Source organism: Gorilla gorilla, chromosome 22 (assembly GCF_029281585.2).
Source record: "Gorilla gorilla gorilla isolate KB3781 chromosome 22, NHGRI_mGorGor1-v2.1_pri, whole genome shotgun sequence".
Classification (NCBI taxonomy): Eukaryota; Metazoa; Chordata; class Mammalia; order Primates; family Hominidae; genus Gorilla; species Gorilla gorilla.
Window position 1 is genome coordinate 6,608,152 of NC_073246.2, and position 70,440 is coordinate 6,678,591.

General features: G+C 50.5%; 1 protein-coding gene and 2 pseudogenes across 1 annotated transcript; 2 read left to right on the forward strand and 1 right to left on the reverse strand.

The window, feature by feature from the left end:
• The first annotated feature begins 716 nt into the window (after positions 1–716).
• LOC129530486 (immunoglobulin superfamily member 3-like) lies at positions 717–40,014 on the forward strand. The gene is made up of 9 exons (XM_063702803.1): positions 717–1,122; positions 3,003–3,413; positions 8,855–9,244; positions 16,198–16,599; positions 19,872–20,276; positions 31,092–31,502; positions 36,891–36,960; positions 38,903–38,971; positions 39,296–40,014. The coding sequence occupies exons 1-9, from the start codon at positions 717–719 to the stop codon at positions 39,366–39,368; spliced, it is 2,637 nt and encodes an 878-aa protein (XP_063558873.1). The 3' UTR covers positions 39,369–40,014.
• LOC129530489 (N-lysine methyltransferase KMT5A-like) lies at positions 11,883–13,032 on the reverse strand (annotated as a pseudogene).
• A 9,321-nt stretch (positions 40,015–49,335) lies between the features above and the next one.
• On the forward strand, positions 49,336–57,864 carry LOC129530490 (glutathione hydrolase light chain 1-like; annotated as a pseudogene).
• The last annotated feature ends 12,576 nt before the right edge of the window (positions 57,865–70,440 follow it).

Below are 70,440 nucleotides of genomic sequence, written 5' to 3' on the forward strand. Positions count from 1 at the left end.
ACTCAAGGGTAGCCTGACTGTCCTTGTCAAAGGTTTAGCTGGGCACTGTTAGTTCCCCCCTTTGTCAGTTTGTGGGAATCTGGGCATCAGGGATCTGTTTCAGCCCTTCACATTTGTATTTGGGTGTGCTCAGCTTAAAACGATAGCAGCCTGCAGGAGCTCAGCTCTGCCTCCATTTATGGAGGGAAGAGAAACTAAGGAATGCTCCTTGGGGTGGTGTTGGGGAGCAGCTACATGGGAAAATGAAGGGTGCAGCACCAGTAAAAAGGTGCTCCCAGGACTCCCTCCCAACAGCACTCGGACCAAGGAAGAAGCATTTAATTTCAGCCAGATTTCTAGATGGTTGCTTTTATTTGTTTTCATCTGAATTTGTGCCAAGGATTCAACTTTTCCTGCTTATTTTATTAAAAACTTTATACACAGCATTAATAAATAGATATAAACTGCCATATACATGACAAACAGAGGGGCTAAATGAAATTCCCAAGGGTCAGCTGTTGAGTAAGTAACAAAAGCACATCTTGGCATGATCAAATTCCCATATATGCAAATTAGGGACAGTGCTTTACCACAGAGTGTTTTAATTAATATTTATAAATCACAGAGTGCCTTTGAAAGGGCCAGTAAGCTGTTTATATTATTATCATGTCACACAAATAACAAACCCTTTGGAGATTGCTGCCTACTTTGCATTTTGGTCTGAGAAGTAAGTGAGCATGTTGCGTGTGTTTCTCTCCCTCGTAGGTGTGGTGTCAGCACAGCGGCAGGTCACCGTTCAGGAAGGACCCTTGTACCGCACAGAGGGCTTCCACATCACTATCTGGTGCAATGTGAGTGGCTACCAGGGACCTTCTGAGCAGAATTTCCAGTGGTCCATTTACCTGCCTTCGTCGCCGGAACGAGAGGTGCAGATCGTCAGCACCATGGACTCTTCCTTCCCCTATGCCATCTACACCCAGCGCATCCGCGAAGGGAAGATCTTCATAGAAAGAGTCCAGGGGAACCCAACCGTATTGCACATCACAGATCTTCAGGCCCGGGATGCCGGAGAATATGAATGCCACACACCCAGCACCGATAAGCAATACTTTGGGATTTACAGTGCAAAGATGAACCTAGTGGGTAAGGAGAAGCTGTCTTCACGTTGCCAGCGTCTGGCCTGACTCAGTTCTTTAGTAGTGTAATTTTGCTTTGTGCCACGCATTTGACTTTAAAAAAAATCCCAAAACTCCCAACATATTTTAGGGGTCAACAGATAGCACAAGGAAACTAAATTTCTGTGTTCACTTCTAAATAATAGGTGGTTGAGGGTGAAACTTTAAAAAGATCTAATGCAGATGTTAAGAATTTCATAAGTTAACTAACCCTGTAACTGGTGAAAAGGGATATGAAAATATAAGGCAAGGACTTTTGTGGTTGATGATCTGAATGACAAGGAAGGTGAGACTTATGACATCAGTTGGAAGAGAGGAGAAACCTCTCGGAAGGATAGGCCTTTGGGTAGCTCTGAGACCCACGGGGCACTGCTGAAGCAGGAAGCACATGCGGCTGCGGGTCCTTGCTCAGACCTTGTACATTGAAGTTCCTTTGGCTCCATGCGTAAGGAACTATGAACTGGCTGTCTCCCTTGTTGCTCCTTAATGCTGAAGGAAACATGAGGAAGAGGGATGCAGGAGCTTCCAGTGTGGGCAGCACTGGTCACAGTGTTTGCCAGTGTCAAAGGGTTAACCGTATCAAGGCTGTTCTGTTTTTCTGCCTATCTTAATGTCCAGTTTTTATTATCACAACTAAGGAGTGGGTGTTGCTAGTTCTTTTATTAATACACATACTATCATTTGTTTATTTTTCCTTTCTCTAACTAGTCTGTGTCCCAGCAGGAGACCTTTTATTTTTCATGTGTGTGTGTGTGTGTGTGACAGAGTTCTGCTCTTGTTGCCCAGGCTGGAGTGCAGTGGGGCTCACTGCAACCTCCACCTCCCTGGTTCAAGCAGTTCTCCTGCCTCAGCTTCCCGAGTAGCTGGGATTAGAGGCATGCACTACCATGCCTGGCTAATTTTGTATTTTTAGTAGAGACGGGGTTTCTCCATGTTGGTCAGGCTGGTCTCGAACTCCCGACCTCAGGTGATCCACCTCCCTCAGCCTCCCAAAGTATTAGGATTATAGGTGTGAGCCACTGCACTTGGCCGTTCCCAGCAGGAGACCTGTAAGACCCAATCCTTGGGTGAGAACAGGGAGAAAACACATACTAGTTGTGACTAGGGTACTCTCATCATACAGAGAGGTGGTGCTATTTAATCTCCAGAAAGGTGCAAGCAAGGATCAGGGTATGATTCTGACCAAGGGATCACAGAGAAAATCTCTTCTCTTGCCTGAATCTCTCCAGACTGTGGCTTCCTTCCAGTGAGGACCCCGTTGATCGATGAATTACGTGAAAATTAAACCCACTAAAAATAGGGTATGATGATTATTGTTTCTACCAAAAATGGTTTTTTAAAAAAATCATCTTCCTAGGGCTGCATTGCTGAAGTAAGTTACAGGATGGGGATGTGGGAAGGAAAGAAAGGATGTTGCATAGAAATGTAAAACTAAAAGTTCCAGGAGGTATTTCCATTAGAGGATCAGTCAGAAGTGAAGTTAAAGTATCTCAAAGCAGTGCCAGAATCAACAACAAATGTTATTTGACCTATAAGACAATTGTTTAAAGACAGTATTTTCAGGGAGTTCATTTATTATGTAATATGAAATACACCCCATGTTTTATCCAAGTGTTATTAAAATTCGAGACAGGTAAGTGTAAGCACCAAAATAATGCATTTCCAAATCTGAACAGAAAACTTTCTGTTTATGTGCATTTGGGGCTGTCTGTGGCCTTGAATCGATGGTTCAAAGATGACTGTTAGGGACGCAGTGCAGTGACACCTGCTTGGAATGGGAGCTTAGCCCCGGGAGTCTCAGATTCTGTGGCTTTGTGACTGCAGTCTCAGGACATTTCTGTGTTGCAGTGATCCCAGACTCCCTGCAGACCACTGCCATGCCCCAGACTCTGCACAGAGTGGAGCAGGACCCACTGGAGCTCACTTGTGAGGTGGCCTCGGAGACCGTTCAGCACAGCCACCTGTCTGTGGCCTGGCTCTGGCAGAAAGTTGGCGAGAAGCCCGTGGAGGTCATCTCCCTGAGCCGAGATTTCATGCTTCACTCCGGCAGCGAATATGCCCAGAGGCAGAGCCTGGGGGAGGTGCTGCTGGACAAGCTGGGGAGGATCACCTTCCGCCTCACCATCTTCCACGTGCAGCCTTCTGACCAGGGCGAGTTCTACTGCGAGGCCGCCGAGTGGATCCAGGATCCGGATGGGTCATGGTATGCTATGACCCGAAAGCGTTCCGAGGGAGCCGTGGTCAACGTCCAGCCAACTGGTCAGTCCCTCTGAGCCTCTTGTCCTGTCCTTTACTTGGTGGTGAAAGCTGTCAGATACTGGGAGAATGTGGAGACTCCTTCTTTGGGCACCTCTACCAGGACAGCAGGTTTTCATGTGAAGTTAAAGCCGGTCTTGTGTGCGGCCGGAGGGAGCTGAGGGACGTGCGGGACATAGGTATCCTACGACCTGAGTCACAGGCAGGTGCCACACAGTCTGAATCCTGCTTAGAGACATGCTTTCTTCCACCTATGTGGTGTTTACACATTTTGAATTAGAAACTCATTTTAAAAATTGGGAGATTTCTGAGAAACCATTTGTATCTTAAAACTCTGGGCTTTCATTCCCATTAGCCACAGTTGCTGCCCCGTTTAATGATGTTGCCTTCCTTGGGTACCCATCTGGTTTCATTTGCAGAAGCCATTTGAGATAATGAGACTTCCATCCAAGGTCTAACATTATGAACTAGAGAAATTTTGGCTTAAATTATTATTTTTATCTAATAATAGTCTTTGGTGATATTTTGTAATTTCCAAAATGCTTTATCACATATTACTTCACCATCCCCCAGACGTTCTGTGAGGTGAGTAGGTGGTAGTACTCCTATTTTGCAGGTGAGGATGCTGAATGCAGATTACTTTATGTTGGGGCTCACGAGGAGTCATAGGGCATGTTGATGAGGCCAGTCTGAGAGTACCAAGTTCCACTGTAGATGTTTTCTTAAGTGAAGGCCTGGAAGGGGTCCTTAGGAGGTTGCATGATGTCTTTAGACACCATCATTTGTCTTGAGGCAAAATGATGGTGGCACAGCCAGCTGAAACCCTCCCTGACTTCTCTTGGTATCTCCTGTGGCCCCAGACTCTACTCCCCAGTCTCATGAGCCCACCAGGCTCCAGGCCAGAGCTGACAGCTGTTGCTGGCTGCCTCTGCTGGGCTGAGGGCAGGTTCTCACATGGGCCTTCAGTTCCCCCAGCTTTGGTTGGAGCGTGGTTGTTGTGCCATCACTAAGTTGGTGATGAGTGGCCTGAAAGCCTTTCCTTGTGCGGATGCTCACTTCCAGTGAGGACTGTGGTGGTTCTGGTGAGTGAGTGTGGCTTTGTGGGAAATGAGCTGGTGAGTTGCAGTACAGGTGGGGTCCTTCTTCAGGACCTGTCTCTTGGGCTCCCTGTCCCATTTGCTGCAGTTAGTTGTCTGGGTCTTTGCATACTTTCTCTGCCATTCTAGAGTAATGCCTCAGACTCAGCTAACAGTACACATTTTGGGGCTTCTTCCCAGAAGTCTTCAATTGGAGGCTCCTGGGATGGGACCTGGGAAGCTGGATTTCTGGCATGCTTCCCAGGTGATTCTTCTGCTATCTACATTTTTTTCAAGCAAAGCTTCTAGGGCAGAAGCAATTCTCTGGACATCACTTTAATAAGTCATCTAATGGATGTGAAATCTTTTACCATAGGGGTTGGTAGGGATAGGGAGCACTTTATCTGCTCTGTAGGACATTTAGCAGCTTCTGGATTTTTCAGTATTAAAAAATCTATCCAAGGGGCTTTATTTTATATTTATCCTTTCCCTTCCTGGATAGTTTTAAGATCAACTTCAAAAATTTGGGCCAAATTTTGAGTCTTAATGCTTTTAAATTAGGTTGCATCAGTTAATCTTCTTTATTTTAATCTTACCAATTTGGAATTAGAACTTTTTGAATTTACCCTGAAAATGTATCTAGACTAAGCCATCAAAAGGAAAACTAAGTGAAAAAAAAGTTGATGACTTCACTCTGCATTCCTGTGCTGTTTAGGTTCAGCAGTTGCATCTCCAACTCTACCCTTCTCAGTTTATTTCAGTAAACATGTAGCCAGTCTCCACAGCATTGAAGGTGTGATGGTGATAGGCATTAAGGGCTTCAAAGATGACTAGCACTGGTCCCTGCACTTAGGCAGACCTGAGAACCAATGGACAAGTAAAATGTGCTAAGTGCATTGATAGCATTTGTATAGAGTGCTCTGGGAATACCAGAAATAGGAAGTGTTCTTGCAACCATAGTTTTCTGTGAATGGGATGGTTGATAAGACAAATCCAGGAACACCAATAAGTTTCTTGACTTGAACTGAGTCTGGAAGCTTGAGGAGTCAGCAGTAGAAGAAGCATAAAAGTGCAAAAGTGTTTGATATGTTTGGCAAGCAGAAAGGAGTCAAGTATGACTAGTTCCAGATGTTGAGTTCCAGGTGTGTGTGATGAGAGGAAAGGGAGCCCAAAGCCCCAAATGCAGTGATATAGAACCGGGGCTTGACTCTGTGGGCCAAGAGTTTTCAAGCTGTTCTTGGAACCCTGGAAGCCCCTCAAAGGTGCCTAGGAGGTTAGACATGGGTGTGTGTTGGTGTTCATGTGCACGTGTGCATACCTAGGAGTGCAGGGAGAAGGCATGTGAGGGCCTGGGTGGTCCCCCCTTGCTTCAACTATGTTTGGCAGCAGAAGATTTTATATGAATAAAAAGTCCCCTTCCTTTGTCCTCTTCTTCATAAAGTTTGAAGACCTCTGCTGCAGACAGTTGGAGAGGAGGTAGAGATTTTTAAGCAGGGAGTAAGACAATCAGATCAGGGTTTCAGAAAGAAAAACCTATGGAGGCCACCTGGAGGTTGATTAAATCCGTTGCATCTGAAGCCAAGAGACCAGGTAGAAAAGAGCTAATAAGAGCCAAGGCTAGGTCAGTGGGTGCCAGAGGTGAAAGAATAAAGAGCACAATGGAAGGAGGGGTCCAACTGTCTAGAAGCCCAGGGGCTGGGGCTGTGGCTCTGGGGGTTCCTTGAACTGTGGGAGGGAAGGAACAATAATGAGGACATGCGGGACCTTTGCATTTGTGGCAGCATTGGCTGCCTTTTCTTTTTGTAAATTCTAATGAAAGAGCCCATCCATCAGATAGACTCTGATAGAGATGCTCAGTATGCAAAACACCCAGTGGGTCCTCAGACATAGGGGTCTGGGGCTCAGAGACCGAGCCTGAGAGTGATCAGGGCCCTGGAAGAGCCCATGGGGTTAAAATGGGAAAGGGCCTGGGAGAACAGCAGCAGTAAGAGGTGACCAGAGAAACAGGTGAGAGAGTGGAACAGAATGGGCAGGCCAGCAAGAAGAAGAGCAGGAGAGAAGGGATCACAGAGCAGGCTCAGAGGCCTCAACCTGCTTGAGGAAAGCCTTTGGTTAGGATGGGGGTAGGGGTAGGGGTAGGGTGGATCATTCGTGACATTTGCTAAGTCAGTGAAGCCTAATTTCAGTGAGATGAAGTGGAAGGGGTATTGGAAAAAGCACAGGTCAGTTTCTAGAGATGTAATTGACTGGGCATAACCAAGGGCAGAAACGGGGGTGATGCGGGTAAATCTTGTGTCTTCAACCTGGGAACATGAAGGTGTCACCAAGGCATGGGGGGATTCCCCTGAGATAAGCAGAGTCTTTGGCCGCTGAAAGAAGAAAGCCAGAGTTACAGCCAGGCTAACCTGGAGCAATGGAAAGGTCTGAGGTCTAGGGTACCCCTTGCACAGCTCCAGTGGTGTTTATGTGGAAGGAGTGCTTTTCTGCCATTGATGTCGGGTTATAAATGACTAATTGGGTTGACGTGAGAGATAATATCCGGCAGATAACACGGGGACTGTCCCATATGGGTGTGTTCATCCAGGCAGATGGTGGCAGAGTGAAATGTGCTTCCTTCAATCCATGCCTCTTAAGACTGGTCTCTTGGGAGCTGGAAGCTGTGACGGCAGCTACTTCATTGGAGGGGAGGCCTTGGAGTTGATGACGTGGTTTTCCCTGTCAGGAAGTTTGGCTGCTAGAGGAAGTAGTTAGGTCACTGGAAAGAAGGGGTGTTTGCAGCAGGACACTGACCTATATCGGGGGGAGGGGCTGGAGAGCCTGAGGAACGGGAGGGGTAAAGCTGAGCTGGGGCTGGAAAAGAGGAATGTGGATGCTGCTCATGCGTGACTCTTATGTTTTCTCGGGGAAACAGAAACCTCGTCTGCTTGAAGAGTGCCTAGGACGGGATGAATGGGCAAGATCTTGAAGATAGTGGGAAAGACTAGACATGCCAGTCTAGGGAAGGCAGACAAGGTCAGAGCTAATGAATCTACATGGAATTCAAACATCTCTGCCATGAGATTTTTTCCACCTCAGTGTTCTTTTTAGAGGAACAGAGCTAGAACTGGGCAGTGGTCACAGCTCCAGTCCCTAACCCTTAACTCCGTTTTCTTCCCCCTGACTTCTGCCCTGGGTGCCTATGAGATACGATAGCTATCTAATGGGATTAATAGCCACTGTACACTGGTACACAGGTTGTGGTGATGCTGTTAGTGGTGATGAGCCCCTCTTTGGTCACCCCCTCACGCCTGGTTAAACACCCAACTCAACAAAAATTAGCCAGATATGGTGGCTACTCCGGAGGCTGAGGTGGGAGGATGGCTGGAGCCTGGGAAGTCGAGGCTGCAGTGAGCCATGATCATGCCACTACACTCCAGCCTGGGCAACAGAGCGAGACCCTGTCACAATAAATAAGTAAATAAATAAAAATTTAAAAAACACCTAGCTCTTTGGAGGCTGCTTGGGTTTAGTAATAATTTCAGAGGCTGTCTGGCTTTCAGCAGAAGTAGGTACTTTCCTACTAAAGTACCTACTAAGTACTTCCTAAGTGGGAAAGTACCTACTAAGGTTTAACCAGGCGTGAGTACTTTGTAGGTACTTTCCCACTAAAGTAGGTACTTTCCTACTAAAGTAAGTACTTAGTAGGTACTTCAGTGGGAAAGTACCTACTTCCATTGAAATCTGCCTAAAGATTTGATCTGACAGGTGGTAAACTAGTGAACAGACATTAGTTTTTATTTTTTCTATGTAATTCTGTTAGGGTTTTGTCATAGCTACATCTTATTTCTAGTATTCACATGGCGGGGGGTAGAGAGGGAATTTTAATCTTTGAGCATTTGTTAGGATTGGGCCAGCACCTAGGCCACTCTGTAATTTTTTCCCACAGACCTCAGTGGGGTAAGTCTTACAATATCTGCTGAAAATGTTTATAATGCTGTTGCTTAAACAGAGTTCTGGGTGCATATATCAAGGCTAGATATTTGTAATCCACCATTTGAGTGATAATAGTAGCTTCTCACTGAACTGGGGGTCTCATGCAAGACATCTAAAGCTTCAGACTGAGCCCCATTGGTTTAACTGGGGTAACAGTTTGCTTAGACCGTCTGGGCTGAAGTAGTTTTGAATTCTGTCTGTGATATTCAGGCGTTTCTCTGGACCTCAGATAACCTGGGTCTGAGTTGGATTTTACTCTCAAGCCAAGTGCTGTGGTCCTCCCCGCAATTAGTATTGTAAAGAAGAGGAAGGATAGTGGGAATGTGCTAATGTGGTTTAGTTGGCTGGGGCCCTCATTCACCCAGAATGTGTCTCTTTTCTTAATTGTTCTCTCAGACAAAGAATTCACTGTTCGGCTGGAAACAGAGAAGTGGCTGCACACGGTGGGCGAGCCGGTGGAGTTCAGATGCATCCAGGAGGCTCAGAATGTTCCCGACCGTTACTTTGCTGTCTCCTGGGCCTTCAACAGCTCGCTCATCACCACCATAGGCCCTAACGCTGTGCCTGTCCTCAACAGCGAATTTGCTCACCGGGAAACCAGGGGACAGCTTAACGTGGCCAAAGAGAGCGACAGTGTCTTTGTGCTGAAGATCTACCACCTCCGCCAGGAAGATAGAGGGAAATACAACTGCCGGGTGACTGAGCAAGAGAAAACCGTGACGGGGGAATTCATTGATAAGGAGAGCAAGCGTCCCAAGAACATCCCCATCATAGTCCTCCCCCTCGGTAAGTAGAGAGATGTGCTGCTTTCTTCTCCTTTGGCTCGGCATCATTTAGGAGAGGTAGGGGGAGAGAGAATAGTGTGGTGAGGGTGAGGGGAGACAGATGGAACCCTCGAGGTTAATGCAGAGCTGGGGGAAAAACCGTTGAGCCTCTCTTCCCTGTTGTAGCCCACCTGCCTACATTTAGCAGTCTTCCCATAGCAGAGGATCAGGATCAGGGGTGTCCAGGATCAGGGTGTCCAGATAGGGCTGGGCATAGGCCTATCTGATTGCTAGCAGCCCTGTGCATACACAAGCAGTGCCAGCTCAGCTTGGAGGGAAACCAGGAATCCCAGAAAGCTGTTTGCTCTTGTGTGGGAATCAAGTCCCAGAAGAAGTGGGTAGATAGATGCCTGCCTTGAAATCTCACTTAAGGAGAGCTGGTCTTTTATGGGAGGATTTTAAATCATAAAGTGCATTATTAAGGATTTGCCATCTGGGTTTTTCAGGTATAAAGGCTGGCATTTCCCTAAATGGCTTTTCCCTGTTGAAATTGTGTTTCTAAAAGTCAGTGGATGGGACGTCTCACATCTTCCTGGAGCATAGCTTTTTAAGCTTAGCTGATTTCTGAGGCTGCCTCAGTGGGCTCCCAGCCTTCATGTAGACTGGCCTTGTGTGGGTGGGTAGTAGCCATTGCTAGGGATTCCAGAAACTACCGGTGTTTGCTTGTGCTGTGTTTAAACATTCACAGTATCAAGATATTCTTATTAATCTCATTCTCCCATAGTTCTGTTTTTAGTAAAGAGAATAAAAACCTATGATGCTCTGATTTTAAACAAGTGGTAAAGTTTTAAGACTAACCTTTAACCTTTTCTCAGCTGCTAAAACTATTCTTTCTCTGAGCCTTGTAATAATTTCCTTTACTTTTTATTTATATGTTTTAATGTTTAAAATATTTCTCTTCAAGTGTGAAGTAAAAAGTAGCCATAGGGGTCCTCTTGTCAGTCTTTTCTTCTTTTCTCATCAACTGGATTATTTTCTTTTATGCTTATTATTATTTTGTTAAAAACCATGCACACACATACCTAATTATCTTTTTTTTTCCTGGCAATACATATTTTAATTTGTTTCATTTTTATGATGACAAATAATTTTCAAGTTTATTTCCTTGTTTAAATACAAAGCTAAACCACAAACAGGTATAATCAAGACATTGTGTCTCACATTTATACTCCTGTCGGATCCTCTTCCAATTTGCTGACCACTGACCAGACTAGCATGGGGGAGGGGGTGGGAGGGAAGACTTTCTTAGGTAACACCGTCGTAAGGCCCGAGGTGGGGTTGGGGGGGAAATCAAAGATGAGGACAGGCTCTCATACCTGTCTCCATTCACATTTACCTGGGACCAGGGTGGGCAGGAGACACCAGGTCATGGCTCCTGAGCCCCGGCCCCCTGGACTGAAGGGACAGTGTGTGAGAATCAGTTCTGTGAAGGGCGGGAGGAAGAAGCCACCTATTCCTCCTGCCTTCACTGTTAAGGTGAAAACCTTAGCCCTATCCTTGATTCCTGGGGGCTGCCGGGCCCTGTGTGCTCCCCTGCACACCTGGGTGCCTTTCTGAGGCTGGCAGCAGCGGCTGGGGTCAGGGGTCCTGGGCTCCTAGGCTCACACCTCAGCTCAGTTGCGTCCTTGCAGGAGGACACTGGGCATCTGACAAACACAAGGCCTCGACAGCAGGTCTGGAACTTTCAACCCCAGCAGGATGAGACGGAATGGGGGTGGATGTCAGGTAAGTAATCTCTGGTTCCACTACAAAACTTTATTTTTGATTAGAGTACCATTCTCAATCTCTTCTACAAAAAGCCAAAAAAAGCAAAAAAAAAAAAAAAAAAAAAAAAACCAGCCACTTCACTCACTTCAAGACCTATATACATGTAAGTTGTTTTCTGTGGTTTTTTTTTTTTAATTATTTTTAATTTTTATTATTATTTTTAAAATAAATTCAGTGTTCACATTTCTATAAAGAATTAACCTAGTTTCAGGAAACCCTGCCCCAGCAGGGCAGGTAAGCAACACTCTCCCTGCCCACATCTAGTTTGATTTCGCGCCCTGATGCTTCAAGGTGCCCAGAAAAGCGGCAGCTTGTGGAAGAGGAAATCTATGCCCGGCCCGTGCTTGGGGTCAAGGGCTCAGTAAGCTTTCGAGAAAACAGAGGGGAAGACTAGCTTACTGCAAAAACCTTTTTAAAAAATATTCATACACTTCAGTGAGCGCCTGTCGAGACGTTAGGAGAACAAGAGCTTGGCAACATCCCGTCCAGGCCATTGGGAGGCAGCGTCTTCCTCACAGCCCGTCCCTGGATGTCGGGGGTGCAGGGGGAAGGTCCTGGCTCTTCCACTGGAGAAAGGAGACTCACCTAGCTTCCTAGTTCATGTTTGACTATTTCCTCTAAAACCTGTGCTGAGTCTTTGACTGCATGCACGGGAAGCACAAACGTTCGGCTTGTATGCGAAAGAAAGTACAAAAACAACCAGAATATAAAAGTTTTGGTAATATAAGTCCATCTGTTCAAGTCCACCTTGGAAACCTGTAACAGATATTTAAATACTACAGTGAAAAGGCATCTTAATACACTTTTTAAAAACATCTGAAGTAATCCGCTAAGATTAAGTGTGTAAAAAAAAATTCAATTCCCTTTGAGGGCACTTTGTCCTTTGAAGAAGGGAAAGTGGGGCGGGGAGGGCGCGGGGCCCACCGGTTAATGCTTCAGCCACGGGTGGGCTTCAATGGAAGCCTTGCTGCGGTCCCCATAGTCATACAGGAGCTCCTCCCCAGCCGCCATGTCTTGGGAGGCGATGAGGATGAGGTGAGGTACGCCGTCGATGTCGTGCAGTTTGGTTTGGCAGTTCCCACGTTTGCTGTGATTGATCGGTCTTCCTAGGCAATTTGTCTCTCTAGTTGCATCCACGCAGTAGGTTTTGCTCAGATACTGAAAATAGTACATGTAGCAGCCCGTGGAAGGGTCCTGTGCGTACAGAGCCTCCTGTTTCTTGGCGTCGGTGATCTCGATGAGGTCCCCGTGGTATTCCACCACAAAGTCACCCCGGGAGAACTGCTTGGTGGCAATCACACCCCTGCCTTTGCCATCGATGAGGTCAATCTTCATTCCTTCTTCCTTCCCACTTTCAATCAATTCATCTATTCTTTTCCTTTCTTCAGACTGCAGCTCGGCTTTGCTCTTCCTGGAGCTCCTTCAGACAGGGTAGAAATCCGTAAGTTTGCGTTTCTGTTGCGTTTTTCCTTGAGCTTTTTTTCGGGGGGCCTGTTTGCCCTTGATGGGCTTTTTCAGGGCTTGCTTGGCGATGGCTGCATTGGTGGAATCACAAGATGAGGGTGGAGTTTTTGGAGGTTCTGCTGCTTCAGATTTTTGGTTTGGAAAAGGTACCAGGGGACCTCTCCTGGCGTCTTTGATCTTCTGTTCCTCGGACTTCATGGCGCTCCGTACTGCGTTCCCAGCATTTCTTTTCTCTTCTCGTTTCCTGTAGATTCCGGCTGATGGTTTCCCCTGGCATTTGACTTCGTGATGTGTAACTGAGTTCTCTTCCTGAAGGGGGAAACGCATTCCAGAGCATTTGTTCGGGCTCATGTAGGAATAGATCTTTGACTGCCCAGTAAATACGTTCTCCCCGTCGGTGCGGGACCTCCCCGGGCCCCTCCGCTCCACCGTCTCCAGGCCCGGGGCCGTCGCTGCCGCCGCCACCGCCGCCGCCGCCGCCTCCACGGCGCGGGGCTTGGACATCTTCCTGCCTGCAGCCCGGCCAGGCCCATGGCAGCGCGCCCCGCGCCCTAGCCGCCGCCACCGCTGCCCGGCAACCACCGCTGCTGCTGCCGCTGCCGCTGCCGCTGCCGCTGCTGCTGCTGCTGCTGCTGCTGCCGCCTCCACCAGCGCTGCCGCGGCACCCCGGGGAAGGGCCGGCGGCGCCCCACGGCGCCCCCTTCCCCCATGGCCGGCAAGGCAGGGCCCGGCATCTGCGCACCGCGGCAGCCCCGGGCCGCCGGGGGTGAGGCATGCAGGGAGGGAGGCGCAGGCGGTGCGTCCTCAGCAGCCCGCCCGCCCGCTCCACCTAATTATCTTGAAATTCTTTTGTTTCTTAGCCTTTTCCGCCCTGCAATGCCTAGCATGGTGCTTTGCATAGAGTAGGTGCTCGCTGAATACTGTACAACTGAAATTATTGAATTGAATGCCCACTGTCTTTACTATTTTCCTGTCAGTCTGTGCTTGCCTTAACCACGGACTCTCTACTTTTAAATCTGCAACTAATTCCTCATTGTTTTCTAAGGATCAAGTGAAGGGCAGCCACGCTGTTTACTTCCTATATTTTTTGTACTAAGATTTCCCCCAACCCCTTCTGAGAACTGGTTTGATGATCTGTGGCCTGCTATATTGCTTTTCCAGCAGATAACTGGGTAGTTAAAGTCCCCCAGCACCACAAGATCCTGTCCCAAGGCCACTTGGGTAAGTCGGCTGAAGAACAACAACAATCACATCGGTAATGGTGATAATGCCTTGGATTTTAATGGCGCTTTTCCTCCTAAGAGACCAAAGTGCTTCTGCATATATCATCTTCTCCGCTCCCACCTCTCAAATCCTCGTGGAGGCCAATATGATATCCATCTAATGAATGAAGAAATCAGAGCACCACACAGGAAGTGACAGAGCTGATTGTTCAGTTAGTGGTTGAGCTTGCATTGCATTAGGAAATATTTGCTTCTAACTCCACACCCACCGCCCTGCGCTTAGCCTGTGCTACACCATCAACTTCCTGATTTGAAATTTCATTTGCGAATGTGTACTCAGATTTTTATTAGTTCTGTCCTAGTTTTCACTTAATCCAGAGAGTTTAAAATTGTCGGCTGCCTTTTCTCAGGCCTGGAAATTCTTGTAAATAGTGTTAGTGGGCAGTGAGGCACCAGGTCTGTAGTTGCCTTTGCCTCAGCTGCTGTAATAAAATAGCATTTCTTCTTGTAGCTCCACATTCTAACTATGTGGGTTTCCAGGTTTGCTCAAGCAACAGAGCTCCACCAAACAGTAGCCCTTTCAATAAATGAGCTAAGACTTGCGTAAGAGTCCACTGGGATGACAGTAGGGGATGAGAGTAAGGTCCTGCAAGTCATTCTCCTACTTAAGACAAGTGAAAGGATTTTCTTCCTTGATGCTGCAGTTGCCCTTTTAATCCCTTATTTTGAATTGGTAACAGTGGGGATGAGTCTTTAATCTAAAGAGGAATATTGTTGTTATTAATGATGATGAAAAATAATTACCTCATCTAATCCTGTCAATGTCATGCCCTAAGAAGTAGGCACTATTAGTATCTCCATTTTTCACATGAGAAATTGGAGCTTTGGTAGGTTAAGGAAGAACCACAGGATTACAGAGTTAGGAAGTCTCCAAATGCATCCCCTTAGCCATTAGTGCTATAGTTGGTGACTGTTCAGGAGCCTGATTATCTCTATGAATCATCCTGGTATGACTCCTGGGGGAGGTTGCCCTCCTGGGAAAATTGCTATTCCCTGCCCCATCCAGACCTTCTATTTTTCACATAAAACAAGCACATCCAGAATGGCTAGCAGGCATCCTCACTATAATAAGAGCTACATTTTGAGGCTCAGTGCTCGTCTTTGTTTCTGCTTGTTGGGGAAATAAAGGAGAGAAAAGATTTGATTCAAATGCATTGTTATGTGTATGTGTGTGTTTTCTCTTGGTAATTGGGTGTGCCTCTTAAAATCTGGGATTTGATTTAATTAATTGGTTTAAATTATTGCATGTATTTAATGTGGGTGGTACCCAAAAATTGGAGCCAAACTAGTTACTTTGTGTTCTTTAATACTTACAGACCTTCTGAACTCAATGTAGATAATTATACAAAATACTACATGCATAATTAAAACATATTAGGCTATCTGTGATGTTTATAAAAACAAAGAGTTATGTGGAATAGTAAAATTAATCATGATCATGATGACCAGTTTTTGAAAACCTACTATGTGTTAGGTGAATCTATACGCATCACCTCATTTACTTTTTAATATTTAAAGAATTCTACAATTAAAGGTGGCTCTCTACCTGTCTTACAGAAGAAGAGGCTGAGGCATGTCGAGTTTAAATAATTTGATTGAGTGAATTCAGATAGTTAAGTGAGCAGCAGAGGCTAGATGAGACAGGGAAGGGAGTGGAATCCTTATCCCAAACTTTTGATTGGCCGAATGTTTCTAGAAAGAGAGCAAAGGAGCCCCAGGGCTGACTGGACAGGCGGGAGAGTGGTGGATGACGAGCTGCTGGCTTTGTTTTCTTCCTGTGTGTTAATGAAAGAATGAAAGCCTGCTCCTCATGCACTCTGCGAAACTAGACCATCTGTGCTCCCTTATTACCCACACTTAAGCACACATTATCATCCAAATACTTACTGTCAGTTTTTTTTTTCATATTTCCTAAATTGTCCTGAAGGACTCAAATGGCACATTATGGATGTTCAGCTTTTATTTGACTGCTGTAGTATCGAATGGTAGGAAGAGGGAAGTGAAGTAGGATTTTGGAATTACTCTTCTTGCTGAAAATTCAACTTGAAAAATCCTGAACTCCAGCTGAATAGATTACCCAATAAATTGTTTTATGCCCTAATCATCATGCCACTATGTTGTATTTCTTAGGTTCTTATTCAGGCTCAGGTCTTAGAACCTCGTTATCACAGTTCTCTGCACACAGCAAAGAACATCCTAGATTATCAGATCTAAAACCACAGGGAGCAATGCCCAGAACCAGCCAGGGCTTACATCAGCTAGGGTCAGAGTGTTTTTGACCCTCTAAGGCTCACCGTACCTGAATATGATTCCATTTGCACCCCTCCTCCTGTTTCCTCTGTGGGGAGGGCGCTGTGGAGACCATAAAGCCTCCAGGGTGTTTCTCTCTCCCTCTTCCTAGAGAGCAGCATCTCCGTGGAGGTGGCCAGCAATGCCAGCGTCATCCTTGAGGGCAAGGACCTGCGCTTGTCCTGCAGCGTCCGCATGGCAGGCAGGCTGCAGGGTCGCTTCTCTGTCATCTGGCAGCTTGTGGACAGGCAGAACCGCCGCAGCAATATCATGTGGCTAGACCGGCATGGCACCGTGCAGCCAGGCTCGTCCTACTGGGAGCGCAGCAGCTTTGGGAGCGTCCAGATGGAGCAGGTGCAGCCCAACTCATTCAGCCTGGGCATCTTCAACAGCAGGAAGGAGGACGAGGGCCAGTATGAATGCCATGTGACTGAATGGGTGCGGGTGGTGGATGGCGAGTGGCAGATTGTTGGGGAGCGCCGGGCCAGCACTCCCATCTCCATCATAGCTCTTGGTGAGTGAGCGGTGGGACTGGCAGTGGGTCTGGCATGGAGACAGCTTCAGTGTCAAACACCTTATCCTGACTTTTGTCTGTCAGAGTTCTAGCAGAAAACTATGGCCAGTCTTTTACCTATACAGTTTGAAGTACTTTCCTTTATATCTATTTTGTTTCTTATAAGGGTTTAATTAATTAAGATAGTGCTAGCAAGGACTAAGGGACCCACAGTGGATGATGGGGCTCCTGAGGGATAGCAATAGCTGGAAGCTGTGACTACTCCTAGTCTGGCTGGGAGAGAGTGATGTTATCAGAACTCCATCCAGGTTAGTGAAGCCACCCAGCCATAGTGGTGGCCCCAGGTGGAGGAGCATGGCCACTGCCAGCCTGGCCTTAAAGAGAGCAGAGTGGCTGAGCACTGTGTGGCATGTCTTTCCTGCCCTGCTGCTCAGGGGCCAGCCTTCCTGAAAGAGAGCAGAGAAGGGTATAAAATTATCTGTTGTCATTTATTTAGCATTTACTATGTTCCTGGCTAATCCTTAACACTTAAGCTTAGTTGTCCCATTGAATCCCCACCTAGCCAAGTGACAGACACTTTCATTTTATGGAGGAAACTGAGACTGAGACACATTAAATACTTTGCCTAAGGCTAGAAGTTTCTACTACCTGTTGGGGTCCATACCTAACAAAGTTATTCCCTCATTAGCATGGAATGAAAAGATACCTTGAGATTTGCTAAAACCAAGGAAGATTAGATTTGCTTCTCATTGGGGTAAAGAGGCTTCTATCAACATTTATCTGCCTGGATATAATCAGTATATTAGATTTTAAATGACCAGTCTGACTTTGCTGGGAAAGAAATTTGTTATGTCAGGTCTTCCTGTTTATCAGGAGACATCGGTTGTCCTCAGCAACTTTATGTCCCACTCCCTGGGACTGTGTCACCACCTTCCTTGCAGGTCGGGATGGTGGTGCTTTTGGATACTTCCAGTAAAGACGGCAGCCCCGAGTGGTTTTTGTCCTTGACAGAGTCCTCCATTTTCTTACCCCTTTGAGATTAGAATTACATTTGTTTTCTAAAGCTTAATCCTAAAGATTGACCTGCTTTTTGCAGTAATTATATGGCTCAGATTTCTGTCTTAGAAACTTCCTCCAGTGATTGCGTTTCCTGATAAGCTCATTTCCTGTGTCCATACTCAGCAACTATGTGGACCCAGTGAGATGGAACTTGGGGGACAACTTTTGGATGTCCAGTACTGGTTTTTTTTTTTTTTAACCATCCTGGAAGGTTAGGAATGTCCAATGAGTGATTAGAGTTAGTGAGGATTGTTTCTCTAGAAGTAATTTATGGTATCAGGTTATCCCCTGAGTTTTTTCTTACTCACCATATGTCTGGTGGTTCTCACAGCCAGGGGCACTGAGGGGCTCTGCCCTGGGATCTGGAGGCCAGCACTGTTCACCTGATCTCCACCACTGAGATACCTCTGGCTACAGCCATAATCAGGTGGCCCAAAGGACTGAACAAGGAAGAATGGGAGGGCACTCTAGACTAATTAAGGTTGTCTTTTCAGTCTAAAGTTAACAATGACACACATGAATTTTCATATCAGTATAATTAGATGCGGGTCCCAAATGTACAATGGGCCATTATGGCTGTTCAGTTAGAGCAGCTTGGGTGCTCTGTGACTGTGGCATGTGTCTGTGTCAGGACTAGACAAAGTCATTTGCTTGGGGAAGCTCTCTCCCCTTCAGGTGTGAGGCCAGGAGCACCTGGTGTGGGTCCTGTCCCTGAGGTTCTGTCCTACGCCACCCTCATGCAACACCTACTACACACAGATGCACAGTGACTGTCAGAGATGCTTCATGTTTAAGGATGGGCCTCCGTGTCATAAACTTTTTTAAAGGGTATATAGAGATAGCCCATGAAATCCAAATCAAAGGTCCAGAGTTTTCAGCAAATTGTACCTACCTATTTGCCAACTTAACCTCCCCATAGAAAGCCAAAAGATTCATCCTGTATCCAGTCTTTCACATTACAGTGTTTAAAGTACTTTTTTTAAATTTCTATTTCATTTTTTAACAAAATGTTTAACAAAATATAGTATATCTCATGTGCCAGGTACTATTTGTAATATTTATAAACACTGATTTATTTAATCTTCACAGAGACTCATTTTACAGATTGGAAAACAGAGGCAGAGAGAAGTTAAGTAACTTTAATGTCACTTAGCTGGGAAGTATCAAAGGCTTGGCTGCTGGCTCCAGAGTCTGGACCTTTAACCACCGTGTTATGCTTTCCATGGGTAAAGTAACCTAAAAAGGCCCCTGGAATCAGTTACATGTGGTTGGAGACTAACTCTGTCATTGACTTACCAAATGCTTGATATTGGGCAATTTATCTAACCTCTCTCTGCATCAGTTTCTACATCTGCAGGAAGAGATGACAAGCCTGCCTGTTCTACAAGGTTGTTTTGGGGATTCAGTGGAGCATGATGAGAGCAAAGCAGTTGGCACCATGCTTGCACCTAGATAGTGCTCAGTAAATACTGGCTACTGTTAGCTTTATGATTGTGATCAATGTATGAATATTAAACAGTATTTCCAGGCTGAAGGAACTCTGAGGTACTCATATTAAGGAGTCAGTATTAGAGCTTAGCAGTGCTGCCCATTCAATAAGGAATATTGAGAGACCCACAGCCACTGAGACTGCAGAACACTGCATTTAGGACAATTGTCCCACCCCACTGGAGGTCCCCACCTGCTCTGTTCTTGGATTTCATGAGGGACGTGAGAAAGGGACTGGAGGCCGACTCCATCTGCTTCCCTTCTCGGCACCAGTGCACTAAGGGACCAGGAAAAGAGGTGTTGGGGCTGTGTGGTTGTGTTTTCCTCCTGTGCAATGGAGGAAATTGGCTTTGGGGTTTTCTTTTCCTGTTTTCTCATGGAATCTCAAGATTTCTAGGAGCAACCCTGCCTACATGCAATCAGTCCCTGAGAGGATTGTGATGTCTAATTCCAGGGGAGGAGCAAATGCACGAGGATCTCATTGGGAAGGGTTAGGCTAGTGCTGTTCAGGGGGAATTGTGGTGGGCCTTTCTTTGGAGTCTTGGAAACTCTTGGACTGGGCCTCAGCAGGATACTAAAAGCAACACTAGCCTGAGAACTCAAAAGGGGCCCCGAGAGCCTCTGCTCCACACTGCTTGCTTTGCCAGCTGCCCCATTGCTGATGTCATACTGCCCTGAGAAAGCCACATGCCTCCTCTGGTTGAATCTCTCTGCTCTCTCTCCAGAAATGGGCTTCGCAGTCACAGCCATCTTCCGGACACCGGGGGTGACCTACAGCGACTCCTTTGACTTGCAGTGTATCATCAAACCCCACTACCCTGCCCAGGTCCCCGTGTCAGTGACATGGAGGTTCCAGCCGGTGGGCACGGTGGAGTTCCATGACTTGGTGACCTTCACCCGGGACGGAGGGGTCCAGTGGGGGGACAGGTCCTCCAGCTTCCGAACCCGAACTGCCACCGAGAAGGCTGAGTCCAGCAACAACGTCCGCCTAAGCATCAGCCGAGCCAGTGACACGGAAGCAGGCAAGTACCAGTGTGTGGCAGAGCTGTGGCGGAAGAACTACAACAACACCTGGACACAACTGGCGGAGAGGACCTCCAGCCTGCTGGTGATCAGGCTGCTGCAGCCAGGTGAGTGCTGAGGACCTGTGGGCTATGTGCCCATGCTGCCTGAGCAGACGTGAGGGAAAAAGAAAAGTGTGCATGGAGCCCTTAGCATCACTTCCCCCTTTCCCAGCTCTTCATTTAGAGACATTGCAAATCAATAGGAAGTTTTAAGAATCATGCAGTGGACACTTGTATTTCCTTCCCTTGATAGCCAGTTGTTGTCTGACGGCATTTGTTTTCTTCCTCTGTGTGTATGTTTGTTGTTGTTTTTGAGCCATTGGAGGCAAAGCTGTGGACATTGGGACACTTCCCCCTAAGTACTTCAGCATGTAACTCCTAAGAACCTACCCACCCACTGCACCATTATCACACCCTTGGGGTTTTACGTTAGTGTAGTCCTATCACCTACATTTCCCCAGTTGTCCCAATCATGCCCTTTATTTTTCCCTTTCAGATTAGGATCCAACCAGGGATCACACATCACATTTGTTATCCTGTCTCTTTAGACTCCTTTAATCTAGAACAATTCCCTAACCTGTGTGTTTGCGTGTGTGTGTGTGTGTGTGTGTGTGTGTATGTGTGTGTCTGTAGACATGGACATTTGTGAAATGCACAGGCCAATTGTTTTAAAGAAAGCCCTTTTCTTTACTTAACCTCATCTCCTGTAATCCTCATACAATTATGTGGAAGTGATATCATTGTCTCCTGTTCATAGACAAGGAAATTCTGAGTAAAGAGGGAGGGTAATAGGCACCTATTGAGCATCTTCTTTGCATGAGGTGCTGAAGGTCAGTTATTCTATTAGAATTGCACAACAACCCCAGGAAAGATTTAAGTGACTAGCTTAAGGTCATGTACCTAGTGAATGGTGGAGCCAGGATTTGAAACCCGGTTATCTTTCTCCCACAATGTTGCCTGCACCCAGGCCCTGTCCAGTTGTATGGGCCCTGAATTTGAGCTCCTTTCTCTATGGAGGCTGAGTCTGTCTCAAACCGGATCATCAGGATGCATTAATTTGGGGAGCATTAGTCAGTAGGGTTTCTGCAAACACTCTCGCCTTCATCAGGCTCTTCCGCTGACATGCGGGAGGAGTTAAGTACATGCAGCTCTTATGGTTTTCCTCCATCTGTCCTTGTCTCCTGCCAGGTTACAAGCTGGTGGAGGGTGGAGCCCAGGCGGTAGGCTCCTGTGTTCCTTCCCTCACCCAGCCTATGCCTCGGCTAGAACAGATACCTGTGCAGGCAAGGGCAAGGGTTTGACTTTGCAAAGATGGTTGGAACGTCTTGCCAAAGGGATTTTTCTGTCCACTAACAGCCATGGTTAGGGCCTGACCTGGTCTGCCCGACTACTTTAGGTGGCCACAATGTTGTTTTCATCAACATGAGGTTAAATAACGGTAAACTTTGGGTTTCTCCTTCACCTCTTCCAACCCCATAACAGAGTTCTGTTCTGTACCAGATTTGGAACAAGTGAGTTGTATAAATGATGAGACTGTTCCCTTGGCCAACGAGAGCCTAAACTTTGACTGACAAGAGGCTCAGAGAAGAGGCTGTTTTACTTAAGTGGATTTTCAGGTTAATGGAAGGTTAAGCAGAGACCCCATTTTATGTGAACCCTTGTTGTGGAAAATGTCGACGTACCTACTTGCCTGCGTTATTGAGTGGGACATTAGGATTGTAATTGCACCTTTTTTGGTCCCCTCTGGCTCTCAAAGTCAGTTTTCTGAGCAGCATTGCCCATCACATGGTTCTGCAGCTGTAGAAGGTAGAGGAGATGCTGGCCTCAAGACCTTGTCTGACATTGCCTTTTTGAATCCATCCCTAGTATTTGCCTGTTTCTGGTACTACTTGGAATCTAAGACTGGAGTGCCTAAGGGAAGAATACAGAATGAGTTCATTGAAGGTTCTAATTATTTGGATTAATTTATGGTGTTACTAAAGGCAGACAGGGAAAAATATGTATGAAGTACCTCTTGGATGCCAGGTTTGTGCTTAGTGCTTTACTCATGTTTTCTTTTTAAAATTTATCCAACAACCTAATAATGTAGGTGTTTGTATCCCTATTTTGCTAATGAGGAAACCAAGGCTCAAAGTGGTCAGGAATCTTGATGGAGGCAAGCCAGCTGGTTAAGGGGCAAAACTGAGATTTGAACTGAGATTGGAGCCCAGGTATCTCTGACTTCCATAGAGCAAACGTTTTCCTTTATACCATAATTGCCTCCTGGGTAAAGTAGCTGGAGGGTTGGGAGACCCCAGATCTGCTCTGAGGTTGTCTTTGTGTCTTGGGTGTCTCGAGTTGGTTTCTGTTGTGTTTTCACTATAAAATGAGAATGAACAGTGGTTGGCAGAGGAGACTTATGAGTATCACTGTACTTGGGCTGTTACGAGGCCTCTACTTAAAGGTGCACAGTAATATACTTTCATGGCCCTTTGGAGGCTAGAAAGAGCAAAGGTGGGTGCTTGAGGCCGTGCAGGACTCCCAGAGGGCAGCTGAGACACCAGGAGAGTGCATCCCCTTAAGTGTTACTGTCTCTCCTCTATTAAATATTTATGCATTTAGCACTTAATATTTTCCAGAGAGCTTCATAAGAGTTTTTACTCTTTCCTGTATACTTTGGTGCTGGTGCATTCATTTTGGGGAAATAGAAGTGGAAAAATACATGAGAGCTGACTGTGTGCTGGAGACTGTTGGACACTTGGTGTATATTATCTCACTTAATCTTCACTGCAACCCTGGGAGGAACATATTGCTTTCCCATTTTATAAATGAAGTAACAGAGGCTCTGAGAGGTTCTCAGTTCCTCAAATTAAACACCTAGTGAGTGGGGGAAGTTGGGATTTGAATCCAGGTGTGCCTTGTTAAAAAGTAATTGCGGTAGGGAGACTTTGACCTTTTTAAAGGCTATGCAATCAGAGATTCTTCTTTCTGCATTCAGTTAATGCTGTCCTTTACAGAAGAATTTTCTCCTTGTAGATTGCTGATGTGGAGGAGTTATGGCACTAGCGTTACTGGTAGTAACAACAGTAGCAGCTGATATTCACTGAGCATTTCTTGTAAACCACTGGGAATGCTTTACACATAATAACTTAGTTCCTTGTTTCTTAATCCATGCAGTGCTGTGAGGGGGACTGTTTTACCCAACTTCACAGATGAGGACACTGACACAGAAGTTACATAAATTGCCCAGTGTGCCATAGTAAGTGGCAGAGCCAGGATTCAAGTCCAGACAGGCAGTTTGGCTCCAGAGTCCAAGTTCCTAATTTTATTATTATATGTTCTAGACAAGTGCTTTTCTTCTCAGGAATCTTCTTTGGTACCGTATGCTTGTATTTAATGTTTCCTCTCTCTGGTTAACCACTGCTGATTTCCTAATCCCCTTTAGCAAATCCTTAAATTTGTTTTTTGCTAGTTGGGGTCATAAGACACTGGTAGAGGTTCCTCAAGACACAGTTTGCTGATGGTGTAGAAGTTCTATCTTGTGCCTCTTTTAACTCCTGATTCTTCCAGCTTCTGCCACAAGGTGGCTCTAAGACCTGGGGATACCAGCGCTATCCTCTCTTCTTTTGCTCTCCCTGCGTACCTTGCCCCTTAAAACATAGATTCTTAGCCCTGCTCTGGTGTCTTCCATAGAAGTGTCCCCTGCTACCCCCGTTTTAAAGAATATTGTGTTAAATATTCGTATTCCATCAGAATCAAATAGGAACCCAGGGACTGTTGACTCACTCATGCTGGTCCATTTACCATCAGCCTTCCACTGCTGTGATATCATTTATCACAGCAAGCTTCTTTGTGGTCTGTGCCCCAGACTCGTCCCTGCTGATCCTGCCCCCATATCAGTATTCATCAGAATCTCTGGTTGGATGGCACAGTTGACTTGTGGATCTGTTATTTGACCATGCCCTGTGTGTGCTTCCTGTTGCGTATGCACATCCCCAACAGAATCTTCAAGGAATGCCATCAGTGTCATGTTGCCATTGATCTAGCTTCGTCTGATCCCCATTGATCACATAGTGTGACCCCTCAAGGGGTGCTTAGGCAAGACTTTCAGCCAGTTCACATATTTGATTGTTAGCTCTTAATCAGTTTTCTCTTTTAATTGTAAAGCATAATTGCCTTGCTTCCTTCTGATTTCCTTTAGCTCAAAACGCCCTCCAATTACACATCCCTAAATACAGAAGCAGTAAGGGAAATGTCAGCACTCATTTTTCAAATGTTTACGACAATATCTTGGTTTGGCTATTAAAATTGACAAAGCCATAAACAAGCTCCCATGAGGACAGCCTCCAGTGGTGGAAAGCTGACTTGTCAGAGGGTGTATTCTGCTTGGATTTTACTGATGGGCACTCAGGATGAATATTTAATACCCTCTGGATGTTGCCAAATCGGTTTTCTTCTATTTCTTATTGCTGACCTGGCAGATTGGGATAGCAGAGGGCTTTTCTTTGACTTCCATGAGTCCAGAGCATGTGAACACTGGCTCCCCTTTCACATTCTGAGGGATGACTGCCCCATCCCTCAGAGGACTGGCCTCTGCCTTCTTTCAGGGGAGTCTGCGGTTCTCCTTCTTCCATCCCAGTTGGCTTCTGCCTGTTGTCTGTGCCAAGATAGAATGGGCATGAGTGCAAGAGCCCTAAGAGGAGAGCCCAGCCCCTCCCAGATGCCTCAGGCCTGTTGTCATGGTAACACCGGGGCACTTGTTATTGGCATCAACGAGCCAGGGTCACTGCCCTGCCTGCAGACAGGTAAGGCAGGGTAGGGCGCATCTGGGTAACCTTCATTAGCTATTTCCACCTGCAGACTCTTGCTGCTTTCCCCTTGCCCCTCCCTCCCTGTCACTCTGCATACATTGAGCACCTGCTAAGTGCCAGGTTGCCATGCTGGTGAGGCTGCTGAGATGGGTGTGTCACATTCCTGCCTTGCGGGCTCTGTGGGAGGCAGGAGGCCTAGGGACAGAGGAGAGCAGAAAAGCATTACAGGTGTGGAGGCAGAGCCAGCACAGGGCATGAACACGGGGCAGGGGGCAGGGGGCGTGAGGAGGGAATGGCGTAGGGGTGAGGGTGGGAGGTTGGGAAGGAGGAGTGGAGCATTTCAGGCTCAGAGAAGAGTGTGAATAAAGATAATCATGGAGGGTGGGAGCAGCATGCTTATCTTGAGATGACTAAAGCATGAGGTCTGGGAGGGGTCCACCCCCAGGCAAGCTGGCAGGGATCAAGAAGTCCCTTTTGTACATGGGAGCATGGGGTGAGGGTGGGCATATGTAATAGCTAAAAGCAAGGACAGACCAGATGGCCTCGGTTTGAATCCCAGCTCTACCACTAAGCCAGCTGTGTGACCTTGGGCAAGTGTCTTTATAAAATTGGGAATAATATTTATTTCATAGGATTGGTGAGGACCAAATAGTTAATATCTATAAAGTGCTTAGAATAGTGCTGAGCACATAGGACCAGATGAAAGTTTGCTAAATAAATAAGAACATCCTAAACTCAGAAATTAGGACTTTAGCTCATACCCAGATCATATACTCCATTTTTGTAATAATTTATAATATTCCCTTTACCCAGAAATGAAATTCATATACAATATAACATTCCTAATCATATCTTTAAAATTTGCTATACTGTCCTAGTTGTGGGATAAAGAAAGTATTTTTTTTTATAAAGTAGTTCATAGTAAAATAATGTGTTTCAATGTGTAAATGCTCAGGACAGCTATGCTAGGAGGCACAGTCACAGTCAACGCTGTCCCTAAATGCACACTAACAGTCACCGTATCAGACTTGGCACCATGAGCAGGACTGCCATCCTGACAGGGTTTCTGAAGTCCTGAGTAACTCTTGCTACAATTCTGAACAAAACAAAGGAAAATCCTCTCTTGACTGACCTGGCAAATATTAAAACCATGCAAAATAAAAGAATTGTGATTATAGTAAAGTGAAAGTAGGTTCTAGGCTCAGAGGCATAATTTTTGCCCACATGAATGTCATTTGAAAGTCACACAGGACACGAGGCAGAGTTTTGTTGCATGGAGTTGTCCCAGATATGATTTTACATCTTTAATGGCTTTATTCCATTGAATATATACCCCTCCCCAAATCAATATGGCAACCAGAGACCTGCTTGCAATTAGCTGCCTTATTGAGAACTGCTGTCATGGGCTGTGGGGTGGGCAGCTGTGGGCAGTAGCATGCCCCATTTGCCATTTAGGGAAATCCCCTGGCTGTGGCTAGGCCGAGAGGGAGGGAGTGTCATATGCAGGCCAATTTTAAGAGCCTGAGAAGAAGATCATTGAGGGCCCAAATAGGGAATGGTCATGTGGAGAGAGCAGGGAGCCAAGGGGTGTTAAGGACAGAGGTTCTCAGGGGTAGTAACAGTTTGACTGGCAGGCGCCTGTGCCACTGGCTTCCCATGCAGCTCACCCTGCATTCTTTCCTTGTCTCTCATCTGACTTGCTTCTCTCCACTTGAAACATCTCTCCTGCCGCAGACACTGGCCGCCTCTATCTCTAGCATTACTGTCTGTTGTCTTTAATAAAGAGCAGTGTCTTCCTCCCTCAGTGCCCATCTCTTTGCACCTGCCACTCTGGCTGCTGCTCACACCACTGCACAGGAACCGCTTTCTCCAGACTTACCGGCAACCACCTCAGCAGCACAGCTATTGCTTCTCAAACTTGAATGTGCATCAGAATCAATTGGAGGGCTCATGAGCCTGCAGGTTGCTGAGCCTTACTCGCAGTTTTTCTGACTTAGCAGGTGCTGGCAAATTCCCAGGTGATGCTGATCTGCAGATCCATGGCATGCACCCTGAGGGCCACAGGTGGTCAGGATCAAGTACAAGCTGCAGGCCCCTTGCAGTGTGGCCGAAGCTTACCTTTCTAACCTCATCCACTATACCTGAGCACTTGCTCCTCCTTGAATAGAGTGCACAGGGTAGTTGTCATCTTTCTTCACTTGTCCCCTCTCTCTGGCGTGCCCTTTCACTCTCCTTCTCCACTTGTTTCTCAGGGCCTAGCTCAGAGGCCACATACCTTTTGAAATGTTCTCTTTTCTATCAAAATCAGAATTGCCCCTCCTTTTAAAAAGTAACCACATTTATTCAACTATTCATTGATTAGTTTAACAATGATTGGGTCAGAGTCCCTGCCCTGCATATGCTTAGAATTTTGTAAGAAAGAGAAGACTTTAAAAATTACCTTCGTTGTAAGGCAGCAGTAACAGCTATAGTGGAGCATAAGGGAATCCTTTATTGAAGAAATAAATGAGTTTTGAGTGAGAAGAGCACGCACAGAGTGGAATCTGAAGGGAGGGTAGGCTGGCTGAGAAAGCTGCTGCTGGTCTCCGCTGTGGAGTTCTTCCCTCTTCCTGTTGTCTCACCTTGAAACCACCCTACCCTGGCTTGTAACAAACGCAACAGCCTCTCCTACCATACAAAACACAGATCTTCCAAGTTTTAATCACAAGCCTGGGAAGGAAACTCTCCAGCTGCGGAAAGAAAGGGCCACTCCCTCAAAGCAGGGCCTGGCCCCTGGGGGCTGCTGTGAAGGCAGCTGCTGGCGTGAGCTGGAGCAGCTCTCGGACCCTCTTCCTGTCTCTTGCTGGATTCTTTCTTCCTCCTGCCAATTCGCTGTCGGGGATTAACCAAGCCTCACTCTTTTATTTCACGTCTGCATTTATGGCCTCTCAAAGCCCGTTCACTCACACGCCAAGTCCAGGGTTTCTCAGGCTTGAAGCTACTTGTGAATCACCTGGGGATCTTGTTAAAGTGCAGATTCTGACTTACTGGGTTTGGGGTGGGGCCTGAGAGTCTGCATTTCTAACAAGCTCCCAGTGCTGCTGGTCTGAGAACAGCACTTTGAGCAGGAAGATTACCACTTATGCTTGACAACTCCCAATCTAAGTGTTGAACTTTGAACTTGGGACAAGGCACAGAAACCAAAAAGGAATGAGAATAGCTAAAATTCACTGGGTGTTTGTTATATACCAGGTTCTGTGCTAAACTCTTTTTATAGACAATTGCTTTTAGTCTGCACAAAACTCCTAATGGAGATAGAGACATTGTTCTTATTTTGCAGATGAAAACACCTGTGGTCTCTAAGTGGGCAGGGCTCTCCTAGCTCTGTGGAGGAAGGTGGTGCACGCAAGCTGTACACCACCCAGGGCAGGGCTCTGGCAGGACATGGGAGGGCTCCCTAATTATATGTGGAGCTTCCAGTCTCCCCTGTGCCTCAGGAAAGGTCCTACCTGCCCTGGAGATGTGGGAGGAAATCCAGAGCATAGAATAGGAGCTGACCCCTTGCCCACCTGTCAGACATGCACCAAATTTAAAAAATGCCTCTCTTTCAAACTTCTCAACACTTCACAATATTTTGACACAGGAAGGAAAAAAAAAATGGAAATGCTTTGGAACATTTCTCTTCCTTGAATTCTTGTTCTCAGACCATGTGACTGAATAGAAGTTTACTCACAGGATTCCAGTTTAACATATGCAGTTACTATAGCAATTGAGGTTTCCTTAGTAACAGTTGCAAAAATAATCCAGTCCCAATTAATAATACATTTTAAACCTCTTTCTACTCCATGCTGAACAACCCAGTTTTTTTGGCCAAGTACCAGATAATTCAGGTGGTGTCATTTGCACTGATATAGATATCATTTGCATGCGGTGAATTGGGTTGGAAAAGAATGAAAAGGGAGCCGGTTGTTTCAAGTATTATAGGAATCCAATCTGAAAAGTCGACTGGCAAGTGAATGCAAATCTAACTTCCAGAGCTTGGCAGCTTAATGGTAAACCCTGTCCTGGATTCCTAGTGTGCCCTAGAGGACTTTCTGCATTTGAAGAAGGGAGAAGGCAGAAGATTGGACTTGCTAACAAAAAAGATGAACCCGGGAGGGTGGGGCCGTGGCACACAGGATTTCTCTCTAAGTGGTGCCTGGTATGTTCTTGATGGCGTGAGAAGGTCTGTGGGTTTGTGAATTCAACAAGTCTTCCTGGAGAGAATGTCTGATTCACCGCCGGGAGATGCTCCGCAGTGTTGCTCAGTCATGGCATTGGGAATTGGACTTTGCCACACCTTGGCTTGCTAAATCCTTCCATCCATTCAGAACATTTGTCTGTGTGTTACAGGGAGACCAAGTGGCAGTCTGTGGCTTTCACAAGTTTTGGGTCTGTGATGCATGGGACTCAATCAACCCTTGATGCTGCCAAACCAAGCTTAAGCCAGCTGGCAGGCCAGGGTCATGACCAGTGGGCTGGGTCCTGGGTCTGGATGCAGTTCCTGGGGTTGAGCTGGACTAAAGAGACAAGAGTCTGACAAGAGTCCAGCAGAGTGCTGGAGCCTGGCCAGGCATCCCTGCCCTGCCCCTGCCCCTGCCCTCCACACAAGCTCGGTTGGAGGAGGCCTAGGTTGCTGTCCCTGGGTGGAATCTGCACCTTGCCCCTGCTTTCTTTCTCAGCTGGGAAGTGGTTTGGTCCCTGTGGCGGAAAAACTAAGTGTGAAGAGAGTGGTGGAGGTGAAACAATGCTTGTGCTATTAGTTCCCTAAGAGGAACTTAGAATTGTTTTTTTTTTTTTTTTTTTCATTTTTAGTAGCATGAGAGGCGTGGGTGGGGGAATGCAGAGCCAAGGTTAATGATGATAGGGTGGGTGAGATCTCAAATCACCTTCCTAAGATGGATTTCATTAGACCTTGGCTTCTTGCCACTGGCAAGGTGAACATCGTCATTAATTAGCTGCTGGGGAGGCGCTCCACAGGCTGCCCTCTTGTCTGTTTTTGGAGCGGGACAGTGAGGAGAAGGGAGGATTGCAGTTGGCTTTGCCTTGTCCCGTGGTTTACTGTCTTCTCAGCCTTCTCTCTCACTCCCCTAGAGGAAGCCGCCTCTCCCCGCCCCCGCAGCATCCTCTAATTACCTGTTGCCGTGTTTCTCCAATGTGCTCTCATTCGCTCACCCACTCATTCACCTATTTCAGCAAACACTGATCAAATGCTTTCCTGGCCCAGGTGTTGTGCTAGGCTCTGGGGGTGCAGCGATAAGAATGTCTGCTAGGCCTTCCGCCCCATGAGGGCTGGGACTCTGGCTTACTCTTCAGGGCATCCCCAGCACTTAGCATCCTGTGGGAAACTGAGTGGGCACTCCGTAAATACTGGTTGATTGAGTGGAAAGAGCTTGATCCCTGCCCTGGGGGAGCTCACCATCTAGGATATGGGAGAGAGATGTGAGGACACACAGCCCAAAGATATATAGAGGGTGCTGAGGAAGGGTATGGAGCCCAGGGGGATGGGAATGAGGGATAAGTGGAGAGAAGGGTGAGGGTGGGAGGTGGCAGAAGGAGACTGGCAGAGAGGACAGCAAGGGCAAAGGCCAGCACTCAGGGAAACTGCACCAGGGGTGTGCGCCTGTGGAGGGTGCCTGAGGGTGAGTCGTGAGAGATGAGTCAGGACACTTGGGTGAAGGCCAGATCCTGAAGGGACTTTGTGCTGTGAAAAGGAATTGTTTCTCTCTAGCCCATAAGTAGTTCAGAGCCACTAAACTTCTCAAGCAGAGACCTGATATAGCTAGATTTGTACTTCAGCAGGATCACCCTCAGAGGCCCTGTGATGGTGGGCTGTGCAGGCAGTGGATAGGGGAGAGATGGTGAAGGCCTAAGCCAGGCACATGGCAAGGAGGAGACAGGGAAGGATATTTAGCGGCGGCCTGGGCTCCGTGCTGCCTTCCTCACACTGAAGCCAGTCGGTGTTAAATCCCCCAGGAACTGTGCTGGAGGAAAACTGACTCAGAGCCTCAAGGTGGATGGACCACGTTTCTGGGAGTCTGTGGTGATTCCTGTGTTCCCCTTTCCTTTGCAGTGACAAAGCTGCAGGTGAGCAAATCGAAGGGGACCCTCACCCTGGTGGAAAACAAGCCCATTCAGCTGAACTGCTCAGTCAAGTCTCAGACCAGCCAGAACTCCCACTTTGCGGTGCTCTGGTACGTCCATAAGCCCTCAGATGCCAACGGCAAGCTTATCCTGAAGACCGCCCACAACTCCGCCTTCGAATACGGTACTTACGCGGAGGAGGAGGGCCTGAGAGCCAGGCTCCAGTTTGAGAGGCATGTGTCGGGGGGCCTGTTCAGCCTCACCGTCCAGAGAGCCGAGGTCAGCGACAGCGGCAGCTACTACTGCCACTTGGAGGAGTGGCTGCTGAGCCCCAACTACGCCTGGTACAAGCTGGCAGAGGAGGTTTCTGGGTGCACAGAAGTCACTGTGAAACAGCCAGGTAAGGCCGCAGGGCACGGCTGTCCTTGGCCAGTGGGTTTAGTGCAGAGACTGCCTGGGGGTGGGTGGGGCTCTGTGGGGCTGGTGTGGAGAGACTGTCTGCAAGGTGCATGCTGAGTGTGGGTGCAGGTACACAGACCATCACCCTAGCACACTGCAATCCCATCCATTTTACCTGCAGTGGGTCCTGATGCTGACGGCAGACTCATGGAAGCATCCTTGACCCTGCTTCTGTGGATAGCATCTTCACCAAGGAGCAGGGCAGCTATGGTTAGCAAAATGTGGCAAGGCAGGGTTCATGGCAGCTCCTGAATCTTCTTCTGGGTTTGCAGCTTGCACCCTGAATCTTGGGCTGACACCAGCTCCACACCCAGAGTTCCTACCTAGAAGGCATTTTCTGGTCTTATGCATCTGCATCCCCCTTCTTCCTTAGCTCCCAGCCCAGCCCAGACAAGCCTTTCCTGTCTCCAAACTGAATCATTCCTCCTCTGGCCCTTCCTCGACCCCATGGTGTAGCCCTTATTCCTCTCCCTCACAGGTGGCACTCAACCTCTGCCAGAATGCTTCCAGGGAGGTAGAGCTACTCACTCTGCAAGCCTCAGTTCCACTTTTGGGCAGCTCCAATTGTTGAAAAGTTCACTTTCCTGTAATTTCCCTTTTGAGATCTGCCCATGGAAAAACCAAAGAGAAGTCTGCGTCATTTCCTTTCAAATACATGAAATGTATGCCCCTTCTCTGTTAAAAATCTCTAGTTCTTTCAACTTCTCACATAGTGTAGCCTTAAGGGCCTCTCCATCCCTCATTCTCACATCCCTACAATTCGTTGTTGTCTCTGCCTGTCCTTCCTGATGGGCCATGGAGGGTGCTGTGTTGCCACTCTTAGCCTTGCTAAGAGTGACAATTCTGGCAGGCTGCAGACCATGTGTGGACCTTGATCTGAGGGCTTAGAGGCTTCGGCCTGCCAGCCCTGTGGGGGCACCCACCCTATCTCATCTCACTGAATGGGGCAGAGCAGGTGAGGGCATGATGGACGGATGGGCCTCATCCCCCTGCTTCCGTTGCCTGGGGTCCTCGGTCAGCCTGTCTGCTCAGACCCCTGAAACTGGGGGGTTGAGGAAGGACCCTCCTGGATCACGTGACTCCGTTCAGTCCAGGTGACCAGGGTCCTTGGAGTAACAGCTCCTAGAGCCCAGCCTATAGTCCTGAAAGTTGGGGAGAGGGCCTGTTAGGAGAAGCATCCCCTGCCTTGGGGTTGTAGAGGTGATCTAGGCTCCTCAGACCTTGTGGGGCCTCAGATGCTTACATCTCCAGCTCCTCCTGGCATGGGCATCTGGCTGCAGCCCAGATCTGTGGCCCCATCTCCCAGGGAGCCTTTGGTCTAATCTGCCTCCCGCTGAAACCCAGCCTCATTCAGCCCCACCGAGGCTTTCAGAGTTCAGGTCTCTCATTCAGGGTTTAAGACCCCACCGGGCTCAGAGAGACCTGCAGCCAGCAGCGGTCCCAGATCACACAGCCCCAGGGATGGGACCAGGAGCCAGCCCACATCCCACCTGCAGTAGTTCCTGTGCCTTTAAAGCCTCCCCTCCTCCCTGCCCCGCCCCCAGGCCACTGGGGGAGGGAAGGAGGAGCTGGGTCACAGCAGGGAATCTTAGCTTGGTTTTGGTGTGCTGCTGGACTACCAGACCGGGCATCGGGTGAGCCCAGAAGTGAGAGCAGTTGGCTGCGCCCCAGTGCTGTGTGACCCAGAGGCGCCACTCACCCTCTCTGAGCTGGTGGACATCATAGGTGGGGAAGCTCAGGTCAGGGCACTCCCATGAGTGTCTGGAGTCCTGAGTCCCATTCTCAGCTCTGTCATATGCTTGCTGCGCTCTAGAGGAGTTCCTCTTCCTCTCCGAGCCTCGGTTTATGTACCCGTGCAGTGGGAGTGAGTTGCACTTTGGGGTGAAGGGGGCAAGACTTGTGTGGGCGCATCCTGCAGAGGGATCCCACAGAAGGGGAGAGCCCTGGGTTCTTTATCCGACTGGGTCTGGGCTGGTGGGGGGGGGGGGGCTCTGTTTCTTGGCTGATGAGTTTACGTGAGTTCGAGTGAGGTATGCGGGTGGGTGAAGGAGGGCTGGGGGGAGTCACCTGACTTGTGCGAAGAAGCTCTTGAGAGAGCCGTGGCTTCTTGGAATTAAGAGGAAAGAGTGCAGCATGAACAAACAGGCCCTGGAGGATCTGGCAGCCCTCAGTGGGGGTGGGGGGCCAGCTCTGGAGTACAGCCAGAGCTGTGATGGGGTTGGGGGACCGTGTGTCCTTGGGCCATGCTTGCCTCACTCCTGGGTTCTGTTTGTGGCTGTGGATTGGTGTGGGGCAGGGCCAGTTGTGCGAGGGGTCATTGCCCAACTCCAGGGGGCACCTGCTACCTCACAGCTATATATATAGGGATATATATAGTTCTTTCGACAGGTTTCCAGCAGGTAGTGGTTATTAAATCTTACTGAAGGGGTGTTTTTTCTGATTCTCAACTCTGTGCCGCAAGGGTGGAAACTGTGAGAGACAGATTCCATCTCCACATCTGGGTAGTAAGCATCCAGTCCAGGGGTGTAGACGGTCCTGGGGAAGCAGCCAGAGAGCTGTACATTCTGATATCCAGGGATAGCGACTCCAGGCTGGGGGCTGGCAAGGTAAGGGGTGGGTGGGTCCTGGGCTCACCCGCAGGTCTGCAGACTTCCTGGAGCCAGCTGACCTTGGTAAATCCCTTTTGTCTAAGCTTCAGTTTCCTGCCTGTGAATGGGGTTGGGGCTGTGCTCTGGTTTCACCTTTGTGGCTCTGGGGTTGTGGTGACAAAGCCATCAAGCTGGGTTGAAGGATTAACCAGGAAACCTCAGACTGGCTGCCATGTCTACCTCTTCCTCCTACTCCTCTCTCTGCTGCATCCTGGGAAGCTGCTCTGCTCAGCCTAGATGAGGCTCAGTTGTGTGTGTGTGCACGTGCTTGCACGTGTGTTGGAAGTGGGTGGTATTGATACCAGAGTCAGTGTCTCCGGGTGAGTGAGGCTTGCACGTTTCTCGGGAAAGGGAACTCACTACCTTATGTGCCCAGGACAAGAGCTGTGGGGTCTGGAGAAGACTTCTAGGCCAGCCCCTGCAGTCTTTCCTCAGGTGACATGGCTTCAACAGACCCACTTACCCCTAGGTGCCCTCTCTGCATTCAGGGGGTAGAGGGCTGACTGGGACAGAATGTGACACACTCAGCATGTGAGGAAATGCCTCCTTCATTCTGTAGGCCCTACCTCTATTAACATGTCCTTTGATAAAGTGCCTCCCCTCCTGTCTCCCCTCTCTGGAATCCTCAGCTGCTGCCAGGCTTCAGCTGTGCCCTATTGAAGGCAGCTCTGTCTCCCTACTTTCCCCAGCCCAGGGTTTTCCTTTTGGGGTCAGCTGCAGGGATCTGGGCCATCCTTTACCCACTCAGACTTTCTTCCTGCCCACCTGCTGCTGTGAATCCTGTATGTCATATATATGTGTGTATATATATATATATAATTATTATATTTATGTAATTTATATAATATATTATAATATATAAATATATATAGTATTATATATAAAATTATACTTTAAGTTCTAGGGTACATGTGCACAACGTACAGGTTTGTTACATATGTATACATGTGCCGTGTTGGTGTGCTGCACCCATTAACTTGTCATTTACATTAGGTATATCTCCTAATGCTATCCCTCTCCCCTCCCCTCACCCCACGACAGGCCCCAGTGTGTGATGTTCCCCTTCCTGTGTCCAAGTGTTCTCATTGTTCAATTCCAACCTATGAGTGAGAACATGCATGTCTTATATGCTCTCAGGCAGAGAGGAAACTGCTGAGCAGGACAGGGGACAGAGCCCTGTGGCTCTCCACTTTAGACCCCTGCCAGCTGACTGCCATGGAATGCAGCCACTTAGCAGGGCCAAATCCCCTGATGTTCCTGTTGGCTGTCTAGCCTTCAGGGACAGGTCATGGGGCCTTGGTTCCTGCACTGTCATCTTCCCAGTCACCCTGATCTTCAGGGGGAGGAATAGCCTGAGAAAGGGCTTGTTCATAGCACCTCCATCCTAGGGCTATTGAGGATCTCACAGTTGTGTGTCTGGTGGGTTCTGTCCAGAGCCCGTTTGAGAGCAGTGGATGACAGGACAGGCCTATGTGACCCAGGCAGGCAGCAATATTGGGTCAGCCTTCATGTCCCCTTCTGTCAGCTTGGGGCAGCCTGGAAGGATGATTGTGGGGTAGGTGTTATGGGCACGAAATAGACCTCAGGTGGAGGCTTCAGGGTCTCTCTGGCACTGTAGACACAGCAGGCCAGGATCAGGGGAGGGAGCCATGACTCAGGGAGACTCTGGCCCATATCCTTGGCAGATGAGGGCCACAGGGGAGTGGGCAGCACTGTCCAAAGTCCCCTGGGCTGGGTCCGCAGCTGTTCCTGGCTCAGACTTCTTGGTGGGCTGGTCAGAAACATGCAGTAACTTGGGGCAGTTACTAGGTGGCCAAGTCTGCACTGCTGGGCTCTGTGAGCTTGGGCCAGCTCAGGCCCTCTCTGGGCCCTGCCTTTCTGGGCCGTTCAGGTGGTTCCTTGGGTCTGGGGTGCTAATGTTTCTGGATGGGCAGCAGAACCAGTCTGCGCTCAGGGCCCCAGGCCATGTTCCCGGAACACACTTTTAGCATTGACAGCAGCGTGTGGTGAGGTCCCTTAGTCTGGGTTCTGGTCTAGTGACAGGGGCACCACTACTCCACCACCTCCAGAGCCATCTCTGGGACACTGGCTGTGAGTTCAGATGTTCTGAACAGGGACAGGGAGAGCCAGAGGGACCCAGCCTGGGGCTCACTGGAGGGGCTCGTGGGCAGACAGTGCCCTTTGGAGGGAACTGAGTCTGAAAGGAAGGAAACCCTTTCCCCGGCTCATAGCACCTGCCATCCAGGGCCCTGCCAGGGCTGCGTGAACTTTAGTCATGTGGTGACAGGCCGAGTCACCGTGCCAAGTCACTGTGTGCCTCCTTGCTGCTGTGACGTCAGCTTCCCTATCCTCCCAGCCAGGCTGGATCTCTGTGAGAGGCCTGCCTGTCCTGCACCCTGTGTGGATGCCTCCCACTGTCCACCAGGGCTGCTGGGCACCCCCTGGCTGGTCTCTTGGACTAGGTAAGCTCATGGGTCCTCTGGCCGCTCCTGCTCTTTCCCTGCCTCTGCTCCTCCTCGGAGGTGGCCACCCCCAGATCCCACTCCCAATTCGGAGGCCCCCTGAGGAGTGCTGCAGGGGGCCGCAGGCGTGGCTCTGAGCCACTCTGGAGAGTGGGGGGGCCCAGCCAGTTCTGTGGCTGGGACTTTCCCAGGCAGACAAGTCTGTCTCTTCCTCCCCAGCGGGTGCAGCCCAGAACTGTCTTCTGAGGAAGAGGTGCTCTCCTGGGCCCCCACTGTCCCCAGGCCTCAGGTAAGCCCATCAGGGTCACAAGGAAGGGGTTCTGGGTTTGAGGCCAACCATGGCAGCTGACCTACTTTCTAGCCTCAGTTTCCCCTAGTGTGTGCAGCTCTCACACTGTTTGGGTGAGAACCAGGCCTCTGGGCTTGGACATTCTTTCAGTGAGTTTTGAGGGTGGAGGGATGGGAAATGGAAGCCCAGGACCTCAGCAAGGTGTCTTCCTCCGAGCCGGGGACATCTGCCTATGGGAGGCTAGGCCCACCCTCCCTTGCTGACCTGCCCTGGGAGGAAGGGACAGGGCCCAGCACTGCTTACTCCCCTCCCAGTTCTTCCCAGCAGTCTAAGCCTGGCTGGGTGCCCCCTGCTCCTCCAGGTGCCTACTTGGGCCTTTGGGTAGACAGATTAACAGACAGGGGAGGCTGGGTCATGGTTGGACCACCCCAGGACCCTGACCGGGGGCTCAGCTCATGACCCTGAGCCTGGGAGAGATGAGGCCATGCCCTCCAGGGCACTCAGCATGACCTGGCCCAGTGGACGGGACTGGGTAGCTTCCTTGGTGCAGGGGGCTGTCATGCTAGGACAGGGTCACTCACCAGGCCAGGCCCCTGCCCCATGACTTGTGGTGGAAATGTCCTTTTGTTTTTGTTTCTTGCTTTTGTTTTTTTGAGACGGAGTTTTCCTCTTGTTGCCCAGGCTGCAGTGCAGTGGTGCAATCTTGCTCACTGCAACCTCCACCTCCCGGGTTCAAGCAATTCTCCTGCCTCAGCTCCTGAGTAGCTGGGATTACAGGCACCTGCCACCATGCCTGGCTAACTTTTTGTATTTTTAGTGGAGATGGGGGTTTCACCATGTTGTCCAGGCTGGTCTCCAACTCTTCACCTCAGGTGATCCACCTGCCTCTACCTCCCACAGTGCTGGGATTATAGGCGTGAGCCACTGCACCCGGCCATGTGATGGGAATGTTCTGTGTCCATAATAGATGCTGCATATTGCTGGCCCAGCTCCTGAGGCTCTTTGGACCTCCAGGAATCGGTGTCTCTATCAGGGACCCTTAATCCTGACCCGGACTCCCGGCTGGGACCCAGGGTGTTGGAGTGGCAAGAACACTGTCAGGCCTGGTGAAGGGTGTGAGCTGTCCAACAGGGCAAGGAGGAGGCAGGGCCTGTTCTGTAGTTGGACAGACAGAGCCCTCTAGCTGCTTTCTGGAAGACTGAAGGGAAGGCGATGTTGGAGGGAGGGAGTGCAGGCAGCGGCTGTGAGGGAGTTCAGGTCAGAAACAGGTGGCACCTGGATTCACGCTGTGGTGGTCACGGTGGGGATGAGGGGCTGCTTTGGATTGTGCTGGGGATGTGGGGTGGTGTGCTGCTGCATGACTACTGCCAGGTCTCTCTGCTCTTGGTGTCTGCATCCAGGGCTGGGAGGGGGTCAAATGTATCACACTATCGGCCCCAGGCCCACCAAGCCTGGGGAGGTGGCCACACTTCCACGATGGGATCTGGATGTTCCCTGTGTGTGGGGAGGGCACAGGGACTCCATTCGTAGACCACCTCTTGGACAGTGTGTCTGCCTCTGAGGTCAGACGCTCTGCACTGGGACAGGGTGGAGTGGAGGGAAACCCAGCTTGGGGCTCATTGGAGGGGCTTGCTGGCAGACACCTCCCTTTGTGGGAAACTGACTGTGGGAGAGGGGAACTCCATCCTCTGTCACCACATCTCTCTTCCCTGTTGTCACACCTGTCACCTGATGCCATAGCCATGAGACTTCCCAAGGGTCACTGCTGCCACTCACTGCACAGCCTGGAAGGGAGTCCACAGGGGACATAGAGTGAGCAAGATACCTGTGCCACTCAGGCCTCCTGGGGGTGTCCCCAGTGCAGCCATGATGATAATCACAGCTACCATTCACCAAGTCCTGCCCATAGTCTAACCTACTCTATTCACAACACTCCCAGCAGCAAGGCAAGTGAGGTGCTGCCGTCATCCAGGCTGGACAGTTCAGTGATTTGCCTGAGGCCCCACAGCAGGTGAGTGGCAAGTCCAGCGTCAGAGCAGGGCAGGCTGGCAGTGCCCCCTGAGCCCCCTTTGCCATGCTTACCACATGCACATCCTGGGCTTCTGCAGGAATGCCCTGTCCCCTACCTGCCCTGCTCCATGCAAAACCCTCTTTGAGCTGTGCCTGGGAGACGTGCTGAGAGAATTCATGGAAACAAATGTGTTACTGACAGCCTCTTTGCCTCCAGAGTTCAACAGGAGACAGAGAAACCAGCCAGAGGCAGAGGGAGGTAACACGGAGTCCCCCAGAAAGGTCTGGGCTGCGCGTGCTTCAGGTAACCTCCCTTGACCTTCAGGAGAACGAGAAGGCTGCCTGATCAGAGAGTCTCTGAAGAAGATCCTGTGGCTACAGGCTTCAGCAGAGTGTGAGGGAGACCCCAGTTATTTCCTCAGGTGTTTCCACCAAATCCTCCTGTCTTTCATGGCCAACACCCCAGGCAAGGCTTGGGGTCCCCGTCTGCTGCTGGACGGTAAGTCCTGGCCCCGTGGCAGCGAATCTGTGGGGTGTTCTGATTGTGGGCACTATGGAAGCTAAACCCCATGCTCCAGGTGGGGTGGAGGGTCTTCAGAGGACTCCTGGACAGTGCCAGGCTCTAGACTGAGGTGGGGGACACAGGAGAAACCAGGCCAGGCCCATCCCTACTGGAGCTTCTCCCTAAGCAGTGGAGGCTCAGCCACTGTGAGGAGGTAGGCAAGGCCCTGCAGAAAGAGGGGTGAGGAAATCTGGGGGCTCCCAGGAAGGGTCGCTGCTGGAGATGGGGTTCTTACCAGGATGGGCTCTGAAGATAAGCAGGGAGGATTTGGGAGGGCAGAGATGAGGCCCAGAGCTTCTGGCAGAGAGCATGGCCTGCGCAAAGGTCTGGGGGCCGGACAGCCTGTACGTATTCTGGGAAGCAGGAAGGAGACACAGGCCTTGTGTTTCTGAGCCCCGACTTTAGACTGTGCCCTGTTGGGGAGGGGCCAGGGAATGTCTGAGGCTGGGCCTGACCCTGCTCCTTACCCCGTGGGAGCAGCAGAGCCATGAAGAAGAAGTTAGTGGTGCTGGGCCTGCTGGCCGTGGTCCTGGTGCTGTTCATTGTCATCCTCTGTCTCTGGCTGCCCTCAGCCTCCAAGGAACCTGACAACCATGTGCATACCAGGGCTGCCGTGGCTGCGGATGCCAAGCAGTGCTCAGAGACTGGGAGGTGAGTGGGGCAGGGCATGGGACATGGGCCCTGAAAACTGGGCAAGTGGACCAGAGCAATACCTTCACCCCTCTGAGACTCAGTTTCCCCACATGTAAGCTTTGCTTGGACTCTCTCAGTAGCCTTTGGGAAGGGGACGGTGACTCTGAGAGCAGGATGTGGGTCTCCTAGAGCCAAACAGGGCCCCTTTTCTCAGTTCTAAGAGTCTCTGTCTCTTTGGATAAACTCCACTGTTTTGTTGTTTGGTGGCTATTTTTACTTATTTCTTCCTATCTATCTATCTATCTATCTATCTATCTATCTATCTATCTATCTATGTATCTATCTATCTTTCTATCTATCTATCTATCTATTTAGAGATGGAGTTTTGCTCTGTTGCAGGCTGGAGTGCAGTGGTGCAATCTCAGTTAACTGCAACCTCCGCCTCCCAAGTTCAAGCGATTCTCATGCCTAAGCCTCCCAAGTAGCTGGGATTACAGGCGTGTGCCACCACGCTCAACAAATTTGTGTGTGTGTGTGTGTGTGTGTGTGTTTCCGAGACAGAGTATCACTCTGTTACCCAGGCTGGAGGGCAGTGGTGCAATCTTGGCTTACTGCAGCCTCCCCCTCCCAGGTTCAAGTGATTCTACTGCCTCAGCCTCCACATTAGCTGAGACTACAGGCATGTGCCACCATGCCCAGCTAATTTTTGTATTTTTAGTAGAGACAGGGTTTTGCTATGTTGGCCAGGCTGGTCTTGAACTCCTGACCTTGTGATCTTCCCACCTCTGCCTCTCAAAATGCTGGGATTACAGGTGTGAGCCACTGTGCCTGGCCTAATTATGGTGTTTTTAGTAGAGATGGGGTTCCACCATGTTGGTCAGGCTGGTCTCGAACTCCTGACCTCAGGTAATCCACCCACCTGGGCCTCCCAAAGTGTTGGGATTGCAGGTGTGAGCCACCATGCCCAGCTTATTCTTTTCTGTTTTTTTTTTTTTTTTTTTGGATAGGAGACAATTTCTTTCTTTCTTTTTTTTATTTTATTTTATTATTATTATACTTTAAGTTTTAGGGTACATGTGCACAATGTGCAGGTTTGTTACATATGTACACATGTGCCATGTTGGTGTGCTGCACCCACCAACTCGTCATTTAGCATTAGATATATCTCCCAATGCCATCCCTCCCCCCTCCCCCCAAGGAACGCTGTTGCCCAAACAGGGACATGAAGGGCTTATTCTTTTTTTAAGGTGGAGTCTTACTCTGTCACCCAGGCTGGAGTATAGGGGAGCGATCATAGCCCACTGCAGCCTCAAACTCTTGGGTTTAAGTGATCCTCCCGCCTCAGCTTCCTAAAGTGCTGGGATTACAGGTGTGAGCCATGGTGCCTGGCTTCTACTCTTTTATTCTATTTTAGACTCTTATCTCATGTTATATATAAAGATCAGTTCCCTTCTAAAGACTTAAACAGAAAAAATATTATGTTTTTCATATTTTGAGACAGGGTCTTGTTCTGTAACCCAGGCTGGAGTGCAGTGGCATGATCATAGCTCACTGCAGCCTTGAACACTTGGGCTTAAGCGATCCTCCCACCTCAGCCCCCTGAGTAGCTAGGACTACAGGCGTGCATCACACCTGACTAATTTAAAAAGACTGTTTTGTAGATATGGTCTCACTCTATTGCCCAGGCTGGTCTTGAACTCCTGGCCTCAAGTGATCCTCCACCTTGGCCTCCCAAAGTGCTGAGATTACAGGTGTAAGCCACCATCTCTAGCAGGGAAAAAAAATGTTATTAATGAAGTATAGCAATTTCCCTTTTTGTCCCAATTATAAAAATCATGTACATTTGTTTGCTTCATAAAGAGGAAACTGTCTGGGCAAGGTGGTCTACACCTGTAATCCCAGCACTTTGGGGGGTTGAGGCGGGCAGACCACCCGAGGTCAGGAGTTCGAGACCAGCCTGGCCAACATGGTGCACTCTGTCCCTACTAAAAATATAAAAAGTTAGCGGGGCTTGGTGGTGTGCGCCTATAATCCCAGCTACTCAGGAGGCTGAGGCAGGAGAATCGCTTGAACCCGGGAGGCAGAGGTTGCAGTGAGCTAAGATCATGCCACTGCACTCCAGCCTGGGCAACTGAGTGAAACTCTGTCTCAGAAAAAAAAAAAAAAGAAAAGAAAAAGAAGAAACTGTAATCCCAGCACTTTGGGAGGTTGAGGCGATAGGATTGCTTTAGACCATGAGTTCGAGACCAGCCTGGGCAACATAGAAAGACCCTATCTCTACAAAAAAGACAAAAATTGCCCGGTGTGGTGGTTCTTACCTGTAGTCCCAGCTACTCAGGAGACTGAAGTGGGAGGATTGCTTGAGCCCAGGAGGTCAAAGCTGCATTGAGCCAAGACTGTGCCACTGCACTTCATCCTGGGTGACAAAGTGAGACCCTGTCTCATAAAACAAAGGCTGGGCACAGTGGCTCGTGCCTGTAATACCAGCACTTTGGGAAGCCAAGGTGGGTGGATTACTTGAGCACAGGAGTTCTTGACCAGCCTGGGCAACATGATGAAACCCCATCTCTACAAAATACACAAACAAACAAAATTGGCCGGGCATGGTGGCATGTGCCCATAGTCCCAGCTACTTGGGAGGCTGAGATGGGAGTGTCAATTGAGCCCAGGAGACTGAGGCTGCAGTGATCTGAGATCACACCACTGCACTCCAGCCTGAGCAACAAAGAGAGACTTTGTCTCCAAAAAAAAAAAAGAGGCCAAGGCAGGCGGATCATGAGGTCAAGAGATAGAGATCATCCTGGCCAACATGGTGAAACCCCGTCTCTACTAGAAATACAAAAATTAGCTGGGCATGGTGGCATGCACCTGTAGTCCCAGCTACTCAGGAGGCTGAGGCAGGAGAATGGCTTGAACCCGGGAGGCAGAGGTTGCAGTGAGCTGAGATCGTGCCACTGCACTCCAGCCTGGCAATAGAGCAAGACTCCATCTCAAAACAAAAAAGAAAGAAACTAAAAACAAAAACCCCAAAACTCGAATGGACTTCTCTTCCATCCTCCTTTGGGCAGGTGGGCAGCAGGGTGTGTATGCGGGGCCAGGGTGGAAGCCTGCAGGTTCTCATGCCTTTATGTGCCACGTGGCAGGGATGCACTGCGGGACGGTGGCTCTGCAGTGGATGCAGCCATTGCAGCCCTGTTGTGTGTGGGGCTCATGAATGCCCACAGCATGAGCATCGAGGGTGGCCTCTTCCTCACCATCTACAACAGCACCACCCATGAGTGCCTCAGAAGAGGAGAGGGAGAGGGGCAGGGGTTGTGGGTTGGGCCGAGGCACAGCTCGGTGGCCCCCAGGCTCACGTGGCATAAAGGGTTTGGGTGGGTGGGCCTGCCTACCTGCTTCTCCTTCTAGGAAAAGCTGAGGTCATCAATGCCCGCGAGGTGGCCCCCAGGCTGGCCTTTGCCAGCATGTTCAACAGCTCGGAGCAGTCCCAGAAGGGTAAGCCATGCTGCAGACTTGGGGCATGGGTGCAGAGCTGGCTGAGCCACCGGGAAGGGGCCTTGCCCACAGAAGCCTGCTCCCGTCAGGGTTCAGGGGCAGTTCTAGCACCTCCCATCCCTTCCTGGCCCCATAGCACCCTCCCACAATGAGTGGTCAGGACCATCATCACCACGGTAAATGGCCGGGAGCTTCTGTTGTTTCTGCTAAGGCCTCCGGGTCCACTCTGTGCAGCACATGGAAAGAATAATTATTATGCTAGCAGACCTCATGGACCAGGGCTCACTGGGGCCCACGCTCTGCTCTGTGCTTTTCACCACGAGCCTCTCACAACCCTCCCTGCTCCTTTGGGCTACGGGATGCTGTGTGGATTCCCATTTTACAGGGTGGGGATGCTGAGGCTCAGACAGGTCATGCAAATCAGCTGAGGTCACACAGCTGGGAGGTGGTGAAGCTAAAATTGAACCCAGGCTGTCTATATCCTGCCTTTTCAACAGGCATCCCATTCACTCATTTGTTCATTTGTGGGGATGGCGCTCTAGAATGTGAGGTGGAGTCTCTCTTTTCTAATCTGGTCTTAAGTGGAGAGGAGGCCCCCAAATTCCCCAGGTACCTGAAGGGAAGCCACTGTCCATCCAGGAAGCCACTGTCTGTCCCCAAAGGAGGCACAATAGATTGTGAGATAAAAGTTGGAGGATGGGAGGGTCTCAACAACTCAACACCTCTAGTCCTAGCACTTTAGGAGGCCAAGTCAGGAGGAGCACATGAGCCCAGGAGACCTTCCTGGACAACATAGCAAGACTCCATCTCTACAAAAAATGGGGAAAAATATTAGCTAGGTATGGCGGTGTGTGCTTATGGTCCCAGCTACTCAGGAGTCTAAGGTGGGAGGATCACTTGAGCCCAGGAGGTTGAGGCTGCAGTGAGCCATGATTATATCACTACACTCTAGCTTGGGCAACAAAGTGAGACCCTGTCAAAAAAAAAAAGGCTGGCCGGGCGCGGTGGCTCACGCCTGTAATCCCAGCACTTTGGGAGGCCGAGGCGGGTGGATCACGAGGTCAGGAGATCGAGACCATCCTGGCTAACACGGTGAAACCCCGTCTCTACTAAAAATACTAAAAAAAATTAGCCGGGCGTGGTGGCGGGCGCCTGTAGTCCCAGCTACTCGGGAGGCTGAGGCAGGAGAATGGCGTGAACCCAGGAGGCGGAGCTTGCAGTGAGCCGAGATCGCGCCACTGCACTCCAGCCTGGGCGACAGACTGAGACTCCGTCTCAAAAAAAAAAAAAAAAAAAAAAGGCTGGGCCTTTTTTTCACAGGCTCACGCCTGTAATCCCAGCACTTTGGGAGGCTGAGGCAGATGGATCACCTAGGTCAGGAGTTCAAGACCAGCCTGGCCAACATAGTGAAACCCTTTCTCTATTAAAAGTACAATAAGTCGGGCATGGTGGCACAGGCCTGTAATATCCCAGCTACTCAGGAGGCTAAGGCAGGAGTATCGCTTGAACCCAGGAGGTGGAGATTGCAGTGAGCCGGGATCATGCCACTGCACTCCAGCCTGGGCAACAAGAACGAAGCTCCGTCTCAAAAAAAAACAAGTTGGAGGATGGAGGGGCAGGACACACTCACCATAGCAGGCCTTAGACTTCAGGTGGGGGTCCTGGGTGGTGCCCTTCGGAGTCTTCTGCAACATACTCAATCTTTGATTTTTTTTTCTTTTTTTTTTTTTTGAGACGGAGTCTCACTCTGTCGCCCAGGTTGGAGTGCAGTGGTGCGATCTCAGCTCACTGCAAGCTCTGCCTCCTGAGTTCACGCCATTCTCCTGCCTCAGCCTCCCGAGTAGCTGGGACTACAGGTGCCTGCCACCACACCCAGCTAATTTTTTGTATTTTTTAGTAGAGACGGGTTTTCACTTTGTTGCCCAGGCTGGTCCCTCGATCTCCTGACCTCGTGATCCCCCTGCCTCGGCCTCCCAAAGTGCTGGAATTACAGGCGTGAGCCACTGTGCCCCACCAATCTTTCATTTGTTTTTAATACTCATTGAGAATGTCAGCATCTGTAGACATGAAGTTGCTCAGGGTAAGAGAATGCGGGAATCATAGGCTTGGCACCTTGTGGATGCTTAGAATCATTTATTTAACTAGAATGTATTGAGCATTGTCTTAAAGAATCAGCTGTTGTTCCTGAAGCTAGGGTGAAAAACAAAGACGGCAGATGAAATCTGTGACACTCCAGGTGGGAAAAGAAACTAGGCAGGTGCGGGTGTGTTACGGGCTGTAGAAAAACAGACCTAGAGGGCCTCAAAATCTGGGACTCTATGGAGGGTGACCCAGTCAGGGAAGGGGACATCTGAGCAAAGACCCAGAGGCAGAGATGGGGTCAGGGGAGTTATCTCCTGTTCTGCTATCCAGGTGTGATGGCAGGGACAGAGCCCTGTGGGGAGCTGGGGAGGCTGCAGCAAGTGACCCAAGGGAAATGGCCCAGGTTGTGTGGGATCTCTTAGGTTATGGTGAAGCCTCTGCTTCCTGTCCGAGGGAAGTGGGGGCTCGTGGAGTGTGTGAGTGGAAGGGGATGGATCTGGCCTACGGATTGCTGTGTAAGGGGCAGGGAGCATGTGGGGACCTGTCCAGAGGTCACTGCAGTAGTTCGTGGAGAGGGTGCTGGGAAGTGGCTGATGCTGGACAGACACACTTGGAAGTGGAGCCTGTGGATTTGAGGATGGGTTGGGTGTGATGCTTGTGTAGGGAGTCCCCGGGGACCCCTGATCTTTTGTCTGTACCTGGAAGGATGGGGTGACCCTAATGGGGACAGGCAGGGTTCTCAGGAAGCAGGTTGAGCAGACACTCAGGAGCTCGGTTTTGGGCACGTTGAAGTTTGAGATGCTTTCTTCGAGCAGGCAGGTAGATACTCAGGTCTGGTGATCAGAGGAGCAGTCCAGGCCAGCAGGTCAATTTGGGAGTTGTCAGTGCATAAATGGAGGCTGAAGCTCAGATGTCAAGCAGACCACGAGGAGAGAGAGCAAAGACAGAGGGGAGAGTAGGAGCTAGGATGGCAGGCAGGGGAGACTTGGGTGGAGCCAGGTGCTGGGATGCAGGGGTGGCTCTCAGGGAGAGTGACGAGCCCAGTACAGCTGAAAGGGGCACTGGGTCTGGCAGTGTGGGGGTCACCAGAGAACTTGGCAAGTGTGGCAGCATGAGAGTCTGATTGGCCTGAGGTCAGGAGAAGATTTTTTTCTGATATTGATACATGATATTTTCTATATTTATGGGTACATGTGAGTGCTTGTTACATGCATAGAGTGTATAATGATCAAGGCAGGGTATTTGGAGTCTCCGTCACCTTGAATATTTTTCATTTCTGGGTGTTAGCACCATAGTCCTCTCTTCGTTACTTTGAAATATACAAAATACTGTTGCTAAGCATCATCACCCTGGTCTGCTATCAAAGATTAGAACTTCTCCTGTCTTGGCTGGGCATGGTGGCTCATGCCTGTCATCCCAGCACCTTGGAAGGCTGAGGTGGGTGGATGACCTGAGGTCAGGAGTTTGAAACCAGCCTGGCCAATATGGCAAAACCCCATCTGTACTAAAAATCCAAAAATTAGCCTGGTGTGCTGGCCTGTGCCTGTAAACCCAGCGACTCGGGAGGCTGAGGCAGGAGAATCGCTTGAACCTGGGAGGCGGAGGTTGTAGTGAGCTGAGATCATGCCACTGCACTGCAATCTGGGAGACAGAGCAAGACTCCATCTCAAAAACAAACAAAAAACAAAACAAAACAGAAAAGAACTTCTGTCTAACTACAAGGTGGAAGGAATCATGTGCTGGGTGTCAGACCTTCCGGGATGTATGTGCAGCTTCTAGGAATTGAAACCACCAGCTCTTGGAAACTTGTGCCAGGCTTCAGGGTGGGAGAGGCAGTTCTAGAGCCGCAGCCGCCAAGCCAAGCCAAATGGCCCCAACATCTCTCGCAAGAGCAGGAGAGTACCTGGGGGCAGAGGCCATAGTTGTACCTTTCTGGGCAAAGGGTCAGTGTCTGTAGTGTCCATATGGGCAGTGGGGCTCGGGGGGAAGCAGGCCCAGGGGTCTGTTTCCAATGACCTCCTCAAAAGTCAGAACTGGAAGGCAAAACCCCTTATAGACTGGGTGCACCTGTAATCCCAGCATGTTGGGAGGCTGAGGTGGGAGGATTGCTTGAGGCCAGAGTTTGAGATCAGTCTTGGCAATGTAGCAAGACCCCTGTCTCTACAAAAAATAAAAATAAAAAATTAGGCTGGGAGTGGTGGCTCACGCCTGTAATCCCAAAACTCTGAGAGGCTGAGGAGGATGGATCACCTGATATTAGGAGTTCAAGACCAGCCTGACCAACCTGGTAAAACCCCGTCTCTACTAAAAATGCAAAAATTAGCAAGGCATGGTTGTACATGCCTGTAATCCCAGCTACTTGGGATGCTGAGGCAGGAGAATTACTTGAACTCGGGAGGTGGAGGTTGGAGTGAGCCAAGATTGTGCCATCGCACTCCAGCCTGGGCAACAAGAGTGAAACTCCATCTCAAAAAAAAAAAAAAAAAAAAAAAAAGCCACGTGTAGTGGGGTATGTCTGTAGTCTTAGGTACTTCAGAGGCTGAGGTGGGAGGATCACTTGAGCCTGGGAAGCCAAGGCTGCAGTGAGCCATGATTGCACCACTGCACTCCAGCTGGGACAACAGAGTGAGACCCTGTCTCAAAACAGACAAACAAAAACCCTTATAGTTGGATGGAGAAACTGAGGCTGCAAAGGGGACAGGATGGAGGTTAAGGCTCAGTCTTGCCTCTCTGGGGCAGTAGAAAAGAGGAAGGGAGCCCTTTCTTGGGGCTAGCTGTGTCTTGAAGGTGGCCTGTGCTTGACCTGGGTCAGGGTGGGATCTGCTCTTGTTTTGGCACATTCTGGTGGAGCCCATGAGTCTTACAGGATAAGCCCTTGTGGTCAGCGAGATGGGAGGGGGTCTGGCCTGGCACAGGATTTTAGACATGCAGGCACCTGCACAGACAGACACCTCATCCTGGGACAGCAAAACCCAGCCGCATGCTACTGCTTCCCCTCCTGTGCCCTCCTCAGACATCCCTGGTCCATGTACACTCCTACCTGCTGAGCCCCTCTTAAAAAAAATTAAACATCCCCTCCTAAAAAAAAAAATTAAAATTAAAAAATAAATAAAAAAATTAAAAATCCCCTTCTGCTGGGCGTGGTGTTCACGCCTGTAATCTCAGCTACTCAGGAGGCTGAGGTGGGAGGATTGCTTGAATCCAGGAGTTCGAGATCAGGCTGGGCAAGATGGCAAGACCCCAACTCAAAAAAGAAAAAAAAATTCTTTCCTCCTAAGCCTCATTGCCCCATCTGTAAAACGAGTCAGGGACTGTGCCTGGGATGCTGCCTGCGAGAGATCCCGATGTCCCCCACTCAGGGTCACTAACTGTGGCTCTCTCTCCCCAGGAGCGCTGTCGGTGGCGGTGCCTGGGGAGATCCGAGGCTATGAGCTGGCACACCAGCGGCATGGGCGGCTGCCCTGGGCTCGCCTCTTCCAGCCCAGCATCCAGCTGGCCCGCCAGGGCTTCCCCGTGGGCAAGGGCTTGGCAGCAGCCCTGGAAAAGAAGCGGACAGTCATTGAGCAGCAGCCTGTCTTGTGGTATGTCTGTGGGTGTGGCCCCCTGACCCAGGCAGGGCAGGCACAGCCCAAGGACCTTGCAGGCTGTAGCAGCAGTGGAGCGGCCCTCTGCCTTCAGGACCCTGCGCTGATAATGGGATGAGGAGATACAGACCCTTCCCACCACGTGTGGGGACACGTTCTGAGCGTGGGGTCCCAGTGGCCACTGTGGCTGGCCATGTGTCCTGAGTGGCAAGGGACACTAGGAGGTTCCCGGAAGGGACACTAGGAGGATGAGCGCTGAGTGACAGGGCCACCCACCTGTGACAGGCGCTGCCCCTGCTTTGTGCTGGTCTCCTGTGTGGGCAGGTGTGTGGGGTGGTGTAGCTAAGTCCACCCCACCTGCTGCCTCACATGAGCCCCCTCTGCCCCAGTGAGGTGTTCTGCCAGGATAGAAAGGTGCTTCGGGAGGGGGAGAGACTGACCCTGCCACGGCTGGCTGACACCTATGAGACGCTGGCCATTGAGGGTGCCCAGGCCTTCTACAATGGCAGCCTCACGGCCCAGATTGTGAAGGACATCCAGGCGGCCGGTGAGTGGGTAACCTCAAGGGCCTGGGTGAGGAACTCTGCAGTGGAAACCCTGAGCTGTAGCCCAGAGCCATGGGGTCCTCCTGTCTTGCCTGAGCCTGCAGGAAGTTCCTGGTGGAGGAGGGTCAGTGACTGGCCATGTGGGTCCACAGCTCCTGCTTATATCAAAACCAAGAGAGGCCACACAGTCCAGGAGAGCAAGTCCTTGTTGGGGTAAATGCAGGTGTAGGCAAGAGCCAGGGCTAGGGAAGCACTAGAATACAGCCTGAAGATCCAGGAGGACTTCTTGGAGGAGGTGGTGGCTGGGCTGCAGATAACTTCGTTAGAGAGGAAGGGATTCCTAGCAGAGGAACAGCTGGGCTAAGGCCCAGTAGAGGGGGCTTTGATTCACCAAGAGGGTTACAAGGGATGAGGGTCGCCTTGAGAGAGGCATGGGGAAGGGGATTTGTGGGGCAGGGGCCTGGAGCTTGGCTGTGGCTTTCTTCAGGTAATTTTTGCACTGTTTCATGGAGGAGGGTGATTAGCTTGTCGACCTTTACCACTGAGGCTGGAAATTGGCATGCCAATACCCTGTCTGTCTGGAGCTGACTCCAGGAGAATTAAGAGCCTCCCTCCCTCCCTCTATCCATTCATCGTGAGGAGAAGAGGCCAAGCAGCAGGGACACCGGCAGGAATTCTGCAGTTAGAAAAGGCCCTCTGAGCCAGGTGCGTGGCTCACATCTGTAATCCCAGCACTTTGGGAGGCCCAGGCGGGTGGATCACCTGAGGTCAGGAGTTCAAGACCAGCCTGGCCAACATGGTGAAACCCTGTCTCTACTAAAAATGCAAAATTAGTCAGGCATGGTGGGTTGTGCCTGTAATCCCAGCTACTTGGGAGGCTGTGGCAGGAGAATCGCTAGAACCTGGGGGGCTGAGGTTGCAGTGAGCCGAGATTGCACCACTGCACTCCGCAGAGTGAGACTCCATCTCAAAAAAAAAAGAGAAAGAAAAGGCCCTCTGAGGCCAAGCTTGGTGTCTCATGCCTGTAATCCCAACACTTTGGGAGGCTGAGGTAGAAGTTGAGGCCAGGAGGTCCAAGACAAGGCTGGGCAACATAGTGAGTCTACAAAAAAAATATTGAGAATCTACATAAATATAGTGGGGGTGGGGGTGGGGAACAAGAAAACAAAAAATTCAAAGCATAGTGAAAAGAAATATAGCAAAACCCGGCAGGGCATGGTGGCTCACGCCTGTAATCCCAGAACTTTGGGAGGCCGAGGCGTGTGGATACAGGGTCAGGAGATCGAGACCATCCTGGCTAACACAGTGAAACCTGTCTCTACTAAAAATACAAAAAAATTAGCCTGGTGTGGTGGTGGGTGCCTGCATTCCCAGCTACTTGGGAGGCTGAGGCAGGAGAACAGCGTGAACCTAGGAAGCGGAGCTTGCAGTGAGCCGATATCACGCCACTGCACTCCAGCCTGGGAGATAGAGTGAGACTCCGTCTCAAAAAAAAAAAAAAAAAAAAAGAAATATAGCAAAACACAACAAAAAAAATTAAAATTTGCTGGGTGTAGTTATGCCTTTAGTCTCAGCTACTGGGGAGGGTCTGCTGGAGGATCACTTGAGCCCAGGAGTTCAAGGCTGTGATTAAGCCACTGCACTCCAGCCTGGGTGACAGAGCAAGATCCTATCTCTAAAAAAAAAAAAAAAAAACAGAAAACACTCTCTGGCCACGGATGAGAGAAGGCAGACAGGAAGCCACTAACCCAAGCAGGCAGAGGGCAGGTGGCCCCAGATCGGCTGTCGGGTGGTGAGCAGTGTCAGGGAGACAGGAGTGCCGGAGCTGGTGAGGTTCCCAGGGAGGTGAGGTTGCCTGTTGCCCCCTCCCAGGGCACAGTCCCACCCCTCCAGTAGTGCACCCTGTCCTCCCTGGTAGGTACAGGCTTTTCCCCACCACCATGGTGCAGCCATGCCTGCCCCCAACACCACTGGTACAGCTCCATCCTCCACGCAGTGGTGCAGCCCCATCCCAGTGCCCATTAGAGCTGCTGTCCCATTGCAGGGGGCATTGTGACAGCTGAGGACCTGAATAACTACTGTGCTGAGCTGATCGAGCACCCGCTGAACATCAGCCTGGGAGACGCGGTGCTGTAAATGCCCAGTGCGCCGCTCAGCGGGCCTGTGCTGGCCCTCATCCTCAACATCCTCAAAGGTGAGTGGTTGCACCACAGCTGTGTGGTAGGACCCATGACACTGCCTCTCTCTCCCCACACCCCACCCCTGCTGCATCTCTGCTCGCCCCCCATGCCACATCTTTCCATCACTGAGCTCCCGAGGTGTGTCCCTGCATCACAGCTCACCATGTCCTGAAGGAGGCAGTGCAGAGCGACAGGGCTGAAGCGGGCAATGCTCAAGGGTTGGAGGAGGAACAGGAGTCATCAGGAGGGAGAGAGGTGCAGGAGCTCAGGGCTGCAGGGCCTGGTCCAGAGGGTACCCTGGTCCAGTGGGTGACCCTGCCACTTGGTCACTGAATGGCCAGAGCTGATGCGTGACGTGAGGTCCAGTCTCGGGAGCCCTCACCTTACTTCACTCTCACCACAGCCTTCTGAAGCAGCTGCTGCTATTGGTTATTAAACGCTCCTTGAGGTGGGCAAAGTGGCTCAGGCAGGTGTTAACCCTCTGAGCCCCTCAGAGTCTCTGGGGCTCAGCAACATGCACCTGGCTCTGATCAACCAGGGTACAACTTCTCCCGGGAGAGCGTGGAGACCCCCGAGCAGAAGGGCCTGACGTACCACCGCATCGTAGAGGCTTTCTGGTTTGCCTACGCCAAGAGGACCCTGCTTGCGGACCCCAAGTTTGTGGATGTGACTGAAGTAAGGGGCAGGGGCTGGCCCACTGTGGGTGTGGGGCCTGCTGTAGAGGCATCGGGTGGGCTCCCCAGGGTGGCTACAGCCTCACATATGCTTTATGAATCCATTCCTGCCACAAACTTTGATTGCGGGCCTACTGTGTGCTCAGATGGACTGGTGGGTGACCCCCAGTCTTGGCTTCTGCCCCACAGAACTGACAGTGTGGGGAATTAGTGGCCACCCTCCTACCTCAGGTCCTTTGCACATGCTGTGGTTCTCGAGTGCTCAGTGCTGAGATGAGGAACGCATGGGGGCATTGCAGCCCTCGGGCATGGTGAGATGGATGGGTGAAAGGGAGAGGGCCAGGTGAACAGAGACCTCGGCCACCCACTCCCTGTCACTCCAAACTAACGCTTCCCAGACGCCACCCTCAGCCCTGCACCACCTGACCCACTCACTCAGTAGCTGCCCCAGCTCCACGCTGGGTCCCTATAAGACCCTGTCATATCCCTTCCCGCTGAGGATCCTCACATTCCTCCTTACCTACTTGGCTCCTTGGCATTCCTGGGTGGATCTGCAGACCCCCCACACTGACCAGTGACCTCCCAGGAGGGGCGTCAGCTGCCCGGGTGGTGTCTTCTCTTTCCCCGTGAGCATTCTGCACCTCTGACTCCCGCTGCAGCCAGTGACCTGGTGTCTTGTCTCTCTGAGGGGACAGAGCCACTGCAGTGTGTCCCTCTGCCCTCCCTTTTGGCTAAGGCCAGCTCTTTCATCTACTTGCTGGCTCGGGGTGCTGTTCCTACAATGCTCCTTTCTGCCTCTGACGATTTACTTCTTTATCACGGATTATTCCCGAAAGAAAGGCAGCTGTTGTTGCTCTAGAAATTTCTATCTGCTGCCTCCTTCTGTCCTTTGCTCCTCTTAGAGCAAACATGGCTGGGCTATGTCCTCTCTCCCTTCAGGGTATCCCCTCCCCTGCTCTATCCCCATGCCACCAGATCGCCATGTCCAGCCTCAGTTTCCCCATCAGGCCCCACTCAGCAGCATCTCACACAGCTCACCACACTCTCCTCGAGTTTTCATTTTGCAAATTTTCGCACCTACAAAAATGTAAAAAATTCCCCAAACTGCCCAAGCATCAATGTTCCCTTTTCCTGGAGTCTGTAGTGTGGACGTTTCTGCCAGATTTCCTAACTCTCTCCGTCTCCACCCACATCTATTGGGATTCGTGTTTTTCTGAAGGATTCCACAGTAGGTTATTGATGTCACACCTCAGGGTGTGTCTCAAAAGTGAGACTTGAACATAGCACAGCAGGATGTCGGGTTGACACAACCTGCTGTCCCTCCTCTTTGCCTACAGTAGGCTCCCTTGGCTGTTTTGTTTTTGTTGTGTTTTTGTTTAGACACAGAGTCTCGGTCATCCAGGTTGGAGTGCAGTGGTGTGATCTTGGCTCACTGCAGCCTCAACCTCCAGGCCTCAAGCAATCCTCCCACTTCAGCCCCCTGAGCAGCTGGGACCAGAGGCACATGCCACCAAACCTGGATAATTTTTGTATTTTTTTTAGAGACAGGGTCTTGCCCAGAGTGGTCTCAAACTCCTGGGGTCAAACTCTTCCCACCTCAGCCTCCCAAAGTGCTGGGATTACAGGTGTTTTTTTTTTTTTTTTTTTTTTTTTGAGACAGAGTCTCGCTCTGTCACGCAGGCTGGAGTGCAGTGGCGCTATCTCAGCTCGCTGCAAGCTCCGCCTCCTGGGTTCACGCCATTCTTCTGCCTCAGCTTCCCGAGTAGCTGGGACTACAGGTGCCTGCCACTGCGCCCAGCTAATTTTTTGTATTTTTAGTAGAGACGGGGTTTCACCGTGATTGCGATCTCCTGACCTCGTGATCCGCCTGCCTCGGCCTCCCAAAGTGCTGGGATTACAGGCGTGAGCCACCGTGCCTGGCCTGTTTTGTTGATTTTTAAAGTCCAGGGCAGTAGTCTTGGAAAATGTCCCACATCGTGGATTTGCCTTTCTGTTTCCTTGAGGGCAGTTTCAGACAGAACACCTTTCCCTGGGATTGGTCAACTAATCTGTGGGGTGTTGCTGAAACTTTATTTTATTTTATTTTATTTTATATTTTATTTTATTTTTGAGACGGAGTCTCGCTCTGTCCCCCAGGCTATCCCCCAGGCTGGAGTGCAGTGGCGGGATCTCGGCTCACTGCAAGCTCCGCCTCCCAGGTTCATGCCATTCTCCTGCCTCAGCCCCCCAAGTAGCTGGGACTACAGGTGCCCACCACCGCTCCCAGCTAATTTTTTGTATTTTTAGTAGAGACGGGGTTTCACTGTGTTAGTCAGGATGGTCTCGATCTCCTGACGTCGTGATCCGCCCTCCCAAAGTGCTGGGATTACAGGCCTCGGCCTCCCAAAGTGCTGGGATTACAGGCATGAGCCACCGCGCCCGGTGTTGAAACTCTCTTGAGGCATTTTCTTCGGCCTTTGGGTCCATCCTCTCTGTCTCCTCCTTGACCTCCTCATCTCCTCCTCGCCACTGCCTTGGGGACCTTGGCCAGGCTCATGGCATCCAGCAGCCACTCAATGTCAATACTTCCATGCTCATCTCTCAGCCCGCCCTTGCCTGTGAACCCATGCTTATTTATTTATTTTTTTATACTTGCACCCATGCTCTTCAGGTCTGATGAAGTGTCCAAAATCAAGCTTCTGACCATCCCCAAACCTGCCCCTTCTGCAGGGTTTACCTCGCTAGTCGGCACCATCCTTGATTCTTCTCTTTCTCCCACCCAGGCCATCATCTCTTGCCTGGTTGACACCCACAGCCTCCCCTTTGGGATTTATCCTTATCCCCGTCATAGCTGCCAGAGGGACCCTGTGAAAACACTCCCCAGCCTGCTCATTCCTCTGCCCTAAGCCTGCATGGCACAGAGCAAAAGCCAGTTTTTATGGGACCTAGGAGGTCCTGTGGGTTGGGCCCCAGCCTGCATCTTCATCCTCTTCTCCCCACCCCACTCCATTCACTCTCTGCCTATCGCTCACCAGCCTATACCACCTGCCTCAGGGCCTTTGCACTGACTATTTAGGCTGCATTCCAGGCTCTTTTCACACGTTGCCTCCTCTGAGAAGCCCTCCCTGACCACTCTGCCCATACCTCATGCCCCTTGATTCCCCTTACCTGGCTTGTGGTTTCAGCACTTTCCCTGTGTGTGTTTGTTTTTCTTGGCATGAGGGCAGGACCTAAGTGTCTGTTCCCTGTTGATTTCCCAGTGCCAGGCATGCAGTGCAAACTCTAGAAATATTTTTTGCACCAAGGAATGAGTGATTGAATGGGGCAAGGGTCTGGAGGCTGAGGACCAGGCAGACAGACATTCAGAGTTGCTGAAACGCAACAGAGACAGGGAGTCAGGCTGCTCACGCTAGGTCCTGGGCCTGCCCTTGGGTCCTGGGGAGCCACGGAAAGTTGTGGGTGTCTGAGGGTTTTGGTCAGAGTCACAGTCAGGGGCCTTCTGAGACCTGTGCCCCCTCCCCACCCTCCCTCCCCACCTCATCAGGCCAGCTCTGGGGTCTCGGCAGGTGGTCCGCAACATGACCTCTGAGTTCTTCGCTGCCCAGCTCCGGGCCCAGATCTCTGACAACACCACTCACCCGATCTTCTACTACAAGCCCGAGTTCTACACGCCGGATGACTGGGGCACTGCTCACCTGTCTGTCATCACAGAGGACGGCAGTGCTGTGTCCGCCACCAGCACCATCAACCTCTAGTAGGGGCTGCTGGGCCGCCTGGGTGGGAAAGTGCCAGAGGCGGGTGGTCCAGGGACCGCCCACTTATCCAGTAAGGTGGCTCCGTCACCTCTTTTCCTGGTGGGAAACTGAGGCCCAATCTTGGTAGCTTATCCTGGGCCTCTCAGTGAGTATGTTACAGCCTCAGTGGGTGGATAGGGACCAGGCTGGGCCAGGCATGGTCGGGCGCTGTCTGACCCGGCTGGGTGGTAGCTTTGGCTCCAAGGTCTGCTCCCTGGTCAGCGGGATCCTGTTCAATAATGAATGGACGACTTCAGCTCTCCCAGCATCACCAATGAGTTTGGGGTACCCCCCTCACCTGCCAATTTCATCCAGCCAGGTATGGGGTGGAAGTCCGGGGGTGGGGGACTGGGGTGGAGAGGGGCGGGTGTCCTGGGCAGGCAGCTGACGGGCATCCCTGTCTTCTCCCATCAGCCGCAGGGAAGCAGCCGCTCTCATCCATGCTCCCAACGATCATGGTGGGCCAGGACGGCCAGGTCCGGATGGTGGTGGGAGCTGCTGGGGGCACGCAGATCACCACAGCCACTGCACTGGTATGCGTCACCCCTTTTCTCCCTGGCCCTTCCCACTCCGCACAGCCCCCAAGCCATGCTGATCACACTCCCATGCCCCAGGCCATCATCTACAACCTCTGGTTCGGCTATGACGTGAAGCGGGCCGTGGATGAGCCCCGGCTGCACAACCAGCTTCTGCCCAACATCACGACAGTGGAGAGAAACATTGACCAGGTGGGCCAGGGGTTGGAGAAACTGAGTCACGGTGTGGGGCCCCAGAGCATCCTGGGCTGGAGGCCTGGATCATCACAGAGTGGACAATGGTTGGTGTCCTCTCTCTAGTGTCTGGGCCGTCTGGAGCCCCTGTGCCATGAGGGCCAAACCCCCTGCTCCAATGAGACCCAGAAGGCCCCAACCTGCTCTTCCTGATGACCTGGCCTGAAATGGCACCACCTGGGCTGAGGCCTGTGACCACACAGGCGTGGTTCAGGTGGCATCTGGAGCCCTGCTCAGGCTTCCCCTCTCCTCCCACCCCCAGGCAGTGACTGCAGCCCTGGAGACCCAGCACCATCACACCCAGATCGCGTCCACCTTCATCGCTGTGGTGCAAGCCATCGTCTGCACGGCTGGTGGCTGGGCAGCTGCCTCGGACTCCAGGAAAGGCGGGGAACCTGCTGGCTACTGGTTGCTCCAGGCAGACAAGGCTGACAAGCAATCCAGGGACAAGATACTCACGAGGATGAGGAAGAGGACTTTGGGGGACGGGATTCCCCTGTGAGCAGCAGAGCAGCATAATAAATGAGGCCACTGTGCCAGGCTCCAGGTGGCCTCCCTGGCCTGTCTCCCCACTCTCTGGGCCTCAGTGTATTGTGTGTGAAATGGAGCCATCTGGCTGGGGAGGAAAAGAGAGGTGGGATTCGGAGATCTTCACAATGCGGGCACTGGAACTAGCCTCAGCATCTTCAGCATGGGGAGAGCGGGGCACATGGCTGGGGGCCAGGGGAAGGTTCACACCAAGCCCTGCCCCTTCCCACCCTGATCCCTCGGACTTTGGGACCAGGCCCTCCCTTACTGGGGCTGGGCAGTGACACTACCTAGGAGCAGCCACCAGGGGGTGTCACGACCCTGGCGCTTTCTTAGGCAGAGGGTGGCCAGCTGATGCTGGGAACCCGGGTGCCTTCTCAGACCCGTAGGTCTCCAGCTCACCCTGCCGATGACACTGGCGGTGAAGCTGAGGTCCGAGGAATGGGGACTGGGCAACAGGCTGGAGGAAAACATCTCGGTCAGAGCCACGCCCCTGGGGGGTTCCCAAGAGCAAGCCCAGACTGAAACCCAAGCTTGTGATCCTCTCCAGAGGGAGGCCTGGTTCTCAGGGAACAGCAAACGGGAAGATGTCCCCAGATCCCAGGGATCAGGGCTTGGTCCAGCCGGGGACGCAGCCCAGAGGGAGTGGGTCCAGAAGGAAACAGCTAGACACAGCAGCCTTCACCATTAGCAGCCCCTCCAGGCCTCCCTCGGGGCCTGCTCCCTCCTCTGTGCACAGTTCCAACACCTGGAGCAGGGTTCTGGGAAGGGCTGGTGGAGGTGGGCTGGTGGGAGGCAGTGATCACAGCCCAGCACCTGGATATCACCAGGGACACTGGGGCCAGGGGCCAGGTGAGGCCAGGTCAGGGCTATCCTTCAGGAGCCCCGAAAACCTGGTGATTCCAAAGGGCCCATAGACAAACAGGGTTTTATGCCTGTGGAGTCAAGTCCCACTGGGTCTGAGCTCTGGAGGGCTGTGTCTCTGGGGCTCTGCAAGGGTGAGGTGGAGGTAGGCTCAACTGGTGTACAAGTCACTCTTCAATCCTTATTTTATTTATTTAATTTTTTTTTTAAATTAAACCAATAGAGATGGGGTCTCACTATGTTGACCAGGCTGGTCTTAACTCCTGACTTCAAGCAGTCCCCCCATCTCAGTCTCCCAAAGTGCTAGGATTACAGGGGTGAGCCACTGCACCCGGCCTCAATCCTTATTTTGGCCTGAGAGGAAAGGCTGTGACCCCATTTGCAGGGGAGAAGACTGAAGCTGGAGGGGCAGGCCTTGCTCTGGGTTGCACAGCAGCAAGAGAAGTGGGAGCTGGCCATTAGATTTCCTGGACCCGACACGCTGGTGGGGTACAGCCTGGTTCTCCAGGTCCCATGGGGCTCAGCCCAGGACTACCTTGGGGGGTGAGGGACTTAAATCCTCTCCTTCATTCTCATCACACTTTCCCCCATCATTTCCTGAGGAAGGACATTCAGGGACCTGAAGGGGTGGCCTGCCCCTCCACACCTGTGGGTGTTTCTCATCAGGTGGGACAAGAGACTGAGAAAAGAAAGAGACACAGAGACAAAGTATAGAGAAAGAAAAGTGGGCCCAGGGGACCTGCACTCAGCATATGGAGGACCCAAGCTGGCACCAGTCTCTGAGTTCCCTAGTATTGATTGATCATTGTCTCTACCATCTCAGAGAGGGGGATGTGGCAGGACAATAGGGTAATAGTGGGGAGAGGGTCAGCAGGAAAACACATGAACAAATGTCTGTGTCATAAACAAGGTTAAGAAAAAGGTGCCATGCTTTTATGTGCATATACATAAACATCTCAATGCATTAAAGAGCAGTATTGCCACCAGCATGTCCCACCTCCAGCCCTAAGGCAGTTTTCTCCTATCTCAGTAGATGGAATATACAATCGGGTTTTATACCGAGACATTCCTTTGCCCAGGGACAATCAGGAGAGAGATGCCTTCCTCTTATCTCAACTGCAAAGAGGCCTTCCTCTTTTACGAATCCTCCACAGCACAGACCCTTTACGGGTGTCGGGCTGTGGGATGATCAGGTCTTTCCCTTCCCAGGAGGCCATATTTCAGACTGTCACATGGGGAGAAACCTTGGACAATACCTGGCTTTCCTAGGCAGAGGTCCCTGCAGCCTTCTGCAGTGTTTTGTGTCCCTGCTTGCTTGAGATTAGGGAGTGGTGATGACTCTTAACAAGCATGCTGCCTTCAAGCATTTGTTTAACAAAGCACATCCTGCATAGCCCTAAATCCATTAAACCTTGAGTCGACACAGTACATGTTTCTGTGAGCACAGGGTTGGGGCTAGGGTTACAGATTAACAGCATCTCAAGGCAAAAGAATTTTTCTTACTACACAACAAAATGGAGCCTCTTATGTCTACTTCTTTCTACATAGACACAGTAACAGTCTGATATCTCTTTCTTTTCCCCACAGGGACCTTCCTGGCTGTGCCTCGGGTCAGGACTAGAATGACACCCATTCATTTCCCTGGGCCTTTGCTCGGGTGGTCCCTGCACCCTGGCCTCTGCCTGACGAGGATGGTGGGGAGAGGACGGGGGACGTCCCCCACACTGCTGTCTCCACTGTTCCTGCTGCCCAGGCCTCTGGGCTTCCAGGACTGCAGCGGGTCGATGGGTGGGCTGGCCTGAGCCCAGGAATGCACTTCAGCTCCTGGTTGAGCAATGTCACTGAGGCTTGGGAGTCGGGTAGGGGCGGGAGGAGGCGTCCACAGGCCCCCATACCGTGAGAGGCAGCCGTGGGAACAGCCTACCTCTAAACAATCACTGCGGCCCAGGCTGACCAGGGGCTCTGGCCAGACATAGGGGCCTGGCAGGCTGTGTGGCCTGTAAGGACACAGTCTGTCTCTGTGCCTCAGTTTTTCTGCTGCCCAGATGGAGGCGCCCGGACTCCAGGTGTAGACATCTGGAGCAGGCAGTGTTCAGCTGGGGAGGAAGCGGGGAGGACTGTGGGGGCCATGTGGGAAGGATTCCACCCCACATCACCTGCACCCCTGCTGAGCCTGGTCAACGGAGCCCCTCAGTGGGTCTTCACTCCCCTGGCTGCCTCCCATTTAGGCACCCTGAGGCCTTGGGAGAACAGAGCCAGGCCAGTGTCCCCAGAGAGGCTGCGCTGCCAGCACAGTAGTAGCGGATTTGGATTCAGGGAAGCAGACCTGCAGCCAGGGTGGGAAAGAGCTGCAGGTGGGGTGGGGCCCCCACATGGCACAGCCCCCCTCCCTGGAGGTCCATGCTGCATTTCCAGGACAGCAAGTCCCAGGGATGGATGGTGCCGGGTACCAAGGGCTAGCGGCATGGTCTGTCTGCATTTCCTACGTAAGTGTCTCGTAGTCACCAGCATTGGATGCTGTGAAGTCCCCCTGTCCTCTGTGCAGACTGGGAAGCCCTTGGTCACCCTGGGGGGGTTGGGGGACCCAGGCCAGGCTGCAGAAGCATAAGGACTTGAACCTGGGTCCTGAGTGACACCACCTTGGGTCCTCCTCCTTCTGCCTCTGTTCAGCTCCACCTTGATGCTGACTAGGCTGGGCCATGCGGAGAGGGTTAGGGGATAGAGATGGGAGCTGGGGAGCAGGGCTCCACTCTGGGAGGGGGGCAGCCTTGCCGGATCCAGGGCAGAGTTAAGCGGCCCCAGCTCTGCTTTCCCAGAGCTGCTGAGAACCTGGGGAATGATGTGGAGGTTCCAGGGAGCCCTGCCCCTACCTGGCAACAGCAGTGCAGCAGGCACCAAGTTCTCCTGCACATTGCGACAGTGTGACCATGGGCTCTGGCAGGCGGTAGGTGGGGCCTTTGGACCTACCAGCAGTGAGGGAGTTAACACAGCAGCTGACTTCTCTAGGCAAAGAAAACTCCCCTCAGACGCTTTGCTGCCTGGCCTCCTGCCAGGAACAAGCAGGAGCTGAAAACTAGAAGTTGAGGCGTGAGTTTGGCCACTCCGTAGTGTGCACTTGGTGAGGGCAGCAGCTCACCACAGCTGCCAGCCATCTGTCCATTCACCCATCTGTCCATCTGGCAGCCCGCTGTTCAGACCTGTCTGTCTGTCCGCCCATCTGTAAGCCCATCTCTGTCCCATTGTCTATCTGACCATCTTTCTCTTACTGTCCTCTTTTTCTAGCTATCTGGCCTGTCTGTCGATCCATCTTCGTGTCTGTCTTAAGCCCCCACCTGTTTGTCCATCTGTCCAATTACCTGTGAGTCTATCTATGCATCTTCTTGTCCATTCATCTGCCCAACCATCTGTCCCTCCGTCTGCCCACTGGCCTCCCCTCTCCTTCTGGGCCGCAGAGCCATGGCCCAGGACTGCGGAGCCATGGTTGACCTGGTCCTGCTGGGGCTGGGGCTGGGGCTGGCGCTGGCTGTGATTGTGCTGGCTGTGTTCCTCTCTCGACACCAGGCCCCAAGTGGCCCCCAGGCCTTTGTCCACGCTGCTGTTGCTGCTGACTCCAAGGTCTGCTCAAATGTTGTACGGTGAGTGAGACTTGGGAGGAAGCTGGGTGGCCCTTGGCAGCCCGCCCCTCCTGGAGAAGGCGTGTGTGTGTGAGCATGTGTGTGTGTGTGTGAGATTATGTGTGAGTGTGAGTGTGTTTGTGGGGTGTGGGTGGGTGTGAATGTGTGTGTGTTTGTGTATGTGTGAGTGAGTGGGTGTGTGTGGGTGTGAGTATATGTGAGTGTGAGTGTGTGGGGGTGTGGGTGGGTGTGAATATGTGTGATTGTGTTTTGCTGTGGGAGGGTGTGTGTGACTGAGAGTGTGTGAGTGTGAGTGTGTGTGTGTAAATGTGTGTGATTGTGTGTGTGAGTGTATGTGTGGGTGTTTGTGAGTGTGTGTGTGTGAGTGTGAGTATGGGGGGGTGTGGGTATGTGTGAATGTGTGTGATTGTGTGTGGGTATGTATATGTGTGGGTGTGTGTGTGTGTGCGTGTGTGTGTGTGTGTGCACGTGCACTGGCCCAGGAAGCAGGAGCTGTGTGTGTGGGCTTCAGCACCTGCAGGGCTTGAGCGCAAGGAGACAGCCTCAGGGCCCTTGCACAGAACAGGTGGCAGGGTGTGCCCGTGGGGCAGATGGGGACTTTGGGACAATGGTGGTGTGTGAGTCCATACCTGGCTCCAGGATTCAGGAGGCCCATTTGCATATCCCAGGTGGGAACCTGTCTGGCCCCGCCTGACCCTGCTGGCCGGTGCAGGCCCCTTCAGTGAGGTCAATTCTCCAAGGCTGGGGTCTTCTCCCAGGGTCATGGGTGAAGGGATTTGGAGGCTCCCTGCGTGGTACTGGCCTGCTGGGGTACACACAATGCTGCCATAGCCAGTCTGCCCCAACACCCAGCCCGGGGCCACATCTCAGGTCTCTCAGTCCTGAGGAGCCCGGTGCCCCACCCCTCACATCCTCTCTTCCTGAGTCAGGGCCTGGGTCTCGTGAGCTGAGTGACTGATACTTGGTGTCCTGGATGAGGTCGTGATGGAGAGGGGCCACAGTGGGTGTTTCCTGATCCTCTTCCAGGAAGGTGCTGCTGCCACTGCAGGGAGGACACATACAGGATGCCCCTTCCTGCCCCCTGCCTCCCATTGGGCCCACAAAAGCCAGGGCAAGCCTCCCCTCCCTGCTAGCCACCTGGTCTGCTTCCCAGAAATTCCGTCTTGCAGGCTGTTGGGAGGATCCCAGTACTTTGTAAACTAAAGAAAGGGAGGAGTGGCCATTCTCTCTCTTTGTTCATTTATTCACCTTTTCATTCATTCCTTCTTCCCTCCATTCCCCCATCTGTCCATCCTTCCCTGTCCTGATTGCTCACGCCACCCCCCTAGCCCCTCCTGACCTGATCCTTTGGTTTCTCTTCAGGGCTTTCTGTCTCCTCCCACAGGGCTGAGAATGGCAGCTCAGGGACAAGTGGGGGCTGGGGACTGCTTAGTCTCCCCAGTGGCTCTCAGGGGATTTGAGGGTTTGACGCCAGCTCCCACCCCGGGCTGTGCCCCTCCTCTGCTCAGGAGGACATACAGGGATGCGACACCCACTTAAACTCGAAGTTGCAAAGATGCAAATGAGACTGGGGTCTCAGGCACCAGAGACCACCCGTGGGCACGTGGCTTTTGGGAGTGGGGACCTGCTGCCACAGATCTCTGAAGAGTCTGGACCTGCTGGGTCTCACCGAGTGACTGTCTGGGGGTCTCCATAGCATGCCCTGCTGTGTGCCTGATGGTCACTGGTTGGGTAGGGGTCTCTACTCTAAAGCTCCCTCTGCTGGCATCCCCTCGAACTCTCCCTTGGTGAAGAGAGGATGTGGTTTGCCCCAGTGTTTTATCAAACAACTCTCTCCACTTCCAGTTTTAAGAAGCTGAGAGTGGAAGAGAGCCTGGGGCTGGCCCCAGCTGCTGCTGTGAAACAGGGGTCACTGGATGCTGGGACCCTGGCCGGGCTGGCTGGAGGCCTCAGGAAGAGGCCTGCTACAGCGTTATCCTGGCCAAGATTCCTCCCTGCAGAGGACCCTGGCCACACTGCCACAGGGTCTGCTGGGGCCACCAGAAGCCCATGCTCCTGCCTCCATCTCTCCCCTCTGTGCTCACCTCTCACCAGGAGGCCCTCCCAGAGTTCAGTGTCCTGCTTTTTTTTTTTTTTTTTTTTTGAGACGGTGTCTCACTCTGTCACCAGGCTGGAGTGCAGTGGCGTGATCTCAGCTCACTGAAACCTCTGATTCCTCAGTTCAAGTGATTCTCCTGCCTCAGCCTCTTGAGTAGCTGGGACTACAGGTGCCAGCCACCATGCCCAGCTAATTTTTGTATTTTTAGTAGAGACGGGGTTTCACCATGTTGGCCAGATGGTCTCTATCTCTTGATTAGCCCGCCTTGGCCTCCCAAAGTGCTGGCATTACAGGAGTGAGTCATGGCGCCCGGCCTCATCTCCTACTCTTTCAGCACCAGGTTTTATTCTTAGGATTCTGCTACAGCCGGAGCCCCTGGGTGCAAGCTCCTAAGCTTTCTGTGAGTGTGGACCCAGCACCGTGCCTAGTAGACATACAAAAGGAGCACGGTGACAGTGAGGTCTGTCATCTCCAGCATAATGACTGCTTTGATCCTTGTGAAAAAGGTGATTTTTGGCTGGGTGTGGTGCCTCACACCTGTAATCCCAGCACTTTGGGAGGCCGAGGGGGTGGCTCACTTGAGGTCAGGAGTTGGAGACCAACATGGGCAACATGGTGAAAACACGTCTCTACTAAAAATACAAAAATTAGCTGGGCATGGTAGCGGGTGCCTGTAATCCCAGCTACTTGGGAGGCTGAGACAGGAGAATCACTTGAACCCAGGAGGCAAAGTTTGCAGTAAGCCAAGATTGCACCACTGCACTCCAGCCTGGATGACAGAGCAAGACTTGGTCTCAAAAAAAAAAAAAAAAAGAAAGAAAAGTTTATATTTTTGTTCTAATGGTTATCTTAATATCTTCATTCTATAATTATATGTTTTATATAATTATAATAGCTATATAAGATATAATACCCCTAGTATGTTGTTTTTTGGATATGCTACTCGTTCCTGATGGTTAATTTATGTGTCAACTTGGCTAAGCTATGGTGCCCCGTTGTTTGGTCAAATACTTGTCAATATCTTGCTGGGAGGTTATTTCATAGATGTGGTTAATACTGACAGTCAATTGACTTTAAGTAAAACAGATTACCCACCATAATATGGGTGGGCCACCTCCAATCAGTTGAAGGCCTTAAGAACAAAAACAGGTTTCCCAGAGAAGCAGGAATTCTGCTTCAAGACTGTAACACGCAAACCCTGCCTGAGTTTCTGGCCTCCTGACTGCTCTACAGATGTGAGGTTCCAGACTTCGAGATCAACTCTTACCTGAATTTATAGCCTGCTGGCTTGCCCTACAGATTTTAAACTTGCTAGTCCCCACAATCATGTGAGCCAATTCCTAAATAAATCTCTCTCTATGTGTAATCTATTGGTTTAGTTTCTCTGAAAAGCATTCACATCCAGTTTCCTGGATGTTAAGAATTACTGAAACTAGCTAGTAACTTTTTTTTTTTTTTGTGACAGAGTTTTGCTCTTGTTGCCCAGGCTGGAATGCAATGGCACAATCTCAGCTCACCGCAACCTCCACTTCCTGGGTCCAAGCAATTCTCCTCCCTCAGCCTCCTGAGTAGCTGGGATTACAGGCATGTGCCACCATGCTTGGCTAATTTTTGTATTTTTAGTAGAGACAGGGCTTCTCCATGTTGGTCAGGCTGGTCTTGAACTCCCAACCTCAGGTGATCCACCGCCTTGGCCTCACAAAGTGCTGGAATTACAGGCATGAGCCACTGCTCCTGGCTCCTAGTAAATTCTTCTTTTCCGTGATGTGTCTCTTACCTCTAATAATACTTTTCTTCTTAAAGTCTACTTCATTAAAAATAGTTATGCTGGGCATGGTGGCTCATGGCTGTAATCTTGGCACTTTGTTGGAGTTCGAGGTGGTGGATCACTGAAGCCCAGGAGTTCAAGACCAACCTGGGCAACATGGCGAGACCCTGCCTCTACAAAAAATATGAAAATTAGCTGGGTGTGGCTAATATAATTCTAAGTTGGCACACTTGTAGTCCCAGCTATTTGGGATGCTGAGGTGGGAGAATCGCTTGAGCGTAGAAGGGAGAGATTGCTGTAAGCCAAGATCACATCACTGCACTCCAGCCTGGGAGACAGAGTGAGGCTCTATCTCCAAAAAAAAAAAAAAAAGTTATACAGCTTTCTTGGTTAGTGCATCCATGACATATTTTTCATTATTTTCCACCTCTCTGTATCCTTATATAAAAGGCATTAGTTGGGTTTTACTTTATTTTCAATTATTTTAATTTTTATTGTCCTTTTAAATGTAACTAATGATTTATTTGGGTTGAAACCCACCACCAATTTGTTTTCCATGCCTATTCTATTTCTTCTTATCTCCTCTCACATCTTGTTTTGGATTTATTATTTTTATTATTTAATTTCCTCCTTCTCTATTAGTTTCATAACTGTGCAGTCTTAGAGTTATTTTAAAAGATGACTGGATTATTTTAGAGCTTACAACATGCATCCTTCACTTATCAAAGTCTAACATGAGCTAGTACTTTTTGTTGTTGTTGTTGAGATAGAGAGAGTCTTCCTCTGCTGCCCAGGCTGGAGTGCAGTGAAGCAATCTTGGTTCACTGCAACCTCCACTTCTTGGGTTCAAGCAATTCTCCTGCCTTAGTCACCTGAGTAGCTGGGACCACAGGTGTGCGACACTATGCCCGGCCAATTTTTGTATTCTTTTTTAGTAGAGACAGGGTTTCACCATGTTGGCCAGGCTGGTCTTGAACTCCTGACCTTAAGAGATCTGCCTATCTCGGCGTCCTAAAGTGTTGGGATTACAGGCGTGAGCCACTGCGCCCAGCCTATGAGTTAGTACTTCTATCCTCTTCCTAGTCAGTACAAGAACCTTGGAACAGGAACTAAATTTACCCCCAGTGACTTATATGCTTAATATTTTTGTGTATTTTAAATATGTGTGTGTGCATAGATGTACCTGTGTGTTTTTTGTGTTTTTATTCTTATTTATGTTGAGAGTGTAGAGCTATGTAAGAGTAAAGAGAATTGTGTAATGAAGCCCCACGTATCCATTCAATTTCAACAACAATCTTATGGCCAAGCTAATTTCATGTATACTCTTTCCTGCTTCCCTCTACCCCACATTATTTCAGTGCAAATCCCAGATATATAACTGTACCCATACATATTTCAGTATGTTTTATTTATTTTAAACCCCACAAGATACCATTTTCTATACTACTGTCATTTTATACCAATAACATTCATTTAGATTTACCCACACGTTTACCCTACCCTCCGGGTCCTGTTTGAAAATCAAACCCACGCTCACAGGCCAATTTTTTTTCTTTTAGAGACAGGGTCTCACTTTGTCACCCAAGCTGGAGTGCAGTGGTGTGATTATAGCTCAATGCAGCCTCCAATTCCTGGACTCAAGGGACCCTCCTGCCTCAGCCTGCCAAGTAGCTTGGACTATAGCTGTGTGTTTTATTATTATTTTGTAGACATGGGGTCGGGCTATGTTGTCCAGGCTATTCTCAAAATTCCCGGTCTTGAGCAATCCTCCTGCCTCAGTCTCTCAAAGGTTGGGATTACAGGTGTGAGGCAAGGCACCCAGCTCAGCCACAGAGCCCTGTTGCATCTCTCTTACTAGGAGCAAGAGCTGACTGCCCCCTCATCCCCATTCCAGAGTGTTGGGGCTGTGTTCAGCCGAGGCCAGGCCACTGGCATGGCCCAGGGAGTGGGATCATTCACTGCTGCCCCAAATGTGAGATCATTCCACCTTGACAAGACTTCCTCATCCAATCCCTTTACTTGACAGCTGGGGAAACCAAAGCGCACAGAGCACCCCCAGCTCACTCGGGGTCTCAGAGCTGATCCATGAGCAGAGGCCGAGATCCTGGGATCTTGTCCCCCAGCCACCCCGCAAGCTTACTCCCTTTCTGCTGGAAGAGATGGGGCTGGACCTCGACCAGCAGCCCTGGCTTGGACATGACTGTGCTCACGCAGGTATTGAGGCCGAGATGCCCCGGCATCATTTTTTTTCTCTTTTTTTTCTTTTTTTTTTTTTGAGACAGTGTCTCACTCTGTCACTCAAGCTGGAGTGCAGTGGCATGATATTGGCTCACTGCAACCTCTGCCTCCCGGTTAAAGTGACTCTTCTGCCTCAGTCTTCCAAGTAGCTGGGCCTACAGGCTTGTACCACCACGCCTGACTAATTTTTGTATTTTTACTAGAGACGGGGTTTCCCCACGTTGGCCAGGCTCGTGCCGAACTCCTGACCTCAGGTGATCCACCTGCCTTGGCCTCCCAAAGTGCTAGGATTACAGGCATGAGCCATGGCGTCACTTAAATGTAGTGAGAGGCCGGGCAAGGGGCTCATGCCTGTAATTCCAGTACTTAGAGAGAACGAGGCTGTCCGATCACCTAAGGTCAGGAGTTTGAGACCAGCCTGGCCAACATGGTGAAACCGTGTCTCTACAAAAAAATAGAAAAAAAAATCCCTGCGTGGTGGTGAGTATCTGTAGTCCTAGTTACTCAGGAGGCTGAGGCATGAGAATCGCTTAAACCTCGGAGGTGGAAGCTGCAGTGAGCTGAGATGGTGCCACTGCACCCCAGCCTTGGTGACAGAACAAGACTTTGTCTCTAAATAATTAAATAAATAAATATGGCTGAGCATGGTGCCTTAGGCCTGTAATCCCAACACTTTAGGAGGCTGAGGCAGGTGGTTCATGAGGTCAGGAGCCCGAGACCAGCCTGGCCAAGATGGTGAAACACCAGGGGATCCTGTGCGAAGCACCATGGCTTCAGCTGGGGTGGGAGGAGTGGGTGGGCCTCTCTCTAATGACTTATCCTGGTGTTTGTGTTTCTAAAGATTTGATTGTGGAGAGCATATCCGATGATGGGGATTTGTAGGTAGGTAACTACTTTCCACGTAAGATCCAATGGGAGAGAGTTCCCAGGGGCCTTCGGGGTATCCATGCTGCTTGGGAGGTTAAGGGAGGGGGCATGAAATCAAAACGAAACAGGAAATATGTGTCATACTGTATTTGGTCTTTTCCAGGTTTATTGGCATAATAGTTAGAACTGTCTCTCTGGGCCATGAGGGTGATGTGTTATTTGAAGGTGGTCTTTCCCAGAACACCTGGCCTTTTCTTTTCTGCCTCTGCCAAACATCACAGCCTTTGGGTTGGATTAGTCAGCACCCCTTGGGATTGTGCAGAAGAGGTTTGGGGTTGCATCGAGTGTCACCTGTGGTGAACAGAATCTGAGGGACACAACTCTCTCACAGGCACTTCCTTCAACCTGGAGACAGAGTTCTCCTGGTATGTGCCCAGGGATGGAGGAGAAATTGACAGTCGGCCTCTGAACTTTCAGGACTTTAAAAAGCACTCATGTTTCCATCCTCACTGTTGACTCCTGGCTTAAAGGGATCTCCCGGGGTGAGTGAGGAGGCGGGATCGGACCCTGGCAGTCTGACGGCAGCACCTGTGTTCCTCTGCACTGGGCCGTGGATGACATTGCACACCTTGGTGAGAATCAGGAATTGAGGCTAACCACATCTGAAATTGAGATGGGCCTTGAGTCATATAAATAGTTTGGAAAAGATACATTTTACTATGCTGTTGAAAGAAACCATTTATTTCTCACGCCAGCAGGATAAATGGTTTTCAGTATCCACTTAACTGCTCATTGACTCTTACTGTAGATGAGGAGGTGGCCAGCAGCCCCTGCCCTCCCCCAGTTGTAGGCCCAAGGTAACCAGCAATTGACTGGACATAATGGAAGAGTGGTGCATTCAGAGGTATCTGTATTAATGGGACCCACATGATATGGATGAGAGCTATTAGGGTGAGAAAAAGCCTGGGAGCACAATGAAATATTTAAATATTAAACAAAACATTGTTGAAATCTCCATTGTACTTTAGTACTTGAAGTCATTCTTGTGGTCATCACTGCCTTTCCCAAGCATAACAACAAGCTACTTAATATCACATAGACCCGTGCCATGAGGAATGATGATGTTTGTAAAATGCCAATAAAACAATTGTCTATATAAGCCACAATGTTTCAT

Excerpts from the sequence above, each read along its gene's own strand:
- LOC129530486 (XM_063702803.1), top strand. The coding sequence starts at position 717 with ATGTTGCGTGTGTTTCTCTCCCTCGTAGGTGTGGTGTCAGCACAGCGG. Across the intron at positions 1,123-3,002 it reads TGCAAAGATGAACCTAGTGG|TGATCCCAGACTCCCTGCAG; the intron begins GTAAGGAGAAGC and ends TCTGTGTTGCAG. Across the intron at positions 31,503-36,890 it reads AGTCACTGTGAAACAGCCAG|CGGGTGCAGCCCAGAACTGT; the intron begins GTAAGGCCGCAG and ends CTTCCTCCCCAG.